The sequence below is a fragment of the Cupressus sempervirens genome, chromosome 4 (genome assembly GCF_028749045.1).
Source record: "Cupressus sempervirens isolate cs-2001-9-10 chromosome 4, ASM2874904v1, whole genome shotgun sequence".
Lineage (NCBI taxonomy): Eukaryota > Viridiplantae > Streptophyta > Pinopsida > Cupressales > Cupressaceae > Cupressus > Cupressus sempervirens.
In genome coordinates, this window is record NC_143121.1 from 413,072,136 (window position 1) to 413,144,224 (window position 72,089).

The following is a 72,089-nucleotide window of genomic DNA, read 5'->3' on the forward strand; positions in this document are numbered from 1 at the left end:
TTGTCCAAAAAAAGAAAAAATTATATGGTTAGAAAGCTATGAAGACGTGTAAGATTATGGTGGTGATTTTAGAGATACTCACTTCACCATTAGAAAACTTGATGAAGGCAAAGACGGGAATTCATCTTAGACAATGAAAAAACCTCTAAAGGAAAACAATTGGAGGGAAAACAGTCTCCCAAGCCTTTGGGTCATTTCCCTATGCTATAACCAAGTCATAACCCGATTAGGTTTCTAGGATTCAAATAACCAGATCGAGTTATGATATGAAAAATTGCATTCAAAACCCGATCAGGTTTGAAGAACTAAAAGTAGGCTTTTCTCCGAAGGCCATAACTTTCACATACGGAGTCTGATTTACTCCATTCAAAATGCATTGGAAAGATATTGAAGAGATCTACAACATGATGTAAATAAATCAATCCCATGTTATCAAAATTTTATTTGCCATCAATTTGAATTAAGCATAATCTAAAACAAGCAATCATTGTTTTCCAAATGCATAATCAATAGGTAAACACAAATGCTAACATAGTGTTAATTCTCTCTCTCTCAAAAATACATACACTCAAATCACTCACTAACTAAATAAATCCTAAGATATATCTCTTACTTTTCCTAACCTCTCACATTGTTTAACTAATAACCCCACCCCCCCTCCCCCCCTCTCTCTCTCTCTCTCACTCTCTCACTCTCTCAATTATCACCCCCATCTCTCTCTCCATGCTATCTTATTCTCTCCATATCTCTCTCTCTCTCTCCAACTTATCCCCCCTCTCTCTCTCCCTCCCTTTCTCCCTCTCCCTCCATCATATGTCCTAATCTCTCTCTCCTACGTCCCTCTCTATCCATCATCTCTCACTCTCTCCATCTCTATTTCACTCTCTTTTATCCTATACCCTCTCCCTCTTCCTATCCCCTACTCTCTCTCTCACATCCCATAATCTCTCTCTCATCTCTCTCTCTCTCACACACACATGCACGCACGCACGCACGCACGCACACACACACACACACACACATATCCCCTAATCTCTCTCTCCATCAATTCATCTCTCTCTCTCTCTCTCTCTCTCTCTCTCTCTCTCTCTCTCTCTCTCCCCATCACTTCATCTCTCTCTCTCTTATCTTATCCCCTCTCTCTCTCTCTCTCTCTCTCTCTCTCTCTCTCTCTCTCACTCTCATTGGAAGCATAAATGCTGATGATATTCCTATGGGGGAGTTGTAAAAACATGATTAGATCATTATCATGATGATATGTTACATTCATGACTATTTTTGTCATTGATGTCAACATAACAGTTTTTTGTGGTATTTGACAAAAGAACAACGGTAAAGATCAAGTTGATGCGGACAGATTGTTGAGTACTTTTAATAGCGAGGTTAAAGGGAGATTATACACTGTGTCTAGTCTATGCAACTAACCTTGGAAGCATAAGATATTAAGTCTAGAAGAAGTTATGTAAGTTTCAGTGAAGATTGTTCTGAGATAGAGTTTACAAAAGCATTTTCTGGTAAACTTTTTATATCTCTTAGCAGAGTTGTTATTCTAAGAAGCCAAAGTTAAAGATGTGAAGAAGATATGTTGGTGATGTCATGGTTAAGCTCACTCATCATAATATTACGTGTACAAAAATTTATTCAAGTTGCAAAGCGAAAGATTAATGTTATCGCTAAGTGTAACGTGTTCTTAATGTAGTCCTATAATAATTAATTGAGAAGGTGTAACAGCTGACTTAGGAAATTGTTTTATGGATTCGATTTAAAGGAATGACATTTTCATGTGAATGATTGTAAGCAGCACAAAGAGCAGAATGCGAAGATAAGCAGAGCAGAGTGGAAGTGAAGGAAGCTTCATTGCCGAGGTTTTATTATGTGATCTGAAGTTTGATACTTGGATCTGAGGTTTGTGACCTAGTCTACAAGGTCTAACAATAATTGGTTCGGTTGACAGGAAAGAGGAAAGAAGTTAAAGTACAGTACATACAATTATTCTACAAGGAATAGTTGAGAGATCAATTGGACAGTGAGTTCAATGCTCTTGCCCCAAAAGCTATTTGGACAGTGGGTCCTTCTGTCTTCTACAACTCCTAATTGGGTTGGCACAACTCCTAATAGGGTTGGAATCTTCTAACAAGGATTCAAAGTCTCCTAACAAGGACTCATATGTACTAAATGTTGTAATAGACTCCTAACACGGTCCATTCTCTAACAAAGAATATTTATATTAGTACATCATCTTATGGGCATCATTCCCACCAAGGTTTTCCCTCTGATCAAGGGTCTCCCTTATTAACATATCTGGTGTAATTGTCTACGTGCATCTTGTTATAGTTGTTGTTTACTTTGGTTGAATGGATAAGATTGTTTAAGGTTGATAAATGTTTTAATTATTGGATAACTGATTCACCCCCTATCGCCCCTCCGCCCACAATTATCTTGGTGGACTATTGTTTCTAACATCTCTCTCTCTCTCTCTCTCTCTCTCTCTCTCTCTCTCTCTCTCTCTCTCTCTCTATATATATATATATATATATATATGAAGTTCCCATTTCAAGGATCAGAGGTCAGGGAGAGGGGGGCGCAGGGGGGCGGGGTTAGGGATTAGGGGTCAGAGAGAGGGAGAGGTAGAGGGAGAGAGAGAGTAAGCGAGAGGAAGAAAGAGAGGGGATATGAGAGAGAGAGAGAGAGAGAGAGAGAGAGAGAGAGAGAGAGAGAGAGAGAGAGAGAGAGGATGGAGAGTGTGAGAGTTGATTGTACATGGGGGGAGAGAGAGAGAGAGAGGGGGGGCGGGGGGGAGGATTGGAAGAGAGAGGGGGCAATAGGATGAGAGAGTGAGAGAGAGACAAGGGGATAGGATGGAGAGAGTGAGAAATATGGAGAGGGGGGGGGAGGCGGGGGGAATAAGATGGATAGAGAGAGTAAGAGAGACAAGGATGTGTGTGTGTGTGTGTGTGTGTGTGTGTGTGTGTGTGTGAGAGAGAGAGAGAGAGGTTAGGAGTTGGTGTGAGAATGAGAGCAGCTAAGAGTTAGTAAGAGAGAGATTAGGAGTTAGTGAGTGAATGAGTGAGTGATTTTGTGTGTGAGAAAGGGATAGAGGGAGTAAAAGAGATGATAGAAAGATAAAAACTATCATAATACTCTTACCTCCCTATTCACCCCATGTTTGGAAAATAATGACTACTTATTTTAGACCATGATTGATTATAATGGATGGCAAAGAAAGTATTGGTTTCCTACTATTATTTTAGGTGCACAATGTTGTAGATCTCTTCAATATCTTTCCAACGCATTTCGAACGGAGTCAATCTGAATCTGGATATGAAAGTTATGGCTTCTAGAGTGGAGCCTATTTTTATTTCTTCAAAACTTGATTGAGTTTTGAATAACATGATCGAGTTTTGAATAAATCTTTCATCCTAGAAACCCGATCGAGTTTTGTTTTTTATGTATTTTTGCTAGGCTTGGTCTTTTTGAAATTTCATATAACCCGATTGGGGTTTTTAAAAACCCAACGAGTTATTGAAAATTTTGCTCTCTTTTTTTTGAGGGAGGGGGGGGTGTCCACTTCTTTGTACACCATCTTGGTGCACTTACCCAATATCCAATTCTTTCTTTCTCTCTTTCATTCTAGGCTTTGCCTCATTCATAGTAATTCACATAGGATTATTCTTTGTTTTTGCCCTTCAAACATATTTTGTCTCCGTATGTTGATCTTTGGAACACTCTCGCAAACTTTGGGTTTTATGGTAACAAGATTCTCTAGGATTCTTTCTTTTCATATTCTTTCATTTATATATTCTTACAATATCCTTTTCATTCTCTTTTCCATTGGGAAAACTTCAAACACCTTGTCTCCCAATTCTTTTTTTTGATAGGTAATAGTATGATTTTTGTACTGATGTTAAAGCAAGAAATTAAAATATTGTCAAAGTTTGGCCAAATACCTTTTTGACATATATCTACCCATCCCCAAGGCCATACATATTTGGTTTTACAAAAATTATAGAGTATTAACACCCTACCACAAGCACTATCCGCCCAAACTTGCTACATTACCCAGAGAAAAAACAAAAAAGTGCATAGAGGGCTACCACCAACGACCTCCACCAACTTCCTATGGCTACTCCTTGAACCAGCAAGCCGCCTCCTCCTGTGTGAAGGTCGGAGTGGATCGATCGTCAGCACAAACCTTGACCTTCAAATTCCCTGTAGAACTCGGTGACACTTACTGTTGCTTTCTCCCGCCTCTTCTATCAAAGAAACATCCACCCACATGCCCTTCGCAGAGGATTCTCCCCCCTCCTGATTCTTCTTCAAGAGCTAATGACGCAGGGGCTGTCCTGGAGCTAACACACTCTTACGCGGTGTTGCCTTCATGAAACCACACTTGTTCTCAACCGACACCCAAATCCTTCCTTGCAGAAAGTCCATTATCTTCCTCCAGCCTTGCTCTGCCTTTGGGATGTGCACCTCTTTTGGACTTGCAGAAGACCATACTACTAGGGGCTGTACAGACAACTCCCCACCACCAATCAATCTCCATGGCTCCTCTCCCATCTCTATGCCCACACCCAAAACAACACGTTCCACTATCTCTTCCAACCCCAGCAACCACTGTGGGTCGATGCAAGCTGCTACGACCAGACATAATTCCTCCTTCGTTTCGCCCACCATTAGTGCCAGCACCAGAAATAGTGAGGCCACATCCAAGTTCAAAAGTTGCTTTCAAAAATCATCCAATTACTCCAGCCCGTACATTTGTTGTACACCCTCCAAGAAATCCAAATCATTGAACATGAATATGTTCTTCAAATGTTGGACTGTAATTTTTCCTTTGTAAGTTTGTGTCTGGTTCTATGAGCCCGACGCAAAATTCGTCTCCATTTCCTTCGCCTTCATTCAAAACTCTGTGTTTTGCGATGTCTTTCTCCTTAATATATCTTGCTTCAAACACTCTGGAAACAAGCATACGCCAAGGTGCCGAGAAATGATTTCACAATCTGACATGCGCTGAAGATTGTGATCTCTGAATACCGTAATATGATAAACTCCATCGAGAGAAGGGGTCATGATTAAATTTGCATTCCCCAAATGATCAGCAAGGATGTAAAGATTTAATTTTTTTATTTTGGCCATTTAATAATATCTTTCTCTCTTTAATCTAAAACAAGAAGTCTAAGGTCCTCAAATATTTCATTTTGACTCCCCATAGCAGCATTTGCGCCCATGTTAGCCAACTTGTCTGCCACCCTATTTGCTTCTCGATGGGTATGGGAAACCTTGAAATCCTCAAAATCCATTAACAATCCTTTAATCTGTTGAATGTATTTATCGAGTTACCAAGCTTCCAACTTCCCTTTCTTTATTTCGTTAATGATTATCTCCAAGTCCCCTTCAAGATGGACTCTTTGAATGCCCAATTAGCTCCTAAAATTAGAGCATCTTTTGCTGCACAACATTTTGCCACATTATTCGTACCATCATTCAATCGTTTGGCCACGAAGGCAAGAGTGTTGCCCTTATGATCTCTTGCTACACAACCACACCCTGAAACCCTCGAGTTTCCCCTAGCAGCTCCATCAAAGTTTATTTTAACCCATCCTTCCTCTGGTGGTGTCCAACATACCTCTTCCCTTCTCGAAATAGGATTAACCATACCAAGCCCATTAACGGGCCGCCTTGTCTCCCAATTCTTACCAATGTGAAACTAACACCATAAAATCTGCTTATATTTATGTTAAGGCTTTCCTGACTGTTTTTTTTTAAAGTAAAATAAAGTTTTACCAATGTAATTAATGTAACAAAAATGCATGCATCTTGTGATGATTTCCTCATTTATGTTGGTAATAGATAACAACTTAACAAGGGAATACACACTTGTTTTACATTATGAGATTTAGTACAACCTCACTAGATTTTTATTTATTTGCATGCCCTCAAAAGTTAATTTCCTATAAAACTTCCAATAGTTTATTCAGTTCAACCATTAAGTCTCAATACCAATTATTCAGTTTATTATGTTGGTAATAGATAACAACTTAACAAAGCAATACAAACTTGTTTTACATTACGAGATTTAGTACAACCTTACTAGACTTTTATTTATCTTCATGCCCTCAGAAGTTAATTTCTTATAAAACTTCCAATAGTTTATTCAGTTCAACCATTGAGTCTCCATACCAATTAATCTAAGCCATGTGCCTATCAACTTCTCCTTCACCTCAGTTATGTGTAGTTTGTTTCCTTGCAAGATTATAAAAATCCCATTTATGCATGTTAGATTACATCAAGTTCAGCACAGAGTACAAACTGCAGAAAAATAAGTTTCACCAAATACAGGATTGGCTATCAGCAATACCCAAATATAGTATTGCAACTCCTGGATGATTTATCATGGAATAAGTTTAGTCTATTTCAACTCTCTTGTCAAAAAGCTTTTGAGAACAGCCTTGACTGAAAAGAGGGAAATAACGAGATTAATGTGATGACATATTTGAGCTACAACTCATTAATGCAATTATTAGATATTTCCAGCAACAATAAAAATCAAATGCAAGAACTAATGACTCTTTTATTTTGAGATTTTCTTGCTAATAACCCAATGGGCAAGACTTTGGATTGATTCGTCATTAAAATAAACTGCTTGCCTAGTTATTTCAGTTTTATGTGACAGGTTATTGAAGTTGTCATAGTATGGTTTTGATATGCTTTGCAACACTAGATGTTACAAATATGGGCACTGATGTTATCTTCGTTCTACCCGCCTTAAGAACCTAAATGTTTGTGACCCCCTCAAAAGACGCCTATCAGATGTGAGTTGAAATTTTTAATGTCAGATAACCTTCATTTTAGAGTCATTATATTTTGGCTCTTAGCTGCTTTCAGATGACACTCCTTCAGCCTTGTCATTAATAGATTATGCACTTTTACTTGGTTAATCTGCAGAGTAAAACTATGAATTACTACCAGATAAATACTTATCTACACCTACAAGAATTTCTTCACATGGGCAATATAAAAAATAGTTTTGAGTAGCTAATTTAGTGAATAATTAACTACTAATGCTGTCATTACTTGGTTTTTCATAGTTTAAATCATTAATTAGTAAATAATAAAACAGTTATGGCCATTGATGCAGGATTGCATAATTTGAAACATTTTTTAGGAAGATGTTGGAAAATGGTCCTAAATGATGATGTGAGGGGAAAACCCAAGTTTATGAAAAAGTTCTGCTTACATTTGGTGGAAACAATTTTTCAGATTGCATCAGTGCAGTGACATATTGTTAAATTTGTATTGCCTGCACAAATGCAATTCAGTCTTATTGAGTGTCAATGTTTTACATATTATTGATAATTTATTTTTAAATCCCAACAACCAATACTTACAGCTTAAAAACCAAAAAATTGCATGCTTGCCCTTACCCATTCCCAACATACTCAATACACAAATGAAAGAAAATTTGAAGTTATAACTCATGAAAACACTTATAATCTTCTTCAAAATTGTGAGAACGTAGCTCTGAAAGTTGACAAAATAATGAATTCTCTGCATAAACAAAGCATCGGGAAGAGTCTACAAGAAAGGGTGAAATGACTGCACAGTTATTCGCTAACATGTGAATGCCAGAAATTATTTCATTGGTTTCAAAAGCAATATCAAATAGATTACCAGAGTGTACAAAACTCGTGGCAACTGTCACTGTGCTCAACCTATCACGTCAAAAACCAAGCTCACTAACAGTTTCAACAAACCTTAGTCTGCCTTCAGTTTAGGCTTCGGTTTCAGTTGCTTTATCCTTGAATATGCAAAAACCCCAGCCAGTGCAATGCTAGTTCCTGCAGTTTGTAATAATGTTAAGCTTTCAAAATGGAATCACACTGATATATTTAGTTCCAGCATCTCCAATGAATTTCTTAGTATTTCACTTTTAGAGAGAAATGTTATCAGAAAAAAAATACCGAGTGCATTCATTGGCAAAACAGGTGTCCTGAAGAAAAGAACTGAGGTCACTATGACAACCACTCGCTTAACACAGTTACCCACAGAATGTGTAACTGGAGATACCTTCTGAAGTATCATGTAGGATACCTATTATATATATGTGAAGTAGAGCATTTTTCAGTAGTCACATCCATTGGTAACTCAAAATACTATGAGCAGTAAAAGTAGTTTACAATAAATTGATGTTACATTTAGTTACATTTAGTTCTAGCAAGATCAATTAGTCATCAAGGTAATCTGTGATTGGAAGATTTCAATGAATAATTAAGCAAATAGGAAGCAGAGTTGAGACGCATGACCTGCTGATATGAATGAAAGCACACCCCTGCCACCAAAGCTCTAAAAGCTATCAATTTTACATCTAAACCCTGCCATGTTGACAAATTCAATCAAATAGCCACTTTGACATTACCAACTAGATTAGGTTTGGCATGTGACCTCCAAGATGATATATTACACAAGTTAATAAAAAAAATACTCACTGCAGATTGCATGTAAGCAGGTGTAAACTTAACACCTTCAAAGAAAAGAGTTACTGGAGCAAGCAAGAACAATGACATAATTGTTATTATTGAGAACAAATTTATATTGTCGAGAGATTCCTGAAATAAAAAAGGTTCAAAATGTCAAAATATTTGTACTGTACCAATCTCATTAAGTCAAAAATTATCAAAGATGGGACCAAATTATTAAAAACTAGAGAGATGACATATAGTATATACTATGTTGTACAACATCATATTACATAAAATGAAAATTCAGCACACCCTACAATTTATTGAAAGAAGCCAATAAGAGGAAAAGTTCACCTCTTTCTTCACCATTAATTTCTTGCTAAGAACATTACGAGACTGAAATGTCAAATTTGAAGCCATTGCACTCCAAAATCCAGCCCTATAATTCCAAAACAGAGACATGACTAAAAGAAATGAACCGCAGGGTCTATAAATATGCTATAGTTTAATGAATCAAAACGTTGTCCTGCACAAATAATTAGATCCAAGGGGCAAGTGTGTTTATTATTTGTTTTTCCTGGGATATCTTATTCATCAGCTTTGGCCATTTTAGGCTTCAAGGACATGGCTATATCAGAAAATCTCAAATTACAAAAAAGGACTGCAATATGAATGTAATGGAGTACATACACTTACCAGTTAAAAGAAGCCTCCGTCATAGATGCCAGTGCTACTCCACCAACGATAGGTGCAAGAGAAGCCACAACCAATGGATTTGGTGTCTGCAAGTCCATGTAGGCCTTATTAGGTAACTGAATTTACACTCAAAAGACACTATATTGATTTAATAGACATATATCATAAATGGGAAAAAATTGTATAAATCATGTGTTCTAGAATGAGTAAAGAAATCTGCAAAGGTTTTGAGTCATATGTCACACTTCAAATAGACAAACATAAAAAAAATTATTTCAAGAAGGTGATCTTGTATTGTAATCTTGTAACTCTGATGCAGAAGCATCTGAGAATCTGAGTTCACATGTGATCCTGCTTTCCCAACAACAATAATTGTTCGACTTTCAGTTTTACTTCAATTTTATTGTGTTTCAGGTTGGTTTCTTGCCTTTTCCAGTTTCTGCTATTTGTCTTGGAAGATCTTGTCAGGTCCACATGAGACCTAGCTAGACAAATTCATGCTGATCACCTTCTTTATTATTCAGATTTCCTTCAACATATTTCTGCTGGGGCTCTCCAGGTATGTTGGGCATGAGGACAGAAAATAGAAGAGTTCATTTCTTCCGCTGGGTGCACCTCTTTTTGTCTTGACTTGATCCTCAAAACCTGGGACCTGCCATATCTTTTTCTAGCACCAAAATTCAATTCCTAATGCAACATAAGGAACAAGTGGAGCCCAACTGCAGCCGCAGATCACACACTCATTGACTTCGTTAGGCTCCTTTTTATGTGATTCTTGATTGCTTGTGGGCTAAGTTACTGGTTCAGATCTGGGTATCGATGGTATGTGGGCACATGGAAAAATTTTGGGGGGTTTGGATGCTTTTGTGTACATACTATGATACTTAATCATTGATCAATGCCAAATGCCAATGATACTATTAAATGCTAATTGATAGTTCAAATGTATTTAAATAAGCCCATATCATATATGTCAATGTTCATGATTCCAATGAAAATCATTACAATTACAAAATGTAGTTCGTAATTCATCAATCATCAAAAGGATTGTCAAAAAAATCATCTATTGGATTTTCATTTTCAGCTACTGCAAGTTCAAGATCATTTGAACCCAAAGCGGCTCCACTCACACTAGATGCACCATGTATAGGGATGTCATCATCATCATAAATCTAGTGAGTTTAGTGAGATCCGCATAAAGTGCTATTTTAGGGTTTTTTGGGGAAACTTTTTTAAAAACTTTAAAATCTGTTGTTTTAGTGAATAAGTCCTCATGGAGCCCGGATGATCTCCGGATGCAGTCCACATGCACTTGATGTGCATCCACAGACTGTGGATGCACATTCGCATCAGATGCAGGGGTTACTGATACAAATCCGGTAATGGAGCTTTCAGGGCCTGCCAGATTTATTCAAGCGTTGAAATCCTTTATATCCCTCACTGCTGATGATGCTCATATATGATGACAAATATTTTGGCAGCTTCTGCTATTCTGGACGTGGCTCTTCTAGCAGATACATTTGCTGGCGGGAGTCGGCACATTTCTGAACACAGGACCTCAACACTAGCAAATGTCTAACTACTGCTGCCAAGCAAATTATTATAGCAGTCAAAAAACATAATTGCAGGTGGTTCCCTAAAAACCTTGCCTGTCATTGACATAATGGCCAATTGTTGGGGTGCTTGATCTGAATTCAATATTTATTTTCTGACTGGTGGATGTTGGCAATTGCATTGCTGCCTCTTTTACAGATGCCGCTCCTTCTGTCAGGCCCTATTTCTGGGACTTATATACAAAGGTACCAATTCAACAAGATGGCAGTTACCTTGGCTAGTGTTTTTGCCTATTTTAGGGCCTGATGCTTATAATCATAGAGTCCTGTCTGTAGAAAGACAGTATGGAGTGTAGTGGTGAGTAAAAAGAATACCTAAATCCTCAAAAAGAAGATAACAGATGATGAGATAAAAGAACATTTGAAGATCTTATAAGAGGTTGCAGTAGAATAATGCAGAGATATTTCCTTGGATTGGCTATGTTGAAATCCTGTTAATGCTTATATATGAAGTGCAAAACAGATTGTAGCTGTAGGTTCTTGTTGTGGGACTATGTACCTGCAAGGCATTAGGTGTTTTGATTTTGATACTAAAAATGGAGTTTATCATAATTGCTTCTGTCATGTGTATTTGAAATGGGCACAAGATCTTGTCATGCTTGGATTAACTAGTGGATGTGAGTAAGTGCATGCATATGACTTCTAGGATTAACAGCCCTTGACTAGGTATCTGATACTGTGACTAATTCAAATTCACTTCATGGAGAAATTTTTCTTTTTGTAAGGAAACCTGAGAGCAAGATATGGGCAGCTTTCATAATGTGCCTCACTGAAATGGCATGCTAAAGAAATCAGGAGTAGAAGGTAATAAATGTGAATGCTGAAATGAGGTGAGAGCAGTGTGTAGTATTTCTAGTTTTTATGTGTCCATTGTAGACAAGTAGCTATTTCTAGTTGTCACCTAATTTCATTTCAGCTATTCTAGTTATGTCCATTATAGTCCATTATAGACAATGAGTAGAAGGTAATCAATGGGAATACTAATATAAGGTGAGAGCAGTGTGTAGTATTTCTAGTTTTTATGTCTCCATTATAGACAATGAGTAGCTATTTAATAGTTGTTGCCTAATTTCATTTCATGGCATCCTAGTTATGTGGATGGTCCAGTTATGTTCTTAGCCCTGCATGTCTAGGCTTTACAAAGTACACTTTTTTGTGTGTCTGAAAGCTTCTGATCTGAAATATAGTACTAACAAACACAAACAAAAAACCACAAACTACAATTTATGCATTACCAATGTCTGGATTGTTCCCAAGATTTTTTATGTGCAAGATTAAACCATTATATGGATAGCATGGAGATCAATAGTCAACTAGACCACACAAGGTTCCATATGCATGCTGCGGATGCTTGTCAGAACTTGATCTTAAAAATCTCCTCTACCTTTTACCTACATGTCCATATGCAATTCTATAGTGTAAAGTTAGCAAACATTAGATCATGGTACATCCTGTGCAGACTGGCTTATGAACAAGATTGTAAAGATGCAACCTTGTAAATATTGCAACCTCAAATACAATAAATTACATGATAAGTGACAAGTAAACGTAAAGCCGAATCCATCTTCTGATACTGCTAGATAACATGCTTGAGGAGAAAAGATACCACTAAGGAAGAACAACTAGGTTTCCACAATCCATGAGATATTTACAGCTGCTTGTTTCTGGATCCGATTGTGTAAAAGTTTTTGCGTCAACTTTCATGCTCATCCTGATGACAGATCACAGAGGGTGATCCGAAACGTTGATGCAAAAACTTTTATACAATCAAATCCAGAAACAACAAGCTGCAAATACCACTAAGTAGTCACAATCGTACTCACACAGCCACACAAGAAACTAGATAGCAAACACCTCCAGTAAACTTCTGAAACCATGGAAACTAATATAAGAAGTTGCGTTCAAGGAGTTGTTACCAATGATATCAGCACAGGCTTTGACCATATCATCCCCAACTCATTAGTAATAGATAAGTATGGTTGGGCCAAGTATGAAAAAGAAAGTCCATAAAGCTAAGTTACTGATTCAGGTATGGGTTTGGGTATGGGAACAAGAGCCCAGTATGGCAGTACAACATTTTTTTCCCTTGGGTACAAGTACAGGAAATATGAGTACACCTGTGTGTGCTATGTTCAAAATTTGCCAAAAACATAAAATATATAAATACTCATTCACAATTTGGAAAAAAAGAAGAAAGAAGATACTCAACCCTCGAAATGTCATTACACAGTGAAAATTCAAATTACCATCAATATTTAATATTCGTAAATGTCTTCATCAGAACATTTGGTTCATTTCATTTGAACCACAATCATTTGGAATGCCAGTCCAACTAGCTTTGATTATGCTTTGATCAGGCCTGCAATCATATTGAATATTTTGTCCCTCTTTTTGTTGAAATCGAATGTTGTAAAAACTGATCAACTGGAATTTTATGTCATTGACTGACAAAACAAAGAAAGAAAGGCAGAACTTATATTAATGTCTACAGATAACCAAAAGTCAGTCAATCAATCAAATGGAATCTAATGCCGTTTTCTGGCGAAAGAAAGAAACAAAGAAATTATATTAATGTCCAAAGATAACCAAAGGTAAGTCATCAGGCTCAAAAGAATTCTACGAAGAGAAAAACCTAGAGAGGAAACATGAATGTTGGCATTTATTAATGTTGAGCAATTCACAGCAATAATCATTGCCATACAGGGGTCACTATGTTCTCCTAGTTATTCCTGCAGATTTCAGGAGCAATTCTGTTATATTGTTTACTGCTATGGTTTTCTACTATTATCAAGCATCGGGCAAGTAGCCATGGCAAAGTTCTCCAGGAAAGGTGTTTGTGAAGTTCCTAGATTATGTGGCCTCAATTAATGAAGTCCTTGTAATGCCTACCCGTAGTTGATTTTTCTGATTGTATTGTCGGATTCTTTTAGGCCTGTTTTATGTTGATGTTTATGATTATCGTTACTTGGTTACCAGATTAGATTAAAGTTAATTCATACTTATTTGATTTATGTGATAAGTTACTTGGTTATTTCATGTGTTTATGATTATTTCGATGATGATACATGTATGTTCATTTGGTGATTTTCAGTAATCTCATGATGATAGTAGATGGGTTATTTATATGCAGTTCTATGTTTACTTACCCCATACTTGCATGTGTATGGTGTACTTGTCTGTTTTACTTTATGATCAACGTTCCTGATGTGGTTGAGGGAGGGAGTCGTAGTCACCTGCTAGTCAGGATCTACACGATGTACCACTCTCCGCCATTGCTTGTTTAGTTCAGAATATCTAAGTATGTACATGAGTGGATTTTATGCAGATTGCAGGTACCGAGTATCGACTTCCCTGAATTGCCAAAATGAGCGTACCCTATCGCAGTATCTCAATGGTATAAGTGGGAGATAATTCTTGAGTCCAAACCCTAACCTAAGCCAATTGCCCTAGAAAGTAGGACAAGTATCTGAGTTGTTTACCCGTCTGAATTCGTCAAACGACATGAATTCGTGATTCTGACCTTAGAGTTTGATTATGTTCTTTGTCTCCAATTGAGTTGTTGTATTTAGTCTTGTGGATCTGGTGTGATTTTTAGTTGTAATTAAATCAAATTAAAAGATAATTTAATGAAAATTTAATAAAGAAAATTCCATATTTAAATATATTTAATTAATTGAGAAATTAATTAAATAAAAGAATTAAATTTAAAAGATTTGATTAAAGTTCTAATTTTGACGTATTTATATTTATTTAATTTAATAATAATTTATTTAGGAGTTTTATTTTAATAATAAACCCTAAATAATATTATTAGCTAAATTAATAAATATCATATTAAAAGCGTCTCATGATTTAATAAGAGAGAACATTAATTTAATAAAGTTTATTTTAATCAAATTGCATAAAGCTTGTGCATGAAATTAAAATAATAAAATAATAAAGGAAAAGGGTTTTCGCATGATTGCACACTTGAAGCCCTAATTTGGAGAAAAACTCTTTATCAAGAAATTAGAGTTCATTTCTCCATAAGGGAGGTTTGGAGGAGCCGTTTTCCGAGAAGAGGGTTTTCGAAAGAAAAAGTATTGTTTGCGAGTTTTGTGCATCTGTCGTTTAGCATCAGATCCAAGTAGGATCTCGTGAGTTTTGCACAATAGTTTCTTCTGTGAGATTATTCTGTCTTCTTCGTGATTGATGGATCTATTTCAGAATTCAGTTGGGTTGAAACCCTTGTTTGAATTTGATTTCCGTTATTGAAATGTCTGTGATTTAATCTAAAACCTTTGTTGTGAATCTATTTGTTTTCGTTTTTAGCAGGATCCCGTTTTTGGAAAGTTTCCATTTTTAGCAAGTTTTCATTTTTGGAGAGTTTCCATTTTTAGCAAGTTTCTGTTTTGGGAAGGTTTTTGTTTTTAGCAAGTTTTCATTTTTAGAAAGTTTCTATTTTTAGCAGGTTTCCGATTTTGTAAAGTTTCTTTTTTTGGAAGGTTTCCTTTTCAGGAAAGTTTCCAATTTTTAGTAGGTTTTCATTTCGGCAAAGTTTATGTTTTTAGCAAGTTTCAATTTCGAGAAAATTTCATTTTTAGCAGGTTTCCATTTTTGGAAAGTTTGCATTTTTAACAGGTTTATGTTTTTAGCAAGTTTTCATTTTGGAAAAGTGTCCATTTTTAGTAGGTTTCCTTTTCGGAAAAGTGTTTCCAAAGTTTAATAAATATAAAATTATTTTGGTAATAATTGATAATTATTATTATTAATAATTTTAATAAGTATTGTTAAAAAATTTAATTTAGTTATTTGAAAATTTGATTTATTACTTCATTATTTAAATATAATTTTTAAGTAAATTGAAAATCAAAAAAATTAATTGGGAGAATTAATGTTTTCTTTTATAAGCTTGGATTTGTTTATATGGTTTAGATATATGAAAATGATTTCTAATACTAGGGAAATTTTATTATTCAAAAACTTTGGTAATTATAATACTTTGAGAAAACGAAAACATGAACCTTGATTGTAATCAAAAACTCTATAAAATGTAATACTTGGAAATGAGAAAAGAAACCCTGTTTGTATACTGCACTCTTATGTTTGAAGAAAACCTAAGGAACTATGACAACAAATGTTTAGAAGACTCTAATGAGATGTGTGTGGTTTTACATTTGGGGCTTTATGTTTAAACAACTTTTTATGATTTGTTGAGTGTTGAGACTCGTGTGGATTCAAGAACTTTAGCGAATCTGCAATACTTGAAAATGAAAATAAAAACTTGAAAACCTTTAGTGAAAATTGAACTGTCATGTTTTCAAAACCTAATGAATTGAGAAAGTTACATTGTATGTACTTTATGAGTTGTGTGGATTACTGATGTTGGGGTTTGGGTTGACTTAGTGTTTGACCAACCAAGATGTTTACAAGAGGCTTGGGGTTTTTAACTGTGATGATGTTATGGCTTATTTTGGTTACGATCTTTTATACCCAACTATGTTGATGTGTCATGTGTGTTCTATGATGAGTTTGATTAGATGTTTTATTGTGCTTGCCAGTTTCTTATGTAGAACTAAGGTGAATGGTATGACTTTTCTGGTATAAACTTTGAGTCTTCGATTAGTTACCTTTGGATTGCTTTCCAGTTGCTTGTTTTGGACTAAGGTGATTATTGTGATTTGTTTTGGTGATGTCATGTGATGTCATGGTTTGGTATATGTGTACTTGATTTGGACCAGTCCTTTTAGGATGATTATATTGGTGAAATTTGTGATTTTGATTAGTGATATTTCAGTACTTTCCAGTTGCTTGTTTAAGAATTGATGTGTGGGTTATGGTCATATGAGACCGTCTGCTTCTACTAAGCTTAGGGTAGGTTATCTGTATGTCATGTCAGGAAGTGGCTTGCAATGGAGGCCGGAGCCTTAAGTGGTTGCCTGGGTAACCCATTGTAGGTTGTTTTAATAAGTGATAACATTTCATTAAATGGGTTTAAAATGAATTGATAAGATATTGGTGCCACATAAAGTCACTAGGGGGCCGAAGTCTTGAGAGACTGCCAGGGTAACCTTAAAGTTGACTTGTTAGTATGCCTTGTCTGTACAAAAGGATATCGATGCCGCATAGAAACACTAGAGGGCCGGAGTCCATAGGGGCTGCCAGGGTAACCTTAGAGTTGGCTCATGCAATGACACTTGCCCACTTTCATAGTAGAATTCCTACGTGTCTTTGTTGCCTTTGGGATTAGATGATACTTCTGTCTTGGTACCCTTTGAGATAGTTTTCTTGTAAATGATTCCTTGAACCTAGATGTTGGTTTTGACTTGTGTTTTGATATCTATATAGAACTTGAGTTTATCTCCTCAACACAGTGGGAGTGGATCATTTAAGATCCACGAAGTCGGGTGGTAGTGCATTTCTCTTATACCATTGAGATCCGACCATTGGATGTCATTGCTAAATGTGGTTATGCAGTTGATCTTTTCTTTATGATCTTGTATTTTTGTTGGATGATTATTCTCTGTTGTATTGTACTTGATTATCAAAGATCTTAAGAGATGATGTAATCTATTTTATTATGTACATTTTTTCAACCTTTCATACCCTGTGACCTGTACAGTGGATGATTGTGCATTCTGATTATTGCCAAGTGGCATTTGAGATAATTGCATATTATTTAAATGGATTCGTACTTGTAGTTATTCTTTAATGTGGATGTGTTATATATTGGTTTTAGTATTAATTAAACTTAAATGTGATTCAACGTCATGGGACCCTTAAGAATTATACTCTATTTTATGATAAGTGCTTATGTGTATGTTATTGCTTCCACTATATTATTTCTATTGTTGTTAAGATATTATCTTCTTCTTTTTAAATGTTTGGCAAACTTAGTGAAATTTTAGGTTAATTTCCTTTGGGATCCTTGGCGGGGCGTTACAGTTCTTCGGGTACAATTGAATGAACATTTACTGAAGTCCTCACCCTGACATTTGTCACAAAAAATGAATAATAAAATCATCAAATTCTTTGAGGTATGGTTAACTTATTTATGAAGCCCACAAACCAAATGCTAAAAATTTGTGAAATCCTTGAGGCCAACAAGCATTAATAAGGGAAGCCCACAGATCTTCAAGACATTGAGATTACAAAGTCCTTTTACTCTACAATGGCAATAATCTCATGAATTCTTAAAAAAAAATTAGTTCTAAATTCATTGATTTATAACGGATCCCCGGAGACGCTGGTTAAGTGAAGTTCTGACCTCTCTCAGCATTGTGATTGTTGTAGTTGTACAATTTATTTAATTGATTAATTTGTAATAGATGGCTGAGAAAATTCGGTTGGAATCCTAACTAGTGATGCCTTAATGGAAATGAATGTCAACAAGCATCCACCTTTACATGTAACTTGATGATATTCCCCCCACCATAATATAGAATATGTATTCAGTTTTGTTCTACTAGTGTCTGTGAATTGTTTGCAAGTCTCTTTTGGGTTCCTGAAACCTAAAAGGAACTTACTGATGTGGCTGGGAAAAATCTACACTTAATTACAATGGACAAGTTGAGACTCCTCGAGCAAACAATTAGCTCTTGTTGAACTTATTGAACCAGAAACATAAGATGCAATAAATGAAAGAAAATAAAACTCAGAAAACAAATAATTCTAAGGATTTTCATCCTGGGAAAAACCCTCCCCTCTGAGGGAGACAACCCAGCCCACAGAAAACTAATTCCTTTAACTCAAATCTCAGAAGAACATTACAAGATGCCTTAATCAATATCTTCTTCAGACTTCTAATAAAACTTTCAACAATAAAAAGCTTTCAAGAATTTCTCAACAAACACACATGGATTGTAAACAGAACAATCCAATAATATATATGTCTCTGCACTTAAGTATAATTTCAGAACTAACAATATGCTGTATATAAAGCAGAAAACACAAACATTGAACTCAATATCTCTCACTGCTGCAAAACACGACACACCAAAACTAATATTTATCGCAGACCATCTAAAACATCTCCTTTTTTATCATTAGAAGACTCTCTGATGAAGAATAGAAATGCCACAAGCATTTCAAGAGATCACCGACCAAGGTCTTCAGCAGCGGAAAATATGAAGATGGGTCATATGATAACTCTGCTGGTATACACGATAAGTGCAGGAAGCTGAAACACATACAGACCGAAGTAGAATGATAACAACCAATTTGAGAAGGCATGACAAACAGATAGATCAAAGACCACAATACAGGAACCACTCAGCTGGAAGAGCAAAATGATCTGGCAAGGTATGAAAACATCTTTCTCCCAGCTACTCAAATTCAACAATACTAAAGTAAGCAGCAAAGCCTCTTAGCTATATAGCAACTTTCTTTTTACAAGTGTCATTTTCTCCAGTCTAGAGTTACTTTTTGTACACCTGCTTATATCTAATTAAAAAATATGCAAATAGCCTTGTTAAGTATCATTTCCACTGTAGCAAATATTGTGCTATCAAGCTACAACAAACTACATTTTGAGCAAAGTTACTGCACAACTATCATAATTTTTTTCTCATCTTTTAGGGCTATGTTACACTCAAGCATTCTTAAATCTCCAATCCCACTCCTAGTTTTTATTGTTGGAATTCCAAATTGTGTTAAGTTTTCTGTGTAGGCAAGAATAGTTTTAAAGCCAGTTTTTATTCATATCAACAAAAATTCAAATTGAGAATTTATATACAAGTGTAAACAAACTTGAAGTTAACTCCTTCCTACAAGTTTTCACAAGAGTAATTACTTTTGAATACTCCACCTTCTTCAATATTTTATGTGTCCTATCGTCCAACAAACTACACTTTGAGCAAAGTTACTGCACAACTATCATAATTTTTTCCTCATTTTTTAGGGCTATGTTACACTCGAGCATTCTTAAATCTCCAATCCCACTCCTAGTTTTTTTTGTTGGAATTCCAAATTGTGTAAGTTTTCTGTGTAGGCAAGTATAGTTTTAAAGCCAGTTTTTATTCATATCAACAAAAATTCAAATTGAGAATTTATATACAAGTGTAAACAAACTTGAAGTTAACTCCTTCCTACAAGTTTTCACAAGAGAAATTGCTTTTGAATACTCCACCTTCTTCAATATTTCATGTGTCCTATCAAACCGTTAAATTGCTAGATATTCAAAAGGATGCAAAGAATATTATTATATTTTTTAGTTTTATAATTTATATTGTTCATATCCAGCTATAATTCAAGAAATCTTTGAAGACTGCTAAGCATTTATGAACTTACCTCGCCAAGAAATAATGCCGACAAGAGAACAGAAAAAAAGGGCTCCATGGCTTTAATTGTATGTGTGAAAGAAACAGCAACTCTGCCAAGGCTCATGTTGGTAAAAAGATTTCCCATGGTGTGGACACATGCCAAAGGTAAAATCGCCATTAGCTGAATACAGAACACTGCAATTTGTCAATTTTCAACACCAACTATCATTGATCAATAAAGGTCAATCAAAGGAGGAAAGCTCAACTTTACCTGTGAACCAGTTATTCTAGGTTTCTTATGCAATCCAGTAGACCACATGAATAATACAATTACAGTTCCCACTAGAAACTGGAAGTTTGTGATTGTCATCGGTAAGGGATATGCCTTTAGAACCTGCAAAATGTAGAGTTAATTGAGAATGGATTCTCATGGTAACTAAGCAATTATGCATCAGCATTAAAAATGTTTTTCAATTATTTGAATTTCAAAGAATCCAAAACTAATCACATCAGAAATCAGTAAGGTTACCTTCAGAGTATGAGTTTCTTTCTGAGAGCTTAAAACCTCAAAAGTCAAACCCCCCACCACACCACCACCCCCCCCACAAAAAAAAGGTCAAAATTTGCATTATTTGGTAAGTTATGGTGGAAAACGAATGTTGGCCCACTTTGTAGCTCTAACGCCACTTGTTATGATATTTTTTCTAGTATATAAATGTAAAAAAACTATGGAACTGGGGACATATCCCCAAGCCTGAAAGCCCTGTACCCATACCAACAATGGTTTGGGAACTCAAGGACAGATGTACATCGCCAGTTTCTCCAAAAAAATGCAAGAGATGTCCTGGAAACTTGGGGTGGGAGCCCCCTAACATCAAGCACGCCTAACTATCCTGGAGACAGCGGAGCATTCCTAACATCAAGTGGCTTTTTTTATAAAAATTAAAAAACAAAGCTTTAAAAAAATTACCTATGGCATTATGGGCCCCTACCAAGTTTGCCCCAAAGAAGAAAGGGCATAACATGTTGACTCATTTCATCATCTGTTTAACAGAAAATAACTGGAGCACCAAGAGGGTTTAAAGGAAGCTATTGAAAGAGAAGCAAAAGATATGCACTTATTTATAATAAGAAGAAAAGAAGCGAAAGATGGAAGGAAAAGATGTTGAATCTGGGGCAAATATCTTGCTTGAATCTTGAAAGAGGTAGGTTTAATCCTTCCAATCTTGTGTTTTCAATTATTTTTCAAAGCCTGAAGCTAAGTTTCATGTACAAGCATAAGAAGCTACTTTCTTCCAAGATACTTCGAAGGTGTACAATCTAAACAAGCTCTTTGAGGAGACAAGGCTTCACAAGTTGGCAAATTTCTTGATCGACATTCATAATAGAAGAGCTGTCATAGAAAGAAATATGAAAATGTGTTTATATTGTAGCTTTTGATCCCTTACATCGCTTGCTCTAGTGAATGTCATTCACATTCCTTCATTCATTTTTCCTTCCATTGCCAAATTCTTTTTCGCTCATGGCATCCCATTCATGTGGCCCATTCCTCTTTCTTCAAACAAATGATTAGAGAGATAGCCACTATTGGTCCGTTGTTCATACCCCTTGAAGATCATAAGCTACAAACAACTCCCCTAGATAGAGACCATTCCAAGGTTAATGTGCTAATAGAGGATATGAGACGAACTTAGATAAGGGCAGATTGCTCTATCGTGATGGATGCATAGACTGATGTTAGACACTAAACACTCATCAAAATCATTGTCACATCCTCTGCTGGTTCTTATTTTCTCTGAGTCCTGGATTGTCCAGGGAAGCATAAAGATGCAAATTTCCAGTTTGCTAAAATAATTATGTAATGTTTCTCTAATGATCATTTACTTGGGATCTTTCCTTTTCATAGTTAGCTCTTATTTACAATGTTTATTTTCAGTCTTTCATTTCTATTTAGGAAACTCTGTGTGTAATCTCTATTTAAGGAGTACTCCTCTCCTTTGTTTATAATTGTTGTCAATCCATTATCATTTCACAGTTTAACATTCTGATAGATGTCATAGAGGAGGTTAGGCCTGCTAATGTTGCACAAGTGATCACCAATTTAGCATGTGTGTGCAAATCAGCTAGTTTGATGGTGGAGGGTGCTTACAAGCACATCTTTTGGAACCTGTGTTGTGTTCGTGCATTATGGGTGAAGCAAGTGATACCAGAAACTAGAGAAATTAAATTGTTTATTTGCAACCACCACACCTCCCTTGCTCTCTCTAGGTCATTTTCAGAGCAAGAGTTCCTCAAAACATCTTAAGGCAAAAGTATGCCACTTCATTTTATTATAATGTTTCAATATGAGCATTGGGAAATTAAACTTTTGAAACTTCACACATTTGTATTCCATTTACATTGAGCCTTATACTGCTTTCACTGAATATACGTATGCCACACATTTGAGGTGCACGAGCCTCTAAAATTGATGGTAGTGAATTCAAAGTGAACTAGATGACCTAATTCAAGCTCTACTCAAGGAAAATCCATCAAACAAAAGATCCTTGATTATAATTTGCGGTCCACCTATGAGCTAATAAATTCCTGATTGTATTTATAACTAGAAATTAGATTGCTAATTTTCACTTTAAATTTCTGATTTAATTCCTTTTGGACTTCTGTTTGCATTTTGCAGAAATGTTTGCACTTTTCTCTCACCCATTATAGACACCATTATAAATATTGATATATGCTCTCCAAGTCTTGGAGAGATACATGAGAGATTTGACAGCATGCTTCAGAAGATAAAGGAAACAATTTTGGCTCAGGATCCCACTTTGGGGTTATATGAGCAGCATATTAGACCCATTGTGACGTGGAAGTGGAACAAGATGAACATCCTATTTCATGTGGCAGCCTATACCCTAAATTCCAAATGATTCGATGGAAGGGTTCCTCCACATGGTGATCCAAAGGTTTTAGATGGGTTTACACGGGTCATTGATAAGATGTATCCAAAGGAGTAGGCTTCAATACTTTGCAGACAATTCCTTGACTTTACCAACCTTTGTGGCCCAACATTGAGTAAACTACAAGAGAGATTGGATAGAGCTATATTAGCTGAAAGGGACCCTATTGGGTGGTGGGCATGGGATACCCCACCAATTGAAGGTGCTCACCTCTCACCACCATGCCAGTTCTTCTACTGCCGAGAGGAACTTTCCTATATGTGGCTTTCTCCACTCCATCAAGAGGAATTGACTTACCTCATGGCGATCGAGAAGCTAGTGGCCGACATCATGATCTTTAGACTCCAAAGCACTAGCAAACTCTAGCTTTATAGTGGGATGTTGATCCTGAAAACATGGCCTAAAATGATGAGGAGACACTATGGGGATTGGTTGATATTTTGTTGGATGAGGTGGACCATGACAGTGGCAATGACTCAAAGAAAGTCTCTATGTTTTCTGCGGTGTTGGGAGATACAGATTAGGAGCAACAGTGTACTTTGTTTTTTTGTATTTTGGTTTTCATATTGCAATTGAAAATAAAACTGTATGGCAGCACTGGCCTTTGGGCATCTTTTATGTTGCTTTTTTAATATCACATGCATACTTGTTAAATATATTAGTAACTCTGATAATCATTCTGATCTGACTTCTTTGATCTAACAAATCTGGTAAAGCATGAAAATCTGTAAGTGGATTAACCTCTTAAAGTACTCTAAGTTATTTACCTGATTGGCACCTTCCCTGGGAGCATTTATTAATGTTTTATTGCATAATTATAGTTAATGTAATTACTAACTAATTAGAAACCCTTAGAGTCGCCGATCATGGCAAATACATTTTAGTTTATATAGGGCCAACCTGGAAAGGGTCATGTCCTTTTTAAGGACATGCCTCTTGGGTGCTATATATATATAAGAGGTAAGAATGTGGATAGAGGACACACTCAAAACAAATAAGTCTGCTCCTCTAGCATTGCTGCCTTATGCGATTTCTAGCAGGGATAAAACAATTTTTCAGAATAACAAATCATACTCCAAGAACACTAAATATTCTGTCTTGAGTATATATAAGGACCATCTCCAGCAAGGTTAAAGGTATTATATCAGTATTGTTTCATCAGAATTTGGAGAAATCTTACATGGTATCAGAGCTCTGGTAGTCGAACCTTGGCTCTGCAAATTGATAATTAGATTTAAAACATATCTAGCAAACATCCTTCTACCTTCGATGGCCAACACAATCAAACCCGAAGACAGCTTTGATGGAAAAGAACACTTCATTGCTTGGAAATTCAGAATTATGATGACTCTTGAAGACAATGATGTAATACAGTTTGCTGATAAGGAATCCAAGCAACCTGATGCTCATCCTCATAAAACTATCTAGATTAAAGGAAACAGGAAAGCCATGAAAATCATATTAGATGGAGTTAAAATAAAATAGTACCTATGCTACTGAAACATCAGACAGCATTTAATATGATGAGTGCATTATTAAATGCATATGAGGTTAACAATACAACTATAACCCTTGCACTGAAAAGGCAACTAAATCATATAAAGATAAGGAAGGGAGAATCTATAAATTCATAATTCCTAAGGGTGGCTAGTCTAAGAGATGAACTTGCAAGTATAGGGACCATAATTGAAGACAAAGAGCTATCCTTTATGACTATAGATGGGTTATTGGATTTATGGGAAACATTCTCACAAGGAGTAAATGCTAGAGACAAACTTCAACGTCCATAGACTTAAAGGAGATTGCCTTCAAGAAGAATCTAAGCAACTCAAGAAAGGAGGAAAATTGAAAACTGAAGATGAAGAACTTCATGTTCTCAACACAAATTCCTACAAAGGTAATGAGAAGCACTTCAAGAAGAAGAAGGCTCACCAAAGAAATGACAAACCTAAGAGAGATTTATCCAAAATAAAATGCTTCAAATGTGAAAAATTTGGACACGATAAATCTAATTGCCCTGAGAATACAAAGCAACAAGTAAATTGTACAAACATTATTAGAAAAGAGGAAAACTATGATCCTGAGAAACATGTACTGTATTCAACGCTATCAAATGAAGTATCAAGCAAAGCATGGGTAATTGATAGTGGATCATCTCGACACATTACAGGATACAAAGAAGTATTAGACTCACTATTAAAAGAAGTTAATGACGAAGTTACCATAGGTGATAATTCCACTCATTTTGTCAAAGGAATTGGGAACTGCACCTTGAAATTGAAGTCCGGTATTTCTCTTCATCTCAAAAGAGTACTCTATGTACTAGGAATCAAGAGGAATTTAATCTTTGTTACAGCACTTGAAGATGATGGACATAAGGTTGCATTCATGGACAGTAAAGTAATGACCTCGTCTAAAAACTCTTCATTTAAGAAATCAAAGTTGATTGGTCAAAGAAAGGGATACTTGTATGAATTAAATATAGAACCTATTCAAACCTTAATCCATGAAGCTGCTGAAATAAACAAGTGTGGCATAAAAGTTAGGTCACCTAAACTTCAAAGCCTTATCAACTATGGAGAAGATGGTTACTGGTTTACCTAAGTTGAACAAAGATCATTCAAGCATATGCAAAGGATGTACATTAGGTAAGATCTCCAAAAGTCCATTTCAAAATAGCACTAGAAAAACTAACAATGTTTTAGAATTAATCCACTCAGATTTATGTGAACCTATGTTTGTTCCTTCTCTCGGAGGATTTTTGTAATACGTACTCTTTATGGATGACTTCTCTAGGAAGACATGGATTTACTTCTTGAGATGTAAAGAATCAAAAAGAATCCTTAAAAGATTTAAAGAATTCAAAACCTTAATTGAACACCTATCAGGACATAAAATTAAAACTTTTAGGTCTCATAATGGAGAGAAATATAGTTCAAATTTGTTTAAAGATTTTTGTAAAGAAGCAGGAATTAAGAGGGAGTACACTGTTTCTTATAATCCTCAACAAAATAGGGTAGCAGAAAGGAAGAATAGGACAATTATAGAAGCAACAAGAGCTATGATACTTGATCTAAACTTAGAATTTTATCTTTGAGCAAAAGCCTCATGTAATGCTGTCTATATTCAAAACAAAAGTCCTCACTCCCACCTTAGAGATAAAACTCCTGAAGAAGTCTTTTCTAATATAATAACCAAATATAAGTCATTTTAGGATATTTGGGTGCCCTATATACATACATGTTCCAAAAGAAAAGATAACTAAGTTAGAACCTTCAGGAGCATTTTTGTCGAGTATAGTAAAACCTCCAAAGCATATAGAGTTTACATACCTGGTCAGAAAAACATTGAACTTAGTAGGGATGTAATATTTGAAGAAGATTTAGCATTTAAAAGAGCCCTAAGTTCTGAAGATCCTTCACATATACCTAGTTTTGAAGAAAATCATGATCCTGAGTTTCAAAAGGAGAACATTGAAGAAATCAAAGGTGAGAATCAAAACCTTAATCTTGAGGAAACTCAAAATCCTAAGAAAAGACCACTTTGGGCTGTTAAGACTGTAGAGGAAGCACAAGACTTCGCTGCACCATCTGGAACCTTCAGAGAGAGCAAAAGATCCAAAAGATTTTCTAGCTATGTGGTAAACATGAGTGATTTATCTAAATCAGAACCAACCAATGTTTCAGATGCTATTAAACATACAACTTGGAAGGATGCTATACAGAAGAATTACCAATCCATTATTAAGAATGATGTTTGGGAAATTATTACAAGGCCTGAGGGAAAATTTGTTGTTTCTTTTAAGTGGATATTTAAAATCAAGCATGCTGTTGATGGTAGCATTGGAAAATATAAAGCCAGATTCATAGCTAGAGGATTCTCTCAGAAGTTGGGAATTGATTATGAAGAAACCTTTGCTCCAGTTGCTAGATACACCTCTGTAAGAGTAGTCCTAGCTATTGCAGCATCGAAGGGATGGAAAGTACATCAGATGGATGTGAAAACGGCATTTCTGAATGGAAAGATTACAGAAGAGGTCTATTTGGAACAACCTGTAGGATTTGAAACTCATAATCCTAAAATCCTTGTTTGCAGACTCAAGAAAGCTCGCTATGGCCTTAAACAAGCTCCCAGGGCATGGTATAAAAGAATCGATACATATCTCACTAGTTTAGGATTCTCTAAGAATGACGCTCATCTAAATCTCTATTATTAAAGGGATAAAGATGATATGATAATTTTGATAATATATTGATGATTTACTAATAACAGGTGATGATCATCTTATAGATCAATGCAAGTAAGATCTAATCAAAGAATTTGATATGAAAGATAATCTTATAGATAATGCAAGTAAGATCTAATCAAAGAATTTAATATGAAAGATTTGGGAGTCCTTCATTACTTCCTAGGACTGGAAGTGTGGTAGAACTCTAATAGCATCATACTTAATCAAGGAAAGTACATGTTAGACATCCTGAAGAGATTTGGAATGTGGGACTGCAGACCTATGTCTTCGCCAATGGAAACTAATCTACACAAACTTAAGGAAGCAGCAGCAAAATCACCCTCCATAGATTCTACTCTTTACAGACAGATGATTGGGTCTCTTATGTACTAGGTAAATACAATACCTGATATTTGCTATGCTATTAATGCCTTGAGTCAGTTTATATGTGAGCCAAAGGAGATTCACCTGGTTGCAGTCAAACACGTGATGAGATACTTACAAGGCACTCTTAACCTTGGGCCTAAGTATAAGAAAGTTGACTTAAACTTACATGGATTCACAAACTCAGATTGGGGTGGAAGTGTTAATGAAACGAAAAGCACTTCAAGATGTTGTTTCAATTTAGGCTAAGCAATGATATCATGGGTATGCAAAAAACAGTCATCAGTAGCACAAAGTTCCACAGAAGCTTAATACATTGCAACTGCAATGGCTTCTTAGGAAGCAGTTTGACTTAGAAAGTTACTTGTGGGATTATTTAATTAACCCATGAATCCCACTATCATTCACTGGGATAATCAAAGTTCCATCAAGCTTTTTGTGAATCCAATTTTTCATGACAGGTCCAAGCATATTGAAATTCCTTACCATTATGTAAGAGATATGGTAGATAGGAAAACTGTCAAGTTAGAATACATTTGCACTATAGATCAAACAGCAGATATTCTTACCAAACCTCTCTCTCGAGTGAAGATAGATCACTTCAAAAAAAGACTCGATATGGTTGAATTATAATACATTTGTATTCTTTAATTATTAATGAAATAATTGTGTTATAATTATTATTGTTAGGCTATTGACAGATATGGGCTTCACCTTTTGTATTCATTATCTAAGAGGTGACGATCTCTGAGATAATCAACAACATTATGAGAGGTGACGATCTCTGAGATAATGTACTAAACAGTAGAGAACTACTGGCAGATCTAGATGAGTTTAAGATCACGTTGTGATATAGACATTTTATGTCTATGAGTTACAACTTGGATAAAGGATGAATTTAATCATTATCCGAATTTTATCTTGTGTACTAACAAATCTTAACTCAGGATAATATTGTGATGTAGGCTTGTCAGTGTCTATAAGTCACAACTTGGATAAAGGATGAATTTAATCACTCTTCGGATTTTATCCTGTACATTGCATTCGATGCAAAACTATTATCACAGTATAAGCGATAAGTCATATCACAAGTATAGTAATATGACAAGGTATCATGTGCACAATGATATCACATGCTTAGAAGATTCAGATAGATATAGAGTATCAATCTATGCTTAGTCATCACAATTGATGAAGTTAGATATGTTATCTCTCATTATGATGTTAAATATATTAGTGAATCTAATAATTATTCTAATCTGACTTCTTTGATCTAACAGATCTGGCAAAGCATGAAAATCCTTAAGTGGATTGGTCTCTTAAAGTACTCTAAGTTATTAACTTGATCGGCACCTTCCTTGGGAGCATTTATTAATGTTTTATTGCATAGTTATAGTTAGTATAATTACTAACTAATTGCAAACCCTTAGAGACTCCGATCTTGGCAAATACATTTTAGGCTTTAGCTTATATAGGGCCAACCTGGAAAGGGTCATGTCCTTTCTAAGGACATGCCTCTTGGGTGTTATATATATAAGAGGTAAGAATGTGGATAGAGGACACACTCAACACAAAAAAGTTTGCTCCTCTAGCATTGATGCCTTATGCGATTTCTAGCAGGGATAAAACAATTTTTCAGAATAATACATCATACTCCAAGAACACTAAATATTCTGTCCTGAATATATATAAGGACCATCTCCAGCACGGTTAAAGGCATTATATCAGTATTGTTTCATCAGAATTTGCAGAAATCTTACAATACTAACAATGAATTCTAAATTATGAATGCATGTTGAGCATTGAAATATTGAATTTGAGAATGAATTATGAACACAAATTGAAATGTTGTATGTTAAGACTCTATAATGTATACATGGGATGCTGTATGTATGTTTTTGTAGAGCCTTGTCCATAAAGCACAACTCTAAATAATCATAGAGCTATGCTCCCTACCAAAAGGATCCAAAAATTTCCTCTTAACTCTTACCAACAATTTTTTATTGCCCAAGGGCATTATAACAATAAAAGGAGCACCATCACATTGCACAATCTAGGGGGCAAAAAATCAATCTTCTTTCAAATGATTATAAAGAGTGCTTGACACCCAAAATAGCACCATGGGACCACTATCTTATGTTACAAGCATAACTCCAAGAAAATCCCTCGTGTTATGCAGTCTATCATGTTACATTGACGTAATGATATCATATTTCACCATGCATCACCCTTGCTGCATCATACTCACAAAGCCCTAGGGTACTCCTTTCAGCTAGACATCTATGGATTTAGCATGCCTATCACGCATCCATGTCTAATCTATGCATGATAAGCATGGAAGCATGATAACTCTTAACTCTTAAAAATCTGAACACATTCCCTCTTAACTCTTATTCGCAATTTACTTCATTGCCTTGAAGCATTATGAGACTAAAAAGGAGCACTAACACATCATACAACCCAAGAGGCACAAAATCAATCTTCTTTTGAATGTGGTTAATTGGAACATAATTGACTAAAAAGAGGGGTTGACAACCAAAATAGTATGACATGAACACTAGCTTATAATACCAGAATAAATCCAAGAAAACCTCTCACGAATGCAGTCGTTCATGTCAAATTGTCATAACAATATTGTATTTTCAACATGCATCACCCTTAATGCCTCATACTCATAAAGCCCTAGGTTATTCCCTACCACTAGTCATCTATGCATTTAGCATGCCTATCATGCATCCATACCTAATGTATGCATAACAATTCTTCACAAATTCAGCATAACATACATCATAATATCTGTTAACAAAATATCGTCACATCCAATTACTCTCAACATCATGACTTGCTTCATGTAGTACGATCCGAAATGTTAATGATGAAAAACCACACACAGTTTGATCCAGAAATGCTAAAATGCAACTTGATGGCCTGTGGAAACTACAGGAATGTAATCATGACTTGCATCAAAGTTGAAAAAGATTCATACAATTAAAATCTATAAAAGGATCCTGGAATGAGAATTGTTCCATTTAAATTGATATATCAAAAACAAAAGAAATTGTTTTTGGCCAATTTGTTTTGGACATTTTATCTTGCCAGCAGTTGATGTTATGATGAGATCAGCACATACACATATATAATAAACATGAGCATTTATATATTTCAAACTATTTTCTCAAATTTTCATTTGATTTTACATTGCTCTAATTTAAAGACTTGAAGAAAGAAATAAAACTGCTAGGAGGAGACTGCGCACCAGTAAATGAAAACCCTAATGCTGATGCCAGACAATAATGCCAATAATGTTAATTATGAAACTAAGGCGCTTATTAACTATGATAAAATACATAGCAAAAGCAGAGTTATTTAATTCACTTCTGGTCAGGACGGAAGTTTCTTGGGAAATGAATTGCAATAATTTTGGGAAAGGTTTGATCTGGAATTGTGTGGTAATTATTGCATCGCACGTTTTATGGGTGGTTTTAGCTATTTTTGTTCTTGGTGAATTTTTATTTTCTGTGAATTTCACAGTGATCTGCAAATTGTTAAAATGGACTTGGTCAAGCTCTGTCAACTCAACATCAAAGGCCAATGCCATAGGCATGCAACCATCAATCATATTCCTTATCGAATAATTGATCCCTTAAATTCCACATTTCAGATACTGTACAAAATTCACTCAAATACATGACAGCACTCCAAATAAGAGGATGCATGTTGCCTTTCCCATTCGAGTTCACAATATAAATAGAAATTTGTAACTTCTCTGCAAACAACATCCTGCTATATGAAATAATAATTTTCATAAAGAATATGGTCCAAAGATTTAAGTACTTGATAAGTTTATGCAATATTGGATGCTAATTTTAAGTTCCCAGTTTGGGTTCTGAAAATTCATTTGGGCTAGGGTTTGTTTTGGGTGTGTCTGTGCAGATTAAAATAAATCATTCACACATTTGCAGCCTTAATAAAGGTATTAAGTTCAGAATAGCACACTACATGCCCTTAATAAATGAAACCACTATAAAATTTAAAAATACTTCCATCTCAACTTGTCAAACTGAAATGTCATGAAAGATATTCATTGCTCAGTATTAAAATTTAAAAATCAGCAGTTAGCTTAATATGAATCTTCATAAAGATCAATGTCATCGTCATTAATTTTAGGGTTAGGGTTCCACTTTTAGGTTTAAATGTCAAATCATGAAGTCAAAAAAAAATTATTAAAGCAGTGAACAAATTGCTTAAGACGTCCAGTTCTGCCTGGACCTTGGATACTCCCACACACACATGGTTTGCCCAGGTACCCTGTAAAGAATACCAGGAAGAATCCGGATTTATTTGCCAGGACCCTAGCCAGACCAAAAGAGAAACTGGACCACTACTGAACCAGGTATAGATCAGACCCTGACACAGATTGAAACACAAGTGAACCAGTGCCAGAGAATTTAAATTCTCAATTCAGAGTCTGAAAACATCGAGCCCAACAGGGGCATGTATTATTTAAGTTATATTCCAGTAAGAAGCCAGATTCATTTGATTTTACCAATGAAAGACAGAATTGCAACAGCATCATTCATCTGGTGCTCGGTCATTCCCATGCAGGGGTGCAAGAGTACAGGGTTTCACTAGAAAAGTATATTTCTTTTCTTTTCCAGATAGAAAAGTCTACATTTGAGCAAAGAGGAAGGTGATTAAGGGAGCTTTCATGTGACAATACTTGAATAATAAACAATAAAGGTTTCAGTCGACCACACCTTATGTGAAATGAAAGGTCAATGGAGCTTAAGAGTCTAAGTTGAACCCAAGATGACTCAACAGAGGAGCAAAAGCGTCTTGAGTGCTACCTAAAGGAAAATGGAATATCAAATATGTCTGTGTATACGGGTATGTGTTAGTCTATGAGAGAGCAACGACTCTGCCACAACATGTTTTTTTATTTATTCAGCTGTCCGGGTGCTGCCAGAATTTTCCAGGCAACACGAATAACTCGGGAATTGCACCTAGTCCCAGCATGAACCATTCCAGCCCAGGAAATGGCAAAATCCAAACAGTTCTGCACCTGTATACCTAACAAGAGGTTTTTGCCACCCAAATGAAACTATAAAGATACTTCACAAGACTTCGATGTTTTGATCCCCTGGGATATCAAATATCGGTTTACACGACTACGTGGAAATAATCAATTTCGAAAAATGATGGGTAGATATTTTCATTATAATTGAATGTCTTAATCCACAAAAACATCAAATTTGAGTTAAGATAGCCATGTGCCGTCTATGTAACAGAGGACTAATTCTGTCAATTGTGACAGACATCTTTAACTAGATTAGGTATCCGAATCACGTTTCTGCATGGTTAGATCTAATCTCGTGATGCATTAGAATTTGTGCGCTTCGAGATCAAAGCTGAGTTCAAACAGGCATGTGCTTATTTATTTATCAGAGGAACATTCTGTCAATTCTGAGAACTCCGCATCTTTAACTAGACTTGGGAGCCTTAATCATGTCTCTTTATATTAGATCTAATTGCAAGGTGCGTAGACTTTAATGGCTTAGAGATTATGCATACCTGTTTGTTATAAATGTTGAAATAGATATTGAAGAGATACCAAAGGCCAAATAGAGATCCCAACAGCAAGGTCTTCGTAAGCTTACTCTTTGCATCATCATCAGCAGATGGTATGGCCCCATCTTGTTGAGCTGCCCCTGCTCTAACAGAAAAATCTCTGAGAGGCCCATTCTCATACTTGTTAAGAGCTGAACCCAGAACAGCACACGAACTTAATCTGGCCCCTTTTGGCTGTCTGAGAAAACTGCAAATGAGGGGTTTAGCCTTTGATTCCAGATTTAGGCGGAAGGGCACATGAGGCCGTAACGATATTGGATGTGACTGAGGGCCTGTGGTGATGTTCCCAATGCCATGAAAGCCCACTTTGCCAGAATAGTTAAGGGCTGCAGTGCACTGCATTTTGACGGAATTTTGTGCACTGAAGTTTCTGTGGGAAAAAGAAGCGAAAGACGGACCAGGTGGTTTAGATCCACCTGCCCCAGTATAAGAAACAAATTAGATATTATCGTCTTGGTGGTTGCTATTCAAAACGTAGGCACTCCCTCTAAATTTTTCTGTCAAAATGACTCCCTTGTAACAAAACCTGCGGCGTTAATGTGGAAATCAACTACCACGGATGAGTTTGTCATCCATTGCGCATCGGAATCGAAGTTGATAGTTGTTAACATGCCAACAAAAAGTTTAGGCCAACAATATTTATGATTTATAATTTAAAGAGAGTTCACGAATCATCAGACTGGTGCAATATTGTTGGTAGCTAGGTCTTTAGTTCATCCAACGTATCAAAATTGATTTGAACTGTGATCATAAACATTTAAAATATAAATTTTCTGGTTAAATTAAATCAAAGTGGTTTTTTTTAATTAATAAATTAGTTAAAAGTTAAAACATATTTAAAATTATTATGTGAAACATGGGAATGCCTCATAACATAGTAGCACTATATATGTATCTATGTAATAAGGGGAATGTCTATTGAATAATGTAACTAAGTAAATATATCCATGTATCATGGGGCAATTCCATAAAGATCCTAATTTTAATCATATGAATATATGTTGGGCTTTGGTTCTTTTGTGTGGTATCCCAAGTATCCAAAATGTAAAATAAACTAAGGTCTAGTGTTATTTATTGATTAAAGAAAAAGGAAAAAGTAAATGCTTAATTTTTAATAGACTAAAATTTTACAAAATATTTAATTAATTTTCATCTCAATTTCAAACTAGTCATTATTTAATTCCATGAAGGAAAATTAATTATAGGCAATTAATAGATAAGTTTTTTTTTAATATATAAAATTATTTTTATTTAAATTTCCATATGAGTTGAAAGTTAAAAATATTCAGCCAATATTTATCTCCAATACAAATAATCATTTATTAATACTATATATATATATATATATATATATATATATAGTTTAGGCAATTTGCTTTTCATTTGGAAAATAGCTCTCAAGAATGTATGTAATGTTCAAGATATGTTGACATTGATATCAAAAGAAAGATGGCAATAAGGCAAACAAATTGCTTGTCTTATAATGTCAAATTTAAATGAGTTCGAATGGCTATGTGAGGATTATAGTCTTTGTGTAATCAGTTGGAAAATGTTTGTAATATTATTCATTCATCTAGGTGAAGGTGTTCTAGAAGCTTCAATTAGAAGTTTTGAATGTGTAACCCAACAGTGAGCTTGTTCAAGAAACCCTACATGTTGTGCATTTACTAATGTTTAGAAATGATGTTTTGTAGTTGGAAGGAAAATGTGCCTACACATGTTTCATCATTATTTGGTGTTTTTAAAACTTGTGTGTAATGGTCACCATGTTTGAATTACCAGTTACATTATGTTCCTAATGAAGTTATAGGATGTAGGAAGATAAATGATGGTTTCATTCAATTCAGGAAGCAGAATAGAAGATTGAGACAAAAGATACCAAGAGGTTAACGGTTCAACACTAGGTCTTTTTTGTTATTATTTTATTTGTAATCATTATTTGTTACAAGGATATGGAGTTTGAAAAAGGTCCACTAAGAAGAAATCAATTTGTTACAATAAATTTAATTTTACTATTAATTGATTTCAATATTATTTGTCATAAGAGCAACAAGAATGGACACATTGCAAGAAAATGCAAAAGCAATTTTGTGAGGTTTCCTACATCAAAAAGCATACGAAATGTTCTTGTTAGTCAAAAGAGTGATTTGAAAAAGTTCGGAAGAAGATATTGAAAGAGCAAACAACTAATAAGGTGCATGTTGCTTACACTGCACTTCATGTCCAAAAGGAGAAAAATATGTGGATCATTGATAATGGAAGCTAAAGTCATGAGACTAAATATAAGAGTAAGTTCATAAACTTTAAAGGAGTTTGATGAATGAGATGTTACTTTTGGTAATAATTGTGCAGTAGAAAAAGGGAAGCAATGCAAAGAGGTAGATCACTTATCCTTTTCAAAGTTGCACAAATAGAATGAAGATGTGTCGATAGGCTAGGATGGCCCCAAGCACTAAATGGGCCAATGATCCTTTGCTAAATATGCAAAATTGAAATAGAAATTGATAATGAGATAAGAAATTTACATTAGGGCCCATTTGGTAGTCGGAATTTGACTAGAATTAGAAAAATACATAACTCGAATGTTTGAATTCCCTCTTTCATAGTAACTTTAAAAAAATAGAACTAGAAAAATGCTATACTAATTTCACTCTGAAATGGGCATGCAACTCTTCCATCTTGAGAGGTGGAATAGGAATTCAATTCCTATTCCACCTTTTTCATAAACTCAATTTAATCTTCTATCGGGTCTGTGGCTTTTGTATAAATTGCAAATAGATGTAATTTCATATTCTGTCGGGTCTGTGGCTTTTGGCATAAACTGTGAATAGATGTTTTTCGTGTCTGTTACTGTTTGGAGGGAAAATGCTACTATTTCAAGGGAAAATAAAATCGATCTATTGTAGAGGGGACGGAGGCCATCATTTGCATGCACCCTTGTTTGCCAATGAAGGTCTCCATTGTTTTTTGTTGGTAAGGATGTTGCCATTGTCACATTGGGTTTTTGTATTTCCTCTTGTTTACGGTTGTGTTCACCATTTTTTGCAGACGGTGAAGCTGCTGAAGACATCTTGCACACCATTCTTCACCAATGGCCTTGAAGACTTCATTATTTGCCAATACATCCACCAATACATCGAGTATTGTTTAAATATATACTTGCTCTTCTTGTTGTAGGTTAAATGTTAAATCTATACTTGCTCTTCTTGTTGTAGGGTTTTGTGTTTTTGAAATATGTGTGTGCTTGCTATAGCTTAGATAAAGTTGTGTATTTTAGTTGTTTCAAGAATCATCTTTATTCTCTTAGAGGCCATCAGAACTCTTTCTTTGAGGTAGGACAACTGCTTTGTCTTCCTTTACCCAAACAAGAAGTCTTAACTCGCCCACATAGCTCATTCATGCACTCTCCTTAAGAAGAGAAGATTGCTTGGAATCAAAGGCAACATTTAGGTTTTCTCTATATATCTGCCTTGAAAGTTCACCACACCACTTTTCTCTTTTTCCAGATGCCTTCCTCCTCTTAATTTGTGCCCCTCCTTCATTTATAGATGTTATACATTCCACCTTCGTAATGTTCTAGTCCTTCTTTCTTTCAGGCCTCCAAAGAAAAGTAATTTATGATTGTTATCTATAGAGCATCATCATATGTTTTCTACTGATGCTTCTCTAATTACTAGTAATGGACTGTGAGAAGTTAGGTTCGAAGCTAGATGGCTTTGAAAGAAGAGGGCAAGCATGGTACGTTACCTTCATATTTTCTCACTCTTGAACTCGTGGTCAATTCTTCTTTTTTGTGTTATTTTTATAGTTCACTCTAATCAATTAGCCAATGCAACATCAATGCTAGTCAGATCTTTTGAGCAGAATATGCACGTAATCATGAATGTTTGTCATTATTGCATGTTTGATTTGAGTAGAAATAGAATTTTCCATGCCCCTTTCTCCTTAAAAATACCTTATATGTGTGCATAGTAGTGAAGCTCTAGTGCAATGCATTCGAATTGTAGTTTGATATTTAGTGCCCACATACAAAGTGCAAGTTTAGTTTGCATAGTGTTTCCACTGAATGGTTATTGAAGAATGTCTGGCATCATGCATTTCGAGTGTTGAATCATAAGATGCAGTGCGCAAAGCTCCACAATGGCAATTCATCATACATAAGCACAATTTTGACTCACAGTGTATCTTCTCAATTTTCTTTATTTTCCCTTGTCAAAGAAATCAAATGGGCAATGTCTTTCTTTACCACAATCATCATCTGAAACAAGATCATTTTAAGCTTTGGGCTACTTTTTTCAATGCTTCACATGCTTAACACTTGCAAAATGTCTTCAAATCATTTGCACAATACTTTAAAATCATTTGTGCATATGCTTAGAAATCATAGTAATAGTTTATTACTAGGCACCACAATAGGGATAACAATAATATGGATAGACAACACAATCTATAAAACCTTTTTGAGTGTAAGTGTAAACAAATTACACTTCCCTCTTTTTTGAATTGATTCATCTTAACTATATTGGATGATGTGGTGCAAATGCTGCTTAAAACTTTTTATTTTATTTTTTATTTTGTTCTTATCTATCGCCTGTTAGTGGTTTTTGAATTAGGTTGTATTTTTTTAATGGATAGCCTCTTCTTGAAGCATTGGGTTCAATGAGAAATTAAAGCTCAATGTTATATATTAGGCATGATTTCAAATTTGTGCAAAACATATTATTGCACATTTCCACTCTCAATCTTCTAAAGTGAGAATTTTATGGTGTTGTTTTATCTTATATATATATATATATATTAGTTTACCTTATTTGAACCTGTTTTCTAAATTTGATTGCGAAAACCATATTTTATTTCTTCTTGTATGAAAAAATCTCAATACTTGATTTTTTTTTTTTTTTTAAATTAAACAATAAATTATAATGATTGTGCTACAAGTTCTCTCTCCACCCCTCAATTCTACTTATCTTGCAATGGATGAATTCTAATAGTCCATTTTTAAATGAAACCTTTTTTTAAGTTTAGGTTTCATTGTTGGATTTCAATTTATCTGGCATATTTGATACAAATATTATTAATATAGTGCTTAATGTAAAACATATGTTTATTCAGGTTCATTGATTTCTTTGTCTCTAACTTTTTGTGCACTCTTGATAGGAAAATGCTATGTTTTTTAAAAAGGAACTTGATGTTTTTCCTAGGCATATGTTTAATTAATCTTTGATCTCAATTGCTATGTTTGAAAGGAGAAGTCTTAATTTAGTATTTTTACACAAATTATTGTTCTTTTGGTCCTAGTCTAGGCCAAAAACCAAGAGAACAAAGGACTAGTTTCAGATTTTAAAAAAATAATATCTTGATTGGAACTATTTGCATGTGGTATTATAACATGTAGTTTACAAACTTTTTTGGGTCTTGTTAGGCCTGATCTAGCCAATAAATAGATATTCCAGTATATGTTAATAAGGGAAAAATATTGATAGATTTGTGTACAAAAACATTGTTATATAAGAAAAGTAGTTGTACTTTCCCCTGTGTATAGAAGTGACAAAAAAAAATATTATAATTTATTTCCTCTACCCTAAATCAAACTTTCAAAAATTATAAAGTAGCCACACCACTACAACAGGAGGAGATTCCCCAGTGTTATACCTTCCATAGATCCTAAATTTTGTACTATGCATTAATGGCACTATTGTAATGCACAACATCCAATTGTAAGCTCTGTTGTACTTGTAGTGTTGTGGCAATTGTAAGCAATTATTTATTTCCCACTTCTCCATCTTAAGCCACATGTCTGAATAGGCAAGTGATTATGGTACAAAACATACATTTCATCCAATTCACTAGTTGGTTATTACTACTCAAAATTTACAAATTCTATCTCTAATCCACCAAATGTCCATCACACTCTTGCTAAACACAAATATATCATCTAATTTAAAAGTGACATAAGAATCTATGATTGCCTTGTTATACTTTTAATACCTTATTAGACTCTACAAATAATTGCATGGTGTAAAAAAAGCATATTAAAATAATAGCTAGGACCAAGATATTATTGTTGAAATGCTACTTCTAACAACTCAAATGCTTTCGACTAAATGCATTTTGAAATCTTTGTTTCTAATGTGCATTTAGGTCATTTAGATGGATCTTGCTAATGATCCAAGGATTCATGGACTCATTGCTAGGAAGAATAGAATCATTCTTGTTGTTTTAGCTTCTCTTGTCACCCATGCAATATCCATTATAGCATCTACACAAGAAGCTAGACGAAAGAGGCATAAGCACATAAGAGATGAAATTCCATTTTATAAGTGTATTATCCATTCAAATGAGACAAATTGTCATGATCAAATTCGCATAAGTAGGAGAGCCTTCTTTCATCTAGTGCAAATTCTAAGGAGAAATGGAAGCATTAAAGATACGATAAATATATCATTAGAAGAACAACTGGTGATGTTCCTTCACACGCTTGGCCATAATTTGAGGAATTGTAAGATTGCCCATAACTTTAGTCACTCGGGAGACACAATAAGTTGACACTTCCACAAGGTATTGAGAGCTATATTAGTACTACATGTTGAATACTTGATACCTGCTGCTCCAACCACTCCTCCTAAAATTCTTGGGAAGAACCGTTTTGATCCCTACTTCAAGATAACTCTCCCACTAGCACTTATTTGATTTTTTGACCTTAAATTGTACCAGTGAAAATTTAATTATAAATTCTAGTTTCGTAGGATTGTATTAGAGAAATTGATGGAACTCATATATCTATTACTACCGATGTGGACATACAAGCTAAATACCACAACAGGAAAGGCAATCTGTCACAAAATGTTATGGGTGTGTGTTCCTTTGACTATAATTTCCAATACATTCTTGCTAGCTGGGAAGGGTCAGCTACAGATAGTCATGTTCTTGCTTCTGCTCTCTCGAGATCAGATCCACTAGTACTTCCCCCCATTATTTGAAATCATTTTGTATATGGTGAAGTTTACAATAAATGTGTCAAGGTTATAACAATATACTTTGTATGCGTGTTTGTGTAGGAAAAAAAAATTTGGTTGATGTGGGATATCCAAATGTACCAGGATTTATTGCCCCTTACCGGTGTACATGCTACCACCTAAAGGAGTTATTTAGAGAAAATCCAATAAACACTCCATAGGAGTTATTTAAACATCTACACTCCTCACTTAGGAATACAATAGCGCATACATTTGGCATTTTGAAGAAACATTTTTCTATTTTGAGGCATGCAACATCTTATGCAATCATGACACAAACCAAGGTTGTATTAGCATGTTGCATATTGCACAACTTCATTACAATAGAAGATGGCATTCCATCTGAAGTTGAAATTAAAGAGGATGATGAGCGTGAGGGGGTAAATGTACCAATACTTGAGACATATGGGATGACTTAGCAGGATAGAGATGATTGGGGAATGTTTTGAGATGAAATAGCATGAAGGATGTGAGAAAACTATAGATCTTTAGATTAGTTGTATGTGAGGCATATTATACATTTTGTTGTATAATATAAATTGAGACATATTTATGACTAGCTTGACAATTGGAGTGTATTTGAATAGCTTGAAATATTTGGGAATTTTCTAGATGAATGAATGATTTGGATTTAAGAATCTAGTGTATGTTTATATTTTCTAAATAAATAATGATCCAGTATATGAATAAATTACTTGTGTTAAGGTATATGATTAAAAGAGATTAAAATAGTAAATATGTTTCTTCAATATTTGTAACTAGTTTTTTGTTCTTGCAAAATATGACTTGTTATATGCAAAATAATATTCATAATAATGTCTTGTGATGTGTAGAGCAACATGGACTTCTATTGCCCTACTTTTTGACTTTCAAAATGTGCAACAGGTTGATTCAATCTAATATATGGTATATAATATTGGCCACACCCCAAAATTTGTCACCATCCATTATGTCTCAATCATCAGTTTATAGAAGGTAAATATTCATACACTTACTGTAACATGTAATGCTTTAGCTCACTTATTCTTGCTTCCATAATTAACTTTCATGCAATCATTGGACATTCAAACAAAGTATGTAGAGATTCAATGAATATATAGTGGCATGGTTGGAGCTATTGAAATTTTGTAATCTTGTCTCTACAATTATGAATACATCTTTTCCACTAGTTAAGAAATGTAGCAGCCAATGCAAGAGTTGATTTAGATTTTATTTTCTATAATCTAATTGATATCTATTTTCTACATAAAGAAAGATACTATGATAGGTCCTTACTTCATTGTTATTTCTTTTTGAGACCTCTTTAACCAAGCAATCTAGCCACTAGTTCCTTCAATCTGGCCATTGATTCCTTCGATCCAACCCAAAATCTCATCATTCTAGATGAATTGATGTATGGGTTTGTTGAAATGGTTGCTCTAGGTTGTTGTAGTACAATTTAGGATTGGAATTGCAATTGGATTTTTTTGTGCCTTCTAACATTTCCTTTAATTCATTCTTGAGTTTGGACAAAGCTTCATGAAAGGGAATGTTTTGTTTCTGGCTTTTCTTGGTGATCTAGGCAACTCCCTCTATTAACCTTCTCAGTCCCTTCATTCAAGAGGTCCACATGGTTTATAATAGTAAGAGGTCCACAAATTTAAAATAGTAACCTATGTGTTTCCGAAGAAACTTGGTAAGATTTCTAGCTCTACCATTAAATATGTCTTCATTCTTTAATTTCCAAATACTCCAAATTATTTCCACAGTTAGTCTAGAATAAAAAACATCCAGCTATTTCTGTGGCTCACGATATTTCATTTGAAATATGTAGTAGATTAAAATTATAGTGCAAATACAACTATTTCAGTTGCTCATGAGCTTTCCATTTAAATTATGTGGTAGATTGAAGTTATAGTGCAAATAAAGGCCATAAATAACACTGTAGTTTATGCAGGAGAAGATGCCACAAGAAAAAGATGTTTTCTTGGTTCAATAGGTGTATGCCATAGTTGCAAGAGGATTTTGTTCCAATATGCAGTTCCCATGTTCAGATTATATTTGGTACATAGCTCAAGAGTGTCATGGTTTTCTATGAGGATTGTGTAGATGTATTTGGCTTTTCTGTATGGAAGCTTGGTAGTATTGGAGTTACAAATGGGAAACATACACTTCTGAAAGGGGGGGGGGGAGGGAGGGAGTGGGGTTGAATCAGAAGTTCAAACTTCACCAATTAAAACCTTTTACCATTCATTAGATGCATGTAATAAATGAATTGTAATTAATATGTAAAGTAAATGCATCAAAACATGTAAGTACACACACTTAACACCTGATATGATTACCCAAAAACCATCCAAATGAGAAGGTAAAACTGGGGTGGGGATGACATCTACAAATCTTTACTCCTGCAGCAATAAAGTGTCACCAATTATGGTTAGAAAGTGTTGACCATGACACATGATCTACCCTGTGAAAGGCCTACCTTGTTAAAGGCTTACAAGGACTGTTAAGTCCCACCTTGTTAGAGGATTTTAACACCCTATTAGAAGTGTTCTTGGTTAAAGGACTTAAGAACATTCACTTGGAATGTCACCTTGTTAAAGGATTTGATACTGACTGTTAAATCAACCTTAGTCCAAAGAATTTACCCTAACTAATTACAATTGTTAAAGAGTAACAATAGAGCTTTGATTTGATACAACTTACAACTTTATCTTACTAATTTTAGATCACCATTCTATCCTTCTTGATCCTCTCTTATTTGATATGTCAATGTTGTGTCTTCGATCCTTTGTTTTGTAAACTAATTGTGCAATTCTCTCACACTACTAAGTCACCTTGAATGATCTATGAATAATTTAGTCATTCATCCCTCGATATTACTACTCTCTTTCAACCATATAAAATGTTGGGGCATCATATTCCTTATAAAGACTTTGGTGGCTTAGGGTTAGGTATGAATCTACAATTGAGATTCATCCATTTTGTCGCTTAAATCTTCCTATTTTCTGATTGGCTGCATGTGATTTCATAGGAAATCCAAATAAATTCGTCCTTATCTTCAAGGCTTCAAGATCTACCCATAAGTTGGAATAAAAATGGTTTACATAGTTGTTTGTGCCATTACAAACAACTATGTCCAATCTATGTTACTCGACACTTGATGTTACTGATGCTCGACACTTACTGTAACTGGGCTTCTGGCTTGGCATTTGAACTACTCAGCATCAACTATTTACTCAGCACATGAGTGACTTGACACTCATTGGAACTCAACATAGTCTATATTTACATATTATACTTAGCATGCATTACTAGTTCAACATGAACTTAGTAAATGACTTAAGTGTGTTGACACTCAATTGTCAAAACCAATATGAGACCAACAATCTCCCCCTTTGATATGAGTGTCAAAAACACTTAACTGCACATAATTATCCAATCTTCTTGAGTATAATATATTCACAACTTAACATATATACAAAACTTCAAAATTAAAAAAAAAAATTAATAGACTACACACCTCAAAATTTTGTAACTCCCCATAAGTTAATGGGCCTATTTTGTATTCAAAATTTGTTCTCCATTCTGAGTAGATTTCTTTGTTGTTGATACTCTTCATCTTCAATTGTGTTGATACTCTCTATCTGATATACTCTATTTCTACTCTTTTGCTATACTTCTATTTGCTCCCCACTTTTTTTGTGCTCCCCCTTTGTTTTATCTCCCCCTTATCTTTATTTTTCTTTTTCTACCCCTTGCTTATTTATCTCCTTCTTCTTTCTATCTCCTCCTTTGCATATATATCTCCCCCTTTTTTGACACTTATGTCAAAGGGTTCATATGCTTATGGTGTATTTGTCCAAAATGTTTTTCTGGACTTCCATAATTATTTTCAGAGCAGCATCCTAGTTGTCAAATGCAACATCTAATGACTTTATTCGGATTGCTATCTCCACTACAAGGTGAACTAGTCCATCTAATGTTGAAAGATTTTGATCTTTCTTCAAAAAAGTTTCTACAAATCCTAGTTCTTTATGGAGTATCTCCATATAAGGGGTAAGGGAGGCTTGGATGTTAGTCAACTTGGCTCTTACATTAGCCTCTTTTGTTGTTAACATAGCTAGTTGACTTTGTGTTTGAAGTAATGAATGGAAATGCTTCTCACTCTGAGCTGGGTTTTGAGGTAGTTGCATACCTGATACTCTTAAATTTCTTTCTAGACTCAGAATATTATGTCTTGTTTCTTGTGTGAAGAGTGTGGGATCGCACAATTTTGTGTATAATGAGAATATGTTCTCAAGTACCTTCTTCACTTTCTCAATTTTTGTGGCCAATTCAACTTGTGATAGTGCTATGTCACCAAATATCTTTTCGTTGACTTTCCCTTGAAATTTTCTTTCAAATCATTCCATAAGTTTAGCATTAGTATCTTGGTCTTCATTGTTCACCTATTCCACAATATCTGATATCTATTCTAATAGTGGCTTTGATTGTTTAGGTGATGGCAAGCTGAAAGCATCTAAGAAGATGTCTTTTATTTCCTACAATGCTTGCCTCTATCTATAATCCTTCCTAAGTAGTTCTTGATTTTTCTTCTTTTCTAGGGCTTGTTGCATTATGCCTATTTTTTCTAAAGTAATGGTTGCATAATCATACTTAGGTATCACTATTTCTTCATCTAAAGTTACATCACCATAGTGAATTACCTTTGCAACCTTGGAGGAACTTGATCCTGGTGCTGAGATCTATAGTGGTACAACTTCAGTGCTCAGATTTTGAAGGACTTTTGTAGGAGTGCTAGTTGTTGGTAGAGTTATCAATGCTTGAATGCCTTCTTGCTCCTTCTCCTTTGGTATGTCCTTTCTTTCTTCAAATCTGTCTTGGTCAATCACCATTATTTGACCTGCACCTTGTGTTTGTACATCAGGTACAAATACATCTATCTATCCTATTTGTTCTTTTGTAGTCTTCTCTTCTTCTGCAATCTATTGTTGTTCAACCAAATCAACTCTTACAGTTGTGTCAACCTTTGCAAATGTGTCTTCTAATATTTTCACTAAAGGTTGAGCACCAGTAGTTGAAGGGATGGAAAAAGGTGGTTCTTGTGTATTCACCTTATCCCTTGTAATATCAACTACTGCCTTCTAAAGTTCATCAACAGTGACCAATATTGGATTTTCACACAATCTAGCTTGTAGTGTGGATTGGTCAAGGATCTTCTTCAAGTCTTTTGTAGTTAAGGGGTTGATGTTCTAAGTTGAGCTATTAGGAACATCCTTAACAGTTACAATCTCTGTAGGCATGCTTGTGTCATGTGGAGGGCTCATACTTGGCATTTGTGTGTCTTGTGCACTCTGTTCTTCTTGTTGCTCTTTAGTTATAGCCATTTCATCTGTTCTCTTTTGTGTCTCCTCCACAGTAGTATTATCTTTTTCTTTTTCTTTTTTTGTTTCTTCCTACTTGTCCTCATCTTCATCTACATTATTTCTTCCCTCAAAGGGATCCTCTTCTCCTTCTTTGACTATTGTCAAACCTTATATTAATTTCCACATTTTTGTGGATTTCTTCACAACATCTTTAATGTTGTCTTGAAGTATGTTGAATGCCCTATATTTTTGTGAAAATCTTTCCCCATACTTCTTATTAGCTTTGACAATTTTCCCTTTTGTTAGTTTTGGCATAACTTGGGCTAGTGTTGATTCTCTTATTTGTTTCTCCAAGTTTAAACAGTAATGCCACTTATTTTCAACAATAGTATACAACTCCTTTGGCATTGTATTGTTTAGTTCAAGTGGAGTATTCTTGAACTTAGACATCATTGCATATATGGATTCTTCAATCATATTTTTCTCTTCTCTACCAAGTTTTCCAAAATCAACATTTTTCAAGCTTGTGAAATCTGCATTATACTTAACATTATCACAAATGTTTTCAAGATCAGATTTTGAAGCATGACTTACCAATCTAAACTGACTTGTATCCTTAGATTTTGTCCTTTCATCATCTTTCTCTAGTTGTGCAATGTATTTTCTCCTTTGTTTCTTCTACACTGGGCCCTTTTGTTCAATAGCCTTTGTTTTCTCTTTGGCCTTTTGAGTAGTAGCCCTTATACTTGCCCTAGTTATTGGTATTGTTAGCTTTGTTGGGCTAGGCTTAGCAATCCTCTTTTCCTTTGGTTTAGCTACAGGCTATGCCTTGGCCTTTCTCTTCTTAGGTGTTGAAGTCATTGGTGCTTCTTCGGTTTGCTCTTCCTCAGCACCTTCTTCTTCTTCAATGTCTTCACCCATGCCTTGGGTTAAAGCTAGAGGTTCTTGAGCTTGTGCCTCTTCATCTTCTTCGTTATCTTCTTCTTCCTCATCTCCCACACCTCCAAATTTTGCCTTCAATTTCCTCACTAATTTGTCTTTCTTTTTCAATGTGGAGGTTGTCTTCAACTCCATTTCAACTTTAGACTTCATTACATCATAGTTACCAAATATCTTGGTTGTTTTGTTAATCTCCTCTGCTAGGAGTGTAGTAATTGTAGTTGAGGCTTCGTCAACATTGATCTCATAGCCTAGGGGTCTTAGCCATCTATACCTAGGTACATCAACCTAAATGTATGTATAATCAATATCTATAAGGAAAAATATGTCATTGTAGTATTGTTCAACTAGTGAGGCAAGTATCCTCAACCTCTGCTTCATAGACTTCTTAAAGTCTTCAAAATAGCTTGTCATCACTATTTCAAAATTCTCTCCCATCTGCTCAATGTATTCATTGATTTGCACAACTACTAATCTATTTGTCTTCCAACTAACTTTACCAAAAGATGGGAACACATTATGTACATAGAAGAATATGCAAATTAAAATTGATCCAAATTTGCATTAAGAACTTTTTGTTTTTCTAATTACTCAAAGATTCTCCATTATTTGTTGTAGCTGAAGCTCTACAAGATCATAAGTATGATCTTTCTTGATAATTGTGTAGCCAACATCAACTGCTATGCAGGGTACACTATTTAACCTGCTTGATTGATAAAATTTGTGAGAAATAACCCTTATTGCAAAGTCAAGAAGTGGATCTGTAATGGTATCAATGGTCATTCCTTGGTTATTCCATTTAGCACCTATATTTTTCTCAATTACCTCTTTTGAGTCACTATGTAGGGTCTTTGGCCGATCTAGGGTTGGAAAACCAATCACCCTATGAACAATTCTTTTCAAAATTTTGATAGGTCCACCCTTTAACCACAAACATCCATGATGTATTCTTCTCAAAACTATCTTGATCCATTCAATCTTAAATACCATGGGGAAATCTAGGGCATGGGTCAAACCCTTTCTCTCTACAATGTTATACTCTTCTTTCAAAACATTGTTTTCACACAACTTGTCATAAGCTTGTCTTATCTCCACATGTCATCTATGCCTCCTACTCTGTAGTTGTAACATTTTCTCACATCTTGAACCATTATGACCTTAGGCAAAATCATGGATAACGCACCTGATAGGTCTTGTTTGTAGGCAATGTTTGGGATGGCCTTGAAATTCGGTTGTTTGACCTCATTACTAACTAATTGAACTTCAAAATCTTCTTTCTCTTTCACACTCTTTGAACTAGATGCCATTTTGAATTTTTGGAGTTACAAATGGGAAAAATACACTTTTGAGGGGCCGGGGGGGTTGAATAAGAAGTTCAAACTTCAACAATTAAAACCTTTTACCATTCATTAGATGCATGTAATATATGAACAATAATTAACATGTAAAGTAAATGCATCAAAACATGTAAGCACACACACTTAACACCTGATATGATCACCTTGAAACCCTCAAAATGAGAAGGTAAAATTGGGGTGGGGATGACACCCACAAATCTTTACTCATGTAGCAATAAAGTGTCACCAATTATGGTTGCAAAGTGTTGACCATGATACATGATCTGCCCTATGAAAGGCTTGCCTTGTTAAAGACTTATAAGGATTGTTAAGTCCCACCTTGTTAGAGGATTTTAACACCCTGTTAGAAGTATTCCTGGTTAAAGGACTTAAGAATATTCAATTGGAATGTCACCTTGTTAAAGGATTTGATACTGATTGTTAAATCAACCTTAGTCCAAAGGATTTACCCTAATTGATTACAATTGTTAGAGAGTAATAGTAGAGCTTTGATCTGATACAACTTACAACTTTATCTTGCTAATTTAAGATCACCATTCCATCCTTCTTGATCCTCTCTAATCTAATATGTCAATGTTGTGTCTTTGATCCTTTATTTTGCAAATTGATTTTGCAATTCTTTCACACTACTAAGTCCCCTTGAATGATCTCTGAATAATTCAGTCATTCATCCCTCAATATTACTACTCTCTTTCAACCATATAAAATGTTGGGGCATCTTCTTCCTTATAAAGACTTTGGTGGCTTAGGGTTCGGTATGAATCTATGGCTAAGATTCATCCATTTTGTTGCTTAACTCTTCCTATTTTCTGATTGGTTGCATGTGATTGCATAGGAAATCCAAATAGATTTGTCCTTATCTTCAAGGCTTCAAGATCTATCCATAAGTCAGCATAAAAATGGTTTACATAGTTGTTTGTGCCATTACAAACAACTATGTCCAATCTATGTTACTCAACACTTGATGTTATTGATGCTCGACACTTACTGTAATTGTGCTTTTGGCTTGGCATTTGAACTACTCGACATCAACTATTTAGTCAACACTTGAATGACTTGGCACATGAGTGACTTGAAAGTCATTGCAACTTGGCATAGTCTATATTTACATATTATACTGTGCATGCATTACTAGTTTAGCATGAACTTAGTAAATGACTTAAGTATGCTAACACTCAATTGTCAAAACCAATCTGAGACCATCAGGTAGCACATATTTGTAACCTTCCCACTAGTGAGATGTAATTAGTCTTCCATTTGCCCAACTTCTTATCTTTCTCAACTCTTGATCTGATTCCACATTTTATTTAGATTTGGATTAACTAAAAAATGGAGTACCTAAAATACTTGACCTGATACTGGCTCTCCATGATTGGATCCTTGGGAGGGTTGTTTGAGGAAGTGGGCTTCATTGGGAAAGGTAGGTTATCTATGAGGATTTTATTGTATTTGGCTTTTGTGTATGGAAGCATAGTGGCATTTGAGTCGAGAGATTATCTCTTCCTTGCATTCACACAATTTGTGAAGCTCCAACTTTCTATCCTTAAGAGATTCTCTCTTCCTTATATTGACACAAAAGATGAAGCTTACAAGCCTACTTTATCATCATTGTGTTGGTTTTTTCAATGAGACTGTAGCAGGTCAAATTCATCACACAATTCTTGCCATTGGTTAAATTTCCATCCTAGATAATAACTGTAAAAGCTATTTGATACCTTATATGGTCCATTTTCTTGCTAAACAAGCCCGTAATAGTGGTATTGGCTTATCCCCATGTTTGAGATTCCACCATATTAACTTTACCCCACATATCATATTATTTCCATCAAAATTTCCTTATAGCAGGTCATCAATGTGAAGTCACTTCCAAGATATGACACTTCATTGGGATACTCCTTAAGTGTGGCTTTATCAATCCATTTCATTGTTAGGGTAGTTTCTTGGATTTTATGATCTTTTAGGCCCATCTTTCCACACTATTGCTATCATTTAGATCAGTATCCTTGAATTTTGACTATAATCAATATCCTTGAATTTTGACTAATATTTTGTATCATTAGTTTTACTCTACTTTTGATTTACTTGTCATGTTTATTGCAGTGTTTCTTTTTTCTTTTCTCTTGTTTGTTCTTATTTATAATCTGATGAATTATGCAACTTATCAAATTTCTACTCTTGATGGATTTTTTCTTTTCTTCAATAGCATGGTTGGAGAGGTGCAAATTAGCAATGTTCCTCCTTTGAATAGGGTTGTATGGTCAAGAGAAATGGAATGCAAGTTCCTTGACTTGCTCCATGAGCAAGTCCAACTAGGTAGAAAAGGTGAAGGTGGATTCAAAAAAGAAGCTTGGAATGTCATTGAGCGATGCTTTAATGAAGAATTGAAGTTTAATTTAAGTAGGGATAACTTAAAAAATAAACTCAAAACTTGGAAGATGGGATTTCAAATCATGAAAGATTCGAGAAACACAATTAGATTTGCTTGGAATGAAACAACACAATGCATGGATGTTGAAGATAGTGTTTGGAATGAACCATTGAAGGTAAAATGATATTTAAAATTCATTTGATTTAAGTCTAATTTTATCTTGTAAATCCAACATTGAAATGAAAAATAACCATTTCATTCATTTTCCAACATGTAGGGGAAGGAATTCAAAAATGTAAAAGTCTACAAAAGGCAACCATTCCATTACTACAATAAGTTAGCCTTTATTATGGGCAATGACATTACAGAAGGCACTACAGCTGACACACCTCATGAAATTGAAGAAGGGCACATAATGGATGAGGTCGTCGATCTTGAAGATGACGTGGATTTTACTATAGTAGTTGATGTTAATGGTAATATGGATGATGACTTTGTCCAATCTAACCAATCATCAGAAACTACCAAACAAAGAATTTCTCCACCCTCATCTAGGAATGGATAAAAGAAGAAGGCGAGCATGGATGGCTTGATGGATACCATTTCCAAAGCCTTGAATAAGATCCATGAGGTATGTCAAAGCCTTACATTATCAAAGTGGATCAAAAGGATTCTGATTCGGTTGTAGAGAAAATGTATGATGCCCTTAGAGCCATTCCTAGGCTTAGTGAAGATACAATGATAAGGGCATATGATATATTTTTGGTTCAAACTTCAAGAGCAAAAGGATTTTTGAGAATGAGTGACACGTAGAGAGTCAAATACATACTACTTAAGTATGGAGGACTCTAAAGTCTAGATAGAACACAACATATGTTTTGTTATTGTTAATTTTTTTTTATTAGATACATTATTATACTATTTCAATCGCCTTTAAATATGGATGCTTTATAGCATGCCTTATTACAATTCTCTATTATTGTAATCAACTTTGAATACATTTTCCTTGCTTTATGAGCTTTCAATATGGTTTTCCTAGAACTTAAGATGAATTTGTGCTGAAGAAAATTATGAATCATGTTGCTATAAATAAGAAAATTATAAATGACATTGCTGTAAATAAGAAAATTCTAAATGATGCTATTGTAAATAAGAAATTTTTGAATGATGTTGTTGTAAATAAGAAAATTTTGAATGATGCTTTTGTATAGACCTTACTAATCCACATTATGGAGTACTAGATTGTTACACAAACTAATGGGAGTATGTTAGAATATATCTTACATATATTACTTATCAAGAAAATATGGAGGATAAATTGTTGAATTTGTTCAAATATGTCTTTGTAAATGATCTATACCTAACATTGATATGCATATACATATGGTTTTGGCATGGATTGTAGCTTGTTGTAACAAATGCTTGGCTTTGAATTGCCTTAGTGACTGTAAATGGGGTTGGTAAGTTTTGTTTGGTGTTGATGTACATGAAGTCATAATTTACTATAGCTGAATGATTTGGCACCACTTGGGAATTAGTTCCAATTGCAACTGGTATCTTAAAAAATGGGGTTGTTAAGTTTTGTTTGGTGCAGATGTGTTTGAAGGCATAATTTTTTGTAGATGACTAATTTGACACCACTTGGGAAATAGTCCTGATAGTAATTGGTATCTTTAAAAAGTCTAGTTATTGCCACTTCTTGGTAACCACACACATGATCATTTGATTTCCTTTGGATTCAATGAAGAAGAATCATCACAATCTCTAGATCTTCTACAGTGTCAGCCAAATCTTTTAGTAAACACCATGACTATCCAATAGCTCATCTATGGGAGTATTAAAAAATGTTTGAGCATACACTTTGCTTGATATGGGGTAGGACTTTGAAAAAATAAACTAATGATTATGGCATCAATTATTGACAAAGGAGTTGTGCACCAAGGACATGTGACATTGGTGTGCAATGCCATTGAAGGTGATGCTAATAGGGTAGAGACATTGAGTCATTCTTTATTAGCCCATATTTGATGAGTAGTGGTTAATTAGAACCCATCTTTGATGAATATGAATGGTCCACTTGTCCTTCATTGCTTATGTTGGAATTCTTTAGAATAACCGAGAGGGGGTGGCGTGAGAATTAGTTATTCAAGGTCCAGACGTATAAATAAAACTTTTCTTCCTAGCTTAGTGAACACATAAAACATTCATACACATGCATACATCCATAGGATAATTAAGTCACTAAAAACTTGTAGCTTACTGTCAAATTAAATTGCAAAAATGTAAAGTATGAAACATAACAGAATCATCAACACACTTTGAGACAATAATTTACGTGGAAACCCAATTTGGGAAAAACCACTAGTAACATGCTACTCTTTTCACTCTTCTAAAATGATGCCTTGTGAAATGCCAACCTTGTTAAAGGTTACAATACACATTGTTAAGTGTGACCTGGTTAAAGGATTTCAATCACCCTGTTAGAAGTGAGCCTTATTAGAGGACTTTAGGCCATTCGCTTGGAATGCCACCTAGTTAAAGGATTTACAAATAACTATTAGGTCAACCTTAATCCAAAGGATTTACCCTAGACTGATGCAATTGTTAGAGAGTAACAATAGAGATTTGATCTGATACAACTTATAACTTCTCTTGCAAATTATAGATCTCTATTTAGTCCTCCATTCTACTTGGCTTTCATACTTTACAGCTCTAACAGCTTGTTTGCCCTTCAAGCATTCATCTCCTTTAAGCCTTCTTACTTAACATGCCATCGTAGATTCTTCTCTTGGGTCACTTGATGAAGCAAAACCCTTAACTTCTTCTCTTCTCAAGGTTCTCACACATGACTATTTTGTTTCATGACCAGATATTCCTATAAATAGGAAGTTAGGATATTTTCCCACTCATTTTCCATCGTCCAATTTAGGATTTTAATGGATTTGATAGGATACACTGTATCTACCCCATATCTTTTATCTCTTCTAGAGACTTCTCCTAGAATCCATTTGAATTCACCTAAAAGTGGTTTACATCAATTTCTATGCCACCAGCTCATCAACCTTATCTTCCTACTAGTTTACAAATTTTGAGAAAGTAAACTTGTCAGCTTAGATTCAACTAATCTTTGATCTTTATCATAATGTAGCAGCTCGACATTATCATCCTTCTGATGCTCGACACACAATGTGTTGCTTGACATCAATTATAAAATCACTCGGCATCAAATAAAGTTTACTAATGCTCGACATCAACTGTCTTGCTCAACATCCACTAGAATTTACTTTTTCTTAGCTCTAACTAACTTTCTACTCAACTTGTACTAACTTTGCTTGGTATCTACTGTCCACTGTCAAGCTTGGTAGACAAACTTTGTGTAACTTGTTCTTATAAACTTTCTAAGTTTAGCTAGCATTTGTAATCTTAAGTAGATTATCAATTCATCATGTCATCACTGTCTTAACTAATCCTTGTACTTCATTACATAATCATAACTCAACCTTTCCTCTAGGTTCTTTTGTTACATCTTGTTGATGAAATCCTCTTCATCAATTTAACTTAGTGATAGTACTTGAATCTTATAAGTAGTTATCTTACTAGTAAATAACAAGTTTGACATCACTGACAAAACAATGATTGAAACACATAATCTTCTTCAATAATATCCCTTTTTCAATAATCTCTCTCAATAATGATCTTTCCAATTAAATTTCAACAATCTCCCTCTTTGGCATTGATGGCAAACCAAACTGATCAACTAAGTTAGTCAAATAATAAACATCTTGTTCAACCAAACTAACTAGGTTAAAATAGTAAGACAATACCAAAGATAAAACTTGTATCAAAATTTCTCCTTCCATCAACAACTTCCATCTTCTAATTAGATTGCAAAACTCTTTCTTATAACTCCCTCTGAGTTCCTTCGTGTATCTCCCTCCTACTAAGTAGATTTAGAATTTCTCCCTCTTTTCTTTTGTACTAAATTGATTAGTAGAATATCTCCCTCTATGATTATATATTCTGGCTCTTTGATCAATGTCTTCCTCTTTGTTCTAACTTGACTCTTGATATCTTTCCCTGATACACTTGATCACCAAATCTCTCTATTTGTTTTTACTCTTGATCTCTCCCTCTTTGATGATAATGCCAAAGACATATACCAAAAACTTGTCATTTTAAAAATATGTAGATATAAGCTTTTGCAATTTCTTTAGTTTCTCCCTTTATCACCTTTCTTTTGACTGATTTGAAGTTTTAGCTCTATGATTACTTTAGGCAACTCCTAAAGTAAGATCCACTGCATCAATTTGTAACATATGAACATCAACTTTTTTGATGCAGGGCACTTCTTCTATTGCATGATAGCCTTTGATAGGGGTATCACCCCTAGTTTACCTCTTAGATGTTCATGAGCATCCTTAGGTAATGGTTTTGTGAAGATATCGGTAATTTGTCCTTTGTGTTAACATATTCCATCTTCACTTTATCTTGAACTAACTCTCTCAAGTAATGATATTTGAGTACAATGTGCTTTGTCTTTGTGTGCATTACTAGATTCTTTGATATATTGATAGCACTTGTATTAGCAAATTAAAATATCACTAGTTTTGTGATTTCTTCCTTCATTCCTTTGAGTATCTGTTTGATCCATATGATGTTTGTGCAGCTTATAGCAACGACAACATATTCAGCTTCAACAGTAGATTATGAAGTACAACTCTATTTCTTGCTAGTCCATGTAACTAATCTCTTCCCTAAGAAAAATTCTCCTCCACTGGTGCTCTTTCTGTCATCAATGTTTCTAGCCCAATCAACATCAGTGTAGGTTTTCAATTCAAAATTTTCATTCTTCATGTAGTATAGACCAAACTCTTCTATTCCTTTTAGATATCTCATTATTATTTTCATAGCCATTAAGTGATTCTCCTTAGGGTTAGCAGATAATCTTGCAACTATCCCTATAGATAATGCAATGTCAGGTCTACTATGTACTACATATTGCAATTTTCCAATCATAGACCTATATAATGTTTGATTCACCTCAGCAGAATCATCATTCTTTGACAACTTCTGTCTTGTCACCATATGTGTACTTACTGGTTTGGAATCCTCTAATCTAAAAGTCTTCAATATTTCTTTGACATACTTTAACTAAGCGATATATATACCATATTTCATCTGATAGACTTGCAAACCCACAAAAATTTTGATCTCTCCAAACATAGACATTTCAAATTCTTGCTTCATTTGATTTGAAAAATCCTTACATAAAGGATCTTGACCTCCAAATATAATATCATCAAAAAATATTTCAGATAACTGAATACCTTTGCCTTTCTCTGTCTTTATGTATAGGTTGTTGTTATCATCAGTCCTTTCAAATCCAATCTTTATAAGATAAGTATGAAATCTCTCATACCATGCTCTTGGTGCTTGTTTTAAACCATATAGAGCTTTGTGCAGTCTACATACCATGTTCTTATTGTTATCATCAACAAAACCTTCTGGCTATTCTATGTAAACTTCTTCTTCTAATATGCCATTTAGAAATATAGATTTAACATCCATTTGATAAACTTTGAAACCTTTGTATGCAACATAAGCAAGCAAGGTTCTTACTCCTTCCATTCTAGGTATAGGGGAAAATGTCTCCCCATAGTCAATTCCTTCTTCTTATGCATATACCTTGCAAACTAATCTTGTTTTATTTCTTGTGACTTCATCATTCTCATGTTGCTTGTTTCTGAATACCCACTTGGTGCCAATCACATTTTTGTCTTTTGGTCGAGGAACTAGACTTCAAGTTTTGTTCTTATCTATTTGTTCAATCTCTTCTTCCATGGTTTTATACCAATCAACATCTTCTAATGCATCTTTCATTGTTTTGGGTTCCTTCATACATAGAAAACATGATTCACTTCTCAATTTGTTTCTTGTCATTGGCCTAGCATCTTTATTTCCAATGATTTGATTAGTAGGATGATGTCTTTTGATATATTTGGACAATCTTGGGTTAGCTCTTGTTTCTTCATTTTGTCCTCCAGCTTCATAATTACTATGTATATCTCTATTAAATACCTCAACATCTCCTTCATGTGTACTATCTTTAGAATCAAAATGTGCATCCACTTCATTTTGTAGCTCAACATCTGATTGCAACTCAGTTCCTGAATGTAGCTCGGTTCCTAAATGCAACTTAACATGTACAAGATGTGACTTGATAGTCATTGAAACTTGCTGTTGGTTTCCAACTTGATTTGTAGCATATTCTTCATTAGACATTCCTTCATAAAAGTATACAAATGATTTGTATCCTCCTAGTTCTTTCATAGGTTCAACATCATGTACTTCTGTATATTCACCAAAATTCACATTTGCACTTTCCACAATTTTGTTAGTGTTAGTATTTAAACACTTATAAGCTTTACTTCTTGTGGAGTAGCCAAGGAATATACCTTCTTCACTTTTTTCATCAAGCTTTCCATTCCTAACATCTTTAAAAATGTAACATTTACTTCCAAATACCTTAAAGTATTTTTACATTGGGTGGATATCCATACCATAGTTCAAAAGGTGTTGAATGAGTACCTTTCTTGATTTGCACACAGTTTAGGGTATAGATAGTTGTACTTACAACTTCTCTCCAATATTTCAAAGCAGCATTCTTCTCCATCATGAGTGTTCTAGCACAATCCATTATAGATTTGTTTCTTCTTTCAGCTATTCCATTTTGTGGAGGAGTCTTAGGTGCAGATGTCTGTCTTTTGATTCTTCTTTCATTACAGAACATCTCAAACTCACTTGATGCGAATTCTCCTCCTCTATCTAATCTTAAACATTTCAGATTCTTACCTATTTCTTTCTCAACTCTTGCTGAGTACCACTTAAACATTTGAAAAGCATTGCATTTCTATTTTAGAAACATAATTGTCACCATCCTAGAATAATCATCAACAAATATCATTATGTACTCATCTCCCTTATAGCTTTGCACTTCAATTGGTCCACACAAACCAGTATGAACAATCTATAGTATTTCTTTAGAGGTATAAGCTTTACTCTTAAAGCTTGACTTTGTCATTTTGCCTAGCTGACATTGTTTGCACATTGCATTGTTAGGTTTCTTCAGCTTAGGCAGACCTCTAACTTTCTTCATGTTACTGATACTAACTAGGTTATCAAAATTAACATGACATAACCTTTTGTGCCAAAGGCATACATCATCAATCTTTACAAAAATACAAGTAGCATCCTCTATATGAAGATACAATAGAGTACTTCTAGTTTGATCACCTTTTTCGATCAGTTTCCCATTTGTATCATATATTTTAGCAATTTTGTTTTCAAATTCAACTTTGCATCCCAAATTTTTCAGTTGTGATACACTCAACATATTATAGTTTAGTTCTTCAACATAGTAAGCATTGTCACATGAGATCTTATCTATGAGTTTGATAAAACCTTTTCCTTTTATCAAGCATGGTGCATCATTACTAAATCTTACACTATTTCCATCATAACAATTTAAAGTAATGAACTTACTTTTGTCTCCAGTCATATGATGTGAGCATCCACTGTCAATGATCCATCTATAATTTTTGTTCACACAAGTCACAAGTACAGTTGCCTCATCTTTATTAGATTTGTCCTTCATTGCAACATATACCACTTCATCATTATGTTCATTAGAATCATCCTCTTTAGCAATGTAGCATTTCTTGCCTTTGTCTTTGAAATCCTTGCTATCTTCATTTCTTCTACCTTTGTATTTACCACTTTTCTATAGTTCTTCTTCTCTAGACATCTAGCAGCAATATGACCAATCTCATTGCAATTGAAACAAATGATAGGTAACTTACCTTTGAACTTGCCTTTACCTCTGTGGAATCTTCTTGCTAGTAGTGCTTCCAATTGTTCAACATCTTCCTCATTCGTATCATTATCACTAGACACATATTTTATCTTTCTCTTCTTCTTCTTCTACTTCACTTCATCAAAGTCTTCCAATAGCAACTTAGCCTTGAAAGTAGATTCAAGACTCTCTGGTTTGTAATTGTCATAGTTAGATAACTCAAAAGAAGTGATTCTACCTACCAGACCTTCAAGTGTTAGATTATTTCCTAGAATGCATCTCAATTCTTGAATTGCAAAAATTCTAATAACATAAATAGGCAGTAGTGTTCTCAAGACTTTACTTAACACAGTATCATCATCTATATGCCTAGTAGCTCCTTTTATTGCACTAACTACTTCTTTTATTCTAGCAACATATTGAGGAACATTCTCACCTTCTTCCATTCTCATATCATCAAACTTACCTTTGAAACTCTCAGATTTGGCTCTTTGAACATGTTTGTCTCCTCCATAGATAGTGTGTAGGGAATCCTACATTTTCTTTGCAGTGTCATAGCCTTTGATATCATCAAATTTGGCATAGCTTAGAGTAGAGGCAATCTCAAACATCACCTGACTATGTTCTTTCTTCTTCTTCATTTCTTCAGTAATTAGGGCTCCAACTAGACCAACATGCTCCACTGAGATGGTAGATTGTGCATGATCTCTAAGTCCTCCAAGGTATGGCTTCATCAAACTTTTTCATGCATAAAATTTATCTCTATTAAGATTGGGTACATCTCTTTTTGACATCTTGATCTTTGTGCTTCTAGTACCTTGAAACTAGTCCTCTTAAGCAAATGACTCTAATACCAATTGTTGGAATTCTTTAGAATAACTGAGAGGGGGGATGAATTAGTTATTCAAGGTCTAGATGTATAAAAAAAAAAATTCCCAGCTTAGTGAACCCATAAAATATTCATACACATGCATACATCCATAGGATAATGCAGTCACTAAAAATTTGCAACTTATTGTCAAACCAAATTGTAGATATGTAAAGCATGAAACATAACAGAATCATCAACACACTTTGACACAATGATTTATGTGAAAACCCAATTTGGGAAAAATCACTAGTAACATGCTACTCTTTTACTCTTCTAAAATGATACTTTGTGAAAGGCCAACCTTGTTAAAGGTTACTATACACACTATTAAATGTGACCTGGTTAAAGGATTTCAATCACCCTATTAGAAGTGAGCCTTGTTAGAGAAATTTAGGCTGTTTACTTGGAATGCCACCCAGTTAAAGGATTTACAAATGACTGTTAGGTCAACCTTAATCTAAAGGATTTACCCTAGATTGATACAATTGTTAGAAAGTAACAATAGAGCTTTGATCTGATACAACTTACAACTTTTCTTGTAGATTATAGATCTCTATTCAGTCTTCCATTCTACTTGGATTTCATACTTTGCACCTCTAACAACTTGTTCACCCTTCAAGCATTCATCTCTTTTAAGTCTTCTTGCTTAACATGCCATCATAGATTCTTCTCTTGGGTTACTTGATGAAGCAAAACCTTTAACTTTTTCTCTTCCTAAGGTTCTGGCACATGACTACTTTGCTTCATGACTAGATATTTCTATAAATAGGAAATTAGGATATTTTCCCACTCATTTTCCATCATCCAATTTGGGGTTTTAATGGATTTGATAGGATACAATTTATCTACCCCATATCTTGTATCTCTTCTAGAAACTTCTCCTAGAATCCATTTGAATTCACCTAAAAATGGTTTACATCAATTTTTGTGCCACCAACTCATCAACCTTATCTTCCTTATGGTTCACAAGTTTCAAGAAAACAAACTTACTAGCTTAGATTCACAAATCTTCAATCTTTATCATAATGCAACATCTCAGCATTATCATCCTTCTGATGCTCAACACACACTGTGTTGCTGGACATCAATTATAAAATAATTTGGAATCAACTAAAGTTTACTGATGCTTGGCATCAACTAAACTTTACTTAACATTATCTATCTTGCTCGACATCCACTAGAATTTGCTTTTTCTTGACTCCAACTGAGTTTCTACTCAGAACCTACTATCCACTTGGTCAAGCTTGGTAGACAAACTTTGTGTAACTTGTTCTTCTAAACTTTCTAAGTGTAGCAAGCATTTGTAACCTTAAGTAGATTACCAATTCATCATGTCATCACTATCTTAACTGATCCTTGTACTTCATTACATAATCATAACTCAACCTTTCCTCTAGGTGCTTTTGTTACATCTCGTTGATCAAATCCTCTTCATCAATCAACTAAGTGATAGTACTCAAATCTTATAAGCAGTTGTCTTACCAACAAATAGAAAGTTTGACATCAGTGACAAAACAATGATTGAAACACATAATCTTCTTCAACAATCTCTCCTTTTCAATAATCTCTCTCAACAGTGATCTTTTTAATCAAATTTCAACAACCTATAGAGTTGAAGACTAGGTCTTCTTTGTTGGTTACTCATTCTTTTGCTATTATGGCTCAAACACACTTAACAACCATGACTTTTCTGCATGATCAAGCTTGCATAACTTGATATCAAGTTGTAAAAATGAATTCACCTTCAAAATTGTATTACTATCTAGATCTACCTAGCAAGGCTTATTTACAAGCCTAAATTTTAATCAAGGGTCAATGCCACTAAATGAGGCTATTACCAAAATAAAAGGGGACTTTAGATGGGTTTGTTTGGGATGCCAAATGGCTTTCTAATTCTCAGATGGCCTCTTCAATGCACAACAAAATACTCTTTAGATCCTCATATTTGTCTTGAAAGATGCATTCAATTATCTTGATTAAATTTGGCTTCAAAATGGGACATGTTGGGTTGATCTATATACAACTAAGGAGATGAATTGGGAGTGCCTTGAGCTAGGATAATTTGTAAATAAATCTCCAACATTTTGGTGTGAATTCATAGATCAATATAACAAGGATACTTTGTTGAAATAAAGGAGGGGTGAAAATTTATTCAAGTTGAAAGAGAAACAAGAACAAATAGAGAAAGGGCATCAAACAGCTTGGTCAAGATCAACCAAGTGATCAAGTTGATGGGACAAGCCCATTAGAAGTTGAGTCTTATCAACAATGTTCCAATTACACATATGGTCAGAAGCCCACTTCATGAAACAATCAGCAACACTATTCCATTCCTTGGGAATATGAGTGAAAGTAAAAGACTCCAAATAAGTACACAAATTATGAATTTGGTCCGTAATCAAAGCTAACCTCCAACCAACAACTTTAGAATGTTGCTAATTCAATAGATGTATCATCACTTGTGAGTTAGATTCACAAATAAGCCTTCTCCAACCAAGGTTACAAGCATTCTTCATAGCATACAAAATAACTATGGCCTCCATCAGGTTGTTAGTGTGATGACCTTTATAAATAGAAAACACAAACTAGATATTTCCCTTACTATCTCTACCAACACCATCAATGCCAACAGGGCCTAGATTTCCCTTGGAAGACCCACCTGTGTTGATTTTAAGAATACCATGTAGAGGGACACTCCATTTCCCCATCCTATTTATCTTTTGCAAGGGATGTATACACATTTTTCTTAGCAATTTTCCATGTGAGGGAGGAATATTCAAATGATTATTGAAAATATCCTCCCCTGGTTCCATGGCCTTAGAAGTGTCACATTTTGTAGAAACAGTTTCCCCTAAAGAATGAAGTATTTTCCACCATAAGTGAGGAACCTCTAAAAACTCATCCTTAAAGATACAATGGTTCCTTTCCAACCAAATATGCCAAATAATAAAGGTGGGTCCAAGAGTCCAAGCAACTTGAAGAAATGAAGTCTTGATAGGAGCCTTACCCCTGTGAGCAAAGAATTCTGCCAGTGAGGAAACATGCCAACAGGATTGGTTCCACACATTCCACCAAGAGTGCCAAATATGTCTAATAAAAGAGCATTGGAAAAAGAGATGAGAGATATTTTCTCCACTAGTTTAACATAGAACACACATTGGCGGTCCTTGGAAGCCAAGCTTGCATAAATTATCCCACATAAGACATCAGATATGGACCACCAACCACATTAAAAAATTATATTTGGGCCAAGAAAACTTGTACCAGACTTGCTTCCACCAAGGCATCTAAATGTCCCCCAATTTCTACCAAAGAAGCTCAACATATCTTGTAGACATTGTAAATTTTCTAGACAAATCTTCACTATCCCAAGCAAGCATATCATTACCAACTAAAGTAGTACACTCACGAGACTACAAAATCTGAAACAACCCCTTCCTATCCTCCTGGAGGCCATTCAAAGGGGTGTTTCCAATGATAGGAAGGAGCCAAACCTCTAACACACCCTATCTTATAAAAATCAACTGTGTCCCAACTAGTAGCACTAAAATTTACAGAGGAAAACAGTGAGCTTCAACCACATTAATATGTGGAAAATACTTATGGGTGAGTATATGAGCCCAAAGTTGATGTTGGTTAGTACACCAACGCCAATAAAGTTTTGCAGCAAGAACCTGTCCATTTAAAATAGTTGATCATAAGCTAAGGCCACCTCCTTATGAGGTCTACACATTGTTTTCCATTTAACTAGACTCCATTTAGAAGTTGAAAGGTTCCCACTCCAAAGGAATTGATGGGATAGAGCATCAAATTCCTAAAGAAAATAGATAGTAGCAGCCTGAACAAAACACCTGCAAATAGGAAGGGCTTGAATAACTGATTTTAATAGAGTTAGGTGAGCAGTAGTTGATAACCATCGATGAGTCCAATGATTAACCTTTGGCTATAGTTTATTAAGCAAAACTTGCTACGAAGATCTAGGATTTCTACCAACAGTAGGAGGAATACCCAAATAAACAAAGGGCAGAGACCCAATCTGAAACCTCAAAATAGTAGTAATACACCTCTAAATAGCTTGGGGAGTATTGAAGGAAAAGATGGAGGATTTGTTCTCATTAACTTTATGTCCTGAAGCTACAAGATACACATGCAAAGCATTCCTAAAAGAAGTAGCTTCCCGAAGATAGACTTGTCCCATAAATGAAGTATCATCCACAAACTAAAGATGCAAAATAAGAGGCAAGCCAACACCCCATTTCCACTCATGAATCAAACCCCAGTGAGCACAAAGCTTAAAAAAGTGACCCAAACCCTCAACTAGAATGATAAAGAGATAAGGTAAAATATGATCCCCTTGGTGAAGTCCTCTAGAGGCACCAAAGGGCTTTGAAGGACCACCATTCACCAGAATAAAAAAAGAAGCTGAAGCAACACAACTCATAATCTAGTTCACCCACTGTTGGTAGAAACCAAAGGCCAAGAGGATCTTTTGGAGAAAACTTCATTTGACTCTATCATAAGCCTTAGCCATATCTAACTTAATGAACATAGCTTGCTCTTTTGATGTATGCATAGAATGAATAACTTCAGAAGCAATAAAAATTCCATCAAGAATTTTCTTACATAGAGTAAGAAAGATTGGTAAGTTTTGAGTTGGTTACTATATTTGATAGAAATGTAGGGTAGGTTGAAGTAGAGTCCTATTTCGAGAGTGGAGAGTTGCATTGTTGTAGAGTTGTGGTTGTTTTGAGAGTGGAGAGTACATGCTAGGAAGGGTAGGGAGGGAAGTAAGTGATGGTTAGGAAGGGCAAGAAGGTATATCTTGAGTCTGTTAGCAATTAGTTTGGTGATAATTTTGTACACAACATTACAAAGAGCAAAGGGACAAAAGGAGTCAAGATTGTCAACACCTTCTTTCTCAGGGATAAGAATCAGTAAAGTACAATTCAATGCATGAAGAATTTTCTTATTTTGAAGGGATTCCATAACCACATCCAAGAGATCCATATTAATAATTTCCCAAAATTCCTGAAAGAATTCCATAGGGAAGCCATCTAGGCCTGGAGCTTTACCTTTATTCTTCCCAAACACAAGCTCTTCAAGTTCAGATATCAAAATTGGATGAAGAAGAGAATCATTCATATAATTAGTGATAAGAGAAGGAATGCATGAAATAATTAAGTTATCCTCCTTAGCTACAGGTTGAGAATCCTTAGTAAAAAGGTTAAATAAAATCGAAGGGCTTCCTTCGTCATAGCAGACTGAGAAGAAATATCAAGTCCTTCAGTAGTAACAAGAGAAGAAATATACCCTTTATTACGATGAGCCTAAACAAATTGATGAAAAAAATTAGTATTTCTATCTTCTTCCTACAACCAATCAATGCAAGTCTTTTTTTTTCTAGTAAATCTCTTCCCAAAGTTCCCATTCTTCCACATCTCGCATAGCTTAGGATTCTGCCCTACCAAGAGCCTTTGTAAGCCCAAAGTCCCTGATTTGGTGAGTATCACTGCAAGATGATCTAGAACATTCTTCTTTCTAGACTGAAGGTTCCCAAAGCAAGAAGTATTCCATATCTTAAGATGATATTTGACATATTTAAGTTTCTTCTAAAAGACAAACATAGTCGTGCCATAAACTGGGCCACCCTCTCTCCACCATTTAGCCACCAAATCATAAAGGGATGAGTCTCATAGCCATATAAGTTGGAATCTAAAAGAAGGGTTCTTAGGGAGTGCAATAGGAGAAGAAGAGAACTTAATTGGCCAATGATCATAACCTCTCCAATCAAGAATTTCAAAATTCATAATTAGGCCACTGCCAACCCAATAACACGAAACAACAAACCTATCCAAATGTTCTAAGATAGCTTCCTAACCACTCCACCTATTGTTCCAAGTGAAAGCCCCATTTGAAGGCTTAACATTGATAACAAAAAGAACATCCACCTGGGCTTGAGAAAGACCAGAAGGAGGGACAAGCCTAGGCCAACCTCCTCTTTTCTCCTCAAGACTTAAAATAGAATTAAAATTGCCTCCTAAAAGCCAAGGAAAATAAGGAGCACAAGAATGCACATACCTAATGTGATCTCAGAGATGAATCTTCCCATGAATGTCAATAGGGGCATAAACATTTTACACAAGAATAGTCTCACCAGAGTCCAAAGAAGTAGCCACCATAGAGATTGAGTAATGACTAGAAATCCACCAAAGGAGAGAAATATTTTAAGGGTCCTAGAATAGAGAAAAACCTCCAGAATTTCCTTGTGAACCAATACTTTGATAGTGACCAGCATACCAAATATGTCGAGCATGATGATGCATAAACTCAACAAAAACCTTAGTCTCTTGAACACAAAAGACATTCGAAGAATGAATTGAAATCAAATCATGAAAAACTTTTTGATGACAAGTGCTATTCAAACCCCTCACATTCCAAGAGAGAATGATCATTAAGGGGTTTGAGAAAAGTGAGCATCAATAGTTTAACAAACCCAGATTCCATCAACAGATCTTTAGTCATTTTTATCTTTTCAAGGTCTGTCTTCCACCCTTTTGAGGAGCTATTAGCAGGACCTTTCTTAAGGGGTCATTGTTGCACTCCCAATCTATGTGATGAACCCTTATTATGAGATGAACCTAAAACTTCTCTAGCTAAATCTGCCAAAACAATGCCATCCTCTATGGAATTATTTAAAGTCACTTGAGCCACTTGTTGTCCCTAAATAGTTTGAACTGGTTCTAGTTCAAGAGTTGGTACAACCTCCATACTGACCCCAACACTATTAGAAGTGACCACATGCAGGATCCCTTCTTCCAAAGCTAAATTCTCTAGCTCCTCAAACTTGTTAAAGCCTCCATTTGTCTGTCTATCCTTGAATGGTCTCTTCTGACCTCACCCTTTAGCCTTAGTTTTAATAGGTACAAATCTTTCCTTGTCCTTTCCCTGAGGTTGAACCATCATGGAAGCTTTCCCTTTTTCCTCTTTACTTAGAGGAGGAGGTGCCGAAGAGGGGGAATGAGCTTCCTTACAAACCTTAAGGCAATTTCATAGGAGATGGCCATACTCATGACAAAATCGACATCAGAAAGGTAGGGATTCATTATCTAACTATTGAATCCATGATGAAGATCCCAAATGAATTTCCATCAAATTTGACAAGGGATTTTTTAGATCTATCTCAACACAAATCTAGGCAAAAGAAATCACCTTTTGATCAAGGGTTTGTGTAACAACTACCGTAGGCTTTCCCAAGAGACTAGCAATTTTATGTAAAATGTCTTCTCGCCAAAACTCTAGGGGGAGGCGAGGTAGATGAACCCAAATAGGAACTTGAGAAGGCATCTCTTCAACTAAATTAAAACCTGCATGCCATGTTTTAATACATAATCCAACTTGATTATAAAAAATGGGTCACTTTCAAAAACTGTATTGCAATCTGCCATATTTGAGAAAATAACCATAAAATAGCTATTTGCTGCAAGCATAATGTCCATATCTCCTTCAAACTACTAGGAACTCCATATCCAATCTCAAGAATGGATAAAGGAATGTGGATACCAAGAAACTTATAGAGTAGAGTATGTCCACTCCAATATGAGACATCTTCTTCCATCGAACTAGGAGAAATGACCAAAACTAGGTGATCTCGAGTTCTAGGAAGACACTCATTAACCTTCTTCATATTAGGGCCAACACTCAAATAAAATGTATATACTTGTTGTGCATGCATGCTTGAAGATGACCCATTATGAGCCTTGTCCATGTGAGAAAGTGTTGCTTATTTTGCCCCCCGCCAAAAAATTCAAATTCAAATGCTTAACCCCCACCCAATGGTCATTTCCATGTTTAATATTATTTAATTGCCTAGGAAATGAAAACTAAAACATTTAAAACCTTAGTGTATCTCCCCTTTTTGTTTCTGTCGGCTTACATCTTTTCGCCCCGTCAGATCTCTAGCAATCTACGATGGGCGCATCCCCACATTCTCTAAATGCACGACCTTTAAATAGTGTGGGGAAGCCCCTTAGTGACACATGGATAAGTGGGTCCATACTTTTCTTGCAGGCCGCAGGGTGGACAAGGTAGCAAGGTGAGCTGGCAGATCGATTAGTGCCCACTTCCTTGCATTTTAAGCTTCATCAGACCTTTTGACAGTGTGGGGAAGTGCTTTGGTGATGCGTGTCCGAATGACATCACGATGGGTATTCGCAGAGGTTCAGAATGCACATGTTGCGAGCATTGTTTGATCTCCCGAGATCAACAGTTGGCGCATGCTGGCAAGATCAAGATACGAGGTAGTTAAATAATGTGGGCAACCACCTTGTTGCCATGCGTCCTTGTGGTGCTAGTCAAATGTTGAGGTGTTTCGTGGGCCCCAAAATCTCAAAGGATAGGCAGAAAATGGAGAGTCCTTCCCGATCGTTGATCTCGCACAGATCAATGATTAAGGCACCCCCGCAAGATGGAGCTGCAAGGTATTTAAATAATGTAGGAAAGCAGATGGAGGACACATGTCCCGATGGCTCAAGTAGCATCAACAGTTAACAACAGTGGTTAAAACAATTGCCACAGTCAAGGTTTTGGCCAAACCGCCACGGTCAGTGTTTTGGGGTGGCGCAATTAGTTATGAATAGACGATCAACTCGGCGAGACCCGTAAGGTGGTGAAAAGATAAAAGACCATTAGCCCACATGGCTCATTCTCATCGCTAATCTTGATTGACTCGCTGACCTTGCTGACTCCCAAGCCAAAAATGAAGGGAGGCCAGGGTTTTGCACGAATCTGATCTTCATGATCGATTCCAACCACCAAAAGTGAATGCGAAGCATGCATAGACACTCTACCACCTCGATCCAATCTATCTACCTAGTCAAAGCATAGTTATGGCATTGTTTCTATCTTCTCAGGCCCTTGTTCCAACCAAGATCAGATATCATTGCCTCTGGATCCCCATGATTATTCTCTGTAGGACTTAATGGCAAGTAGTTGCAAGGTAACTCTAGAAAGAGGACATCCCAGTTATGCCTGAGCTGTAAAGGAAAATTTTTTGAATTTTGTAAAAGGTCGACTTTTCTCTATTTTCTCTATTATTGCTCTACAAATTTTTAGTGTAAATTCCCCTCTGCCTCTGAATTGCATGATTTTCTACCTTATCTCTTTCAGCCATTGGTGTGAAAGTGCAAGATCTCTTTGCCTCCACTAGTGTTTTGTGGAAATTTGTAACCTGCATGACTGTATCTCCTATTGGCCAATGAATGATAATATAAGTGAATCTCTCTTTCCTTGTGTCATTCATCTGGGTCCTCTGATTTGCATGTGATTATTAGATTAAAGCAAGTTTGAATGTGTCTATCCTTAGTTTCATTCTAGTTGTATAGTGCATGTATGGGTAGAGATTGGTCCGAACACTCTATTTTGGTGCATCACCTCCCTAGATTAGAATAGGTAGATTTGCTTTTCATGCATTCCTCCTCCCTTTTCCCCTCCAAGAGTAGTTAGGTGCACCATAATAGTAAGAGGAAGTTGGCCTTCTCCGGAGACTCAACCTCACAGTTCAAGTCCCACAGCTTGGAGGCTGTTTCCATGTTTCACTAGGTTGTCCTCATGCATAGGCTTTGGACAAGGGTGCAAACCTCAGTGACAACAATTTTTGGCACGCTCAGTGGGACATATATCGGAAGATTTAAAGTCTACTGGTGTCAAGAAGGAAGATTTCAAGATTAATACTGAAGAGATAGTACTGGCTTCAGTGTTCAAGCCTTAGAGAGGTTCATTCTTCAAAGTACTTGGCTACTCTAAGCTTCAAACAAATCTGGTTCCAGACCAAAGTTGTAGTAATTCATGCCCAAAGCTGAAACAAGGGCATCTTCTAGAGGTAATTTTCAGTACCAAGAGCTTTCACTTTCAAATCCTAGAAGAAGGAGGACTAAAGTATCTTTATCACCAGTTAGGAGTGCAATAGTAACAAATACACCTGTGGGTCTATCTCTACTCCTCCTACTGTCAGATCTTAGCCTAGATTGCCATCAACACATATAAATATATCACTTGTCTATATGGCGTTGCCTAGAGCTCATGCTTTTGCCACCTTTAATGGTGGAAGTCCTCTTTTATTGGCTCAAAGACATGACATACCAATAGCTGCACTTAAAAGTATACTAGAGTTTACTAGTGAAACTTCTATCTCTCCCTTTGAGCACATTCAAGAGGTTGCAAATGTCTGCAATATCCACAATATTACAAAAGATGATGTTGTAGTTAGGCTTCTAGCCTCATCCCTAAAAGGAAAAGCACTACAATGGTATAGAGGTTTGGCTCATGGTTCTATAACAGATTGGGATGGCTTAGGAGCAGAACTATGTAAGCATTTTGAGGATAAAAAGTGATCATCTATCACTTTTAGAACAGTTGAGTACCATAAAAATGCCCCCCCATGAATGTATGACTGATTTCAATTATAGATTTTAAAAAACATGGGATAGAATACCTATTTCAGTAAAGCCTACCCCTGGTAATGCCTTCTTGCACTATCTTAGAGCTTTTAATAGTGATATTGCCACCACAATCCAAACCATGGGAGGAGATACCTTGCCTAATGCTTATGACACATCAATAAGGACATAGAATATTTTGATACAAGGAGGGAAGTTAGCCCCAAGGCCTCCTATGCCTTTCTTCCTTGATGTCCCAAGCCACCAACCAACAATGGCCCCTCTTCCCACAACTTCTACATCACAATCCCTTACTCCAGCCCATCAAGCTTCCACATCTTCAAATGGGATAGATGAAATCAAAGAAATGATGCAATCCATGATGTAGAACCTAGATAAGAGATTGCAAGGCCAAGAAAAGAAGTTGGAGGATAGCTTCTCTGTGATGCAGAAAATGAGCAACAAGGTGGTGACTTTAGAAAGGCAAGCTCAAGGGAGTAAATCTCATCAATTGCAACATCAAACTCTGAATAGTGGTAGGCATCCAAATCAGAATTATAGGAACAATTCTTTTGATCAAAATAGGCAGAGTGGTCATGCTTCAACCTCAAATGTAAACTAGAGTAGAGCCTTAGTCCCTCAAAACAACATGGCCCAAGATTTCAATTTTTGCCCCTCTTGCAACTACTCCTATGCTCGTTTCATGTGTCAAAAGGCTGAAACTTATTTGGCTTTGGCCATCCAAGAGCCTGCAGCAGGACAATCGTACAAGGAGTACCAATTTAAAGAGGTCTCATTTATACAAGGACAGGGTGATTTCTCCCTTATGAATCATCAGGTGGAAGAACATTGTAATGTAAACTAGGATTCCATTATTCACAATACTAGGAGCAAAAGAAGAGCTATTGAAGATGCCACTCCTCCTCCTCCCAATCAGGCCTCAACTTTAAATGTAACACCTCATGAGCAAGTAGTAAATGATCAATCAAATTTTTCTCAACAGCAAAGGCAAAATAATGGTAGAAGAGATGTAAGTGATCCTCTGGTTTTTCCACCTCAATCTCTTACAAGTGTAGCTCCCAAGGTTTCTATCAGAGCACCTACTGCACCATTCAATGTGGTAGAACAAATAAAGAAGACAAATGTGAATATTTCTATGTGGGATGTTGTTGCTACTATACCTATGCAAAAGAGGTTGCTGCAACAAGAATTGGAAAGAATTGAACCAAAGGATCAACCACCTAGCATGGAAACTGCCACTAGCCTAGTACAACCATTAGATAGGGTAGAAACAAATAAAAAGGTTAGGCCTCCCCCATTCTATGTTTCTCTGATTATAGGGGATAAAATAGTCCACAATTGTATGATTGATTCAGGGGCTAGTAGTTCAGTGATGCCTAGGTGTGTTGCTGATACTTTGGGAATGAAATATGAGCCCATTGTTAAGGATGTATTATAGTTAGATGGTATTATTTTCAAGACTGTAGGGATCTTTAGAAATGTGGAGATGGCCCTACATGCATGCCCTAGTTGTATTGTAACTCAAGATATATCTATTGCTGAAGTCAAGCCACATTTTGCTATCTGTCTATCAAGAGACTTGACTGCCCAAATAGGTGGTTACATATCTTCTGATTGGTCATATATGTTTTTTAGAACAAGATATGGTGCCAAAGCCTCAATTAGAGTAGAGCCTCTAGCTCTCCATCATACTGAAACCTATACCCCTAATCTCATCAACATGAATTGCACTATCCTAGAGGTGAATGAGGATGACATAGTGAATGAGCCTACCACTTCCCTAGCATAGATACCTGATTTTCTCTTAGATGAATGGGCTAATGCATATCAATTTGATCCTATGTTAGAAATCCTTGAAACATGCCTCAGTACATATTGTATATTAGAAAAGGATGCCCTAGTTCCCAACCTTGTGGAGACTAAAGAAGATATGAGTGGGATATGGAGTATGTACTTTGATGGCTCAAGAAAGAAGAATGGATCAGGGGCTAGTGTGATGTTGATTTCTCCTACACAAGTAAGGTATTACTTCTCATTCAGGCTCCAGTTTAGTTGCACTAATAATGTATTCAAGTATGAATCCTTGATTCAAGGTCTCCTACTTGCTCAAAGAAAAAGAATCCAAATCTTAAAGGTATATGGGGATAGTGAGTTGGTGGTTAAACAAGTGAGAAATTAGAATACCACCAAAAATGGTTTGCTCAATCTTATAAACATAGAGTTTGGGATTTTTTTGAAGGTTTCAATGCATTTAACATCCAAAGCATCCCTAGAAAAGAAAATAGGCATGTTGATAGACTTGTAGCAATAGGTGCATCTTATGATGTGCCAAGGAATCTTATGGAAAAGAAAGAGCAAAAAATCAAAGTGGTAGTAAGGCCTGTTGTCCCTGACAACAACCTCCATTGGCAAGTGTTTGAATCTGATGAACAAATTGTGAGCTTCTTGCAGAATGAAGCAGAATTTTCAAATAGAAACCAGTCAAGACTATAGGATCAGTATGGTGACCAAATCATTAACCTCAGTTCCAAAAAGCTGCCTAAAGGTCTCATTACTTTAGAGAGTGTTTTCAATCCCAATGATCAAGCAAGAGGCAGAGCCATGAACCTAGCTGCTGATGAAGATGACTATACTCTAGTCATGGTTGCGAATGGAAAGTCCTTAAATATGGGGAAGGTA

At 35.3% G+C, this 72,089-nt stretch overlaps 1 protein-coding gene across 1 annotated transcript; it reads right to left on the reverse strand.

Annotated features, from left to right (window-relative positions):
• Nucleotides 1-7,531: 7,531 nt before the first annotated feature.
• LOC149561804 (phosphoenolpyruvate/phosphate translocator 1, chloroplastic-like) lies at nt 7,532-33,818 on the reverse strand. Its single transcript, XM_089825324.1, has 9 exons — nt 33,145-33,818; nt 20,282-20,404; nt 20,039-20,191; nt 9,159-9,244; nt 8,817-8,901; nt 8,490-8,609; nt 8,307-8,375; nt 7,965-8,094; nt 7,532-7,841 (listed from the first exon to the last, which is right to left on the reverse strand). Exons 1-9 carry the CDS (start codon nt 33,541-33,543, stop codon nt 7,759-7,761), a joined length of 1,248 nt encoding a protein of 415 aa, XP_089681450.1. The 5' UTR covers nt 33,544-33,818; the 3' UTR covers nt 7,532-7,758.
• Between the last annotated feature and the right edge of the window lie 38,271 nt (nt 33,819-72,089).

What these genes read in the sequence shown, in the direction of transcription:
- LOC149561804 (XM_089825324.1), bottom strand. Translation starts at nt 33,543, where the DNA reads ATGCAGTGCACTGCAGCCCTTAACTATTCTGGCAAAGTGGGCTTTCAT. An exon ending in GCTTTCATTCATATCAGCAG is followed by an intron (nt 8,095 to 8,306) that starts GTCATGCGTCTC and finishes TATATATAATAG; the next exon opens with GTATCCTACATGATACTTCA. An exon ending in TTTGCCAATGAATGCACTCG is followed by an intron (nt 7,842 to 7,964) that starts GTATTTTTTTTC and finishes TACAAACTGCAG; the next exon opens with GAACTAGCATTGCACTGGCT.